The following is a 72089-nucleotide window of genomic DNA, read 5'->3' on the forward strand; positions in this document are numbered from 1 at the left end:
ATATATATATATATATATATATATATAGGGGACGACTCAAGTGAGAACACTTGGTTATTATGAGAAATGAGAACAATGAATCACGACCATTAAATTTGATTTTAATGGACTAGATTGATTTCTCTTTCTAAGATCCTTAATATTTAATGGACTGATCTTAGAAAGAGAAATCAATCTAGTCCATTAAAATCAAATTTAATGGTCGTGATTCATTGTTCTCATTTCTCATAATAACCAAGTGTTCTCACTTGAGTCGTCCCCTATATATATATATATATATATATATATATATATATATATATATATATATATATATATATATATATATATATATAATAGAGAATATCTCAATACACCGGACGAAATTTTATTTTTGTCCCTTAATTTTGGAGATATACATGAGGAAGCACTTTTCTTTTGTCAAAATTTGTTTTTTTCGAAGCCTTACCTACGAAAGAATTATAAACTAGTGAATGTTGGGAAAATTCAAATTAATTTAGTTTAGGAAATCTTCCGTAGATATATTTACGGAACGTAAAAACATAATGATCCGTAGATGTACCTACAGAACCTTCTGTTATATTTTAAACGAACTACATTTCACTAAAAAATTGCAATTTTTTGTGCAACAACAAAATAATACATGAAAATATAGTACATCGAGGTTAGATCAATGGTATATAGTACACCAAAAGAATGCATCATATAAATAATTCAAATAATGTCATATACATAATCAAAACAAAGTACATCAATGTAATAAAAATACAGACATCAAAATAATCAACACGATCAATACTGTGTGTGTCGGACAACATCCCCATCCTCTTATCTGCCTCTCACGCCACCTCTGCGTTCACCACGTCGTCTGTCGGCTACTCTGCATCTACAGTCAAGTGCCCCACATGTCCTAACACGATATCTATGATACCAAAATGTCTCATCTGCCACCCTCAAGATATCATTTAGCATACACATGTGATAAGACCCCTCAAGGAATAAACCATTGTCAATGTTTGTCTGCGCCATCTCAAGTATCTCACGACAGCGACGAAGAACATCCTGAGTGTGGTCCAGCTGAGACTGATGAGTTTGCAATATCTCCTGATGAGCTGGTTTGGGCAGTAATCTCGCTGCAGTGGGGATCATGTAGGGGTGTGACATTATGAAGTACCAAGTGATGTACATGTCGGCGAAGCTCCAATCTACCTCTGCTCTAGTCGCCTGAGGCTCGTCCAGAACCATGTGATACTCAAAGTTTGCAAAGGCCTCGTCTATCTGTCGACGGGTTATCCCTCTATGAGCGAATACAGAAGGGTGGCGAGGTAACGCCTGATAGTAGTCGAACGGCCGCATGACACGCTCCAGAAAATAACGAACAGTAATGGTTAAAGTGCATGCCAACCATCCAAAAATATAGTGCAACGTCATCCCATAGTATTGTCTCATGTTGAGCATTGTAGCAGTCGTAGTGGGTGTCCTCGGCAGCCATGCGGTCCATATAGTATCTGTAAGGATCCGACACCTGGTTCCCTCTGAGGGGGGTTAAGGTACGAGCACGTGGCATGGCCTCAGTGTAGCCATCCACCTCTCCCAAACCAATGATCATCGGGAAGTGATGTAATATCTAACCCAGAAATGAAAATAAAAAACACGGGGATCAAACATTATCACGAATATATAATGAACAACTTTGAGAAAAAATAGAAGGATATAAGATTGTTACCAGTAAGAGTGAACAACAGTCTGCCACAATCCTTGCCTTCCACAAACATCCCTCTCATAGTCTTGAATAGTTGTACGCCAGTGTTGTCGCTCCACAATTGTACTCATTGATTTGTGTAGGATCCAAAAAGTACCTCAGGTAAGCGACATATGTATACGAGGAGCTTGTGTCCACAAACAGCTAAGTGCCTAGCAAAAATAGAAAGTAACACCTAAGAACACGCTGTCTGTATATCTCCACCTCAATTGGGTCACCAACAACCTCTTGTGCCACAAGTAGCTCGTCATCATATACTGCATCAATAAGGAAAACCTCATGTGCGTGTCACGGATCCTCTCCACCTCCTCAAGCGCATCCTCTGGATCAGCCCCGAACTCCTCAATCAGAGCCTCTCTTGCTTCCTCCTTCGTCATCCTACCGTGACAAAGGAGGATACCCCAAATAGGTGTATATAAAAGGCATGCGATGTCGTCCAAAGTAATAGTAACCTCAACAGAGGCTAGTGGGATTAGGAAGTCTATGAGTGTCATCTCTCCACATATGCCATCAGAATCCCGTTGTGTATAGTGGAGTACCCAGTCTGACATAGGTCCTTCAGCCCAGAAGTTGTGAGGACATCCTGGAACCACGGTTCCATAGGCTGCTGCAGAGATAAAATTTCCCGCTCGTAGTTGTGGAACTTCTGAAAAGCCCTATCCTGAAAATTTCCAAAGAAAACATTGTTAATAACAAGCAAATTTATAAATAATTAATTTCCACTTAAGAGAACAAAATTAATAAGAAAGCAATTAACTTATAAAAACATAAGGAAAAACAAAAAAAAACAATTTTAACTCTATGGGTGCAAATATGGAAGCATCCAGCATTTAAAGAACTGGGTTTGTTCTGGAGATGCATCTACGGAACTACATAATGTTTCATTTGTTTCGTAGATGCACCTATGAAACATTCTGAAGCTTCAAAAAACTCATTTTTGGTGTCTTGATCGTCCATTTTACACAATTAGTAATACATACATTGTCTCTAAACTATACTTCTAAAACTATATAATGATTTCTACACCTTAAATTGGATTCTAACTTTTTTACAGGAAATACTAGAAAATAATTCTAAAACTCGAAAAAACTTACCGATTGTATTGACCTTTTAATAAGTTGGAAATTATTGATCGTTGATGTTCCTTGCCGAACTCGAGAAAAAATAATGAAGTTTGGTGGAAGTTTGATTTTTGAAGTTGAGAGAGATTCAAAGAGTAGAGAAAATGGAAAAGTGTGAAAATGAGGGAGAAAAAGAGTCTGTCGTGGGTTTAACATCAAATGGTTTCGGAGATGCATAACTGAAAACATTTCATAGATGCACCTACAGAATAAATGAACTTATTGTTAGTAGTTTTTTTATGATCAATTATTCTTATTATAAAATATTTCCACAATATATGACATCATAACTCTTCATCTTCAACATGGCCATTTATAAATTAAAAAAGTGATATCTTATATATATATATATATATATATATATATATATATATATGTGTGTGTGTGTGTGTGTGTGTGTGTGTGTGTGTGTGTGTGTAATTTTTATGATAATCTAGCAAAGTATAATTGTCGTGAACATTCATGGATGGTTTTTTCACTAACACAATCAATTTGGTATAAATTCAAGTCGATTGGACATTACAAATTTTGTCCAAAAACATCCAGACAGTTCCTGATTCAAATGACACGACTTCAAAATATTTTTTGGAATAATTATTTAAGAAAAATAAGTTTGAAAATATGTTTTAGTGTGTGTGTGTGTGTGTGTGTGTGTGTGTGATTTATCCTTATAACTTTACAAAAAATGTTGGAACAAAATTGTTCATATCCCTTGTGTTTTGATGATAACAAAGTACTTAAAGAACAATTGGGTATACTAACATTTGTTTAAGTGCGCAGGATCATAAGATTAAGATTAAATTGGTTCTGACCTTGTTAAATAGCTTATAAAGAGAAGTTAAAGTCTTAGATTTGGAAGGATCAGAATCTGATGATTCAGATTAGGTATCTCTACTTCTGGTAACAACTCATATTTTGAAGACCTGGATTAAACATACTCAACCTCTGGTTCATACTCTGTCTCTAAAGCATAACTATCTTGCCAAGACTGGTTTTGGGAGAAAGTCAACTAGAATTTATGCGGTGCAAGGCTCAAGAAAAGTTGACACTTGATCCTTGCATTTATTATATTTTGGAACACAAGTGGATATGTTTTAATATCATATATGCAAAAAATGCATATATTGTCGTTCAGAACCAAGACTACTAATGTATTGCACATGCTTAAACACACGCATAAATTACACAAATATGTGCAAATACTATTGTACTGCCGTTCAGAAACAAGAAATATGTGGATATTGTCTTTCATATTTTGTTCAGGCTATTAATGAACTACACGCACAAAAATTACACATACATAAACTATACACACGTAAACTACAAACAAATCAATTTTTGTATTTACTTAAATTAATAATAATTATGCAATAATTATGAATAAATTAAATGTGTTAGAGAACTAAAGATGTGCATAGAATAAAATAGATAAACATGCCTAAATCTTAGAATTAATAAATTGAATTTGTTAGAGAACTTAAGATACTCAAGATACACATATTTGAGATATTCTTTTAACATAAAGACAAGAACATTACTTTTTGCAAACAACAAGAAGAATGATAGAGGATGAAGAACCGTATAGATGTCCACTTTGTTAACTTGGAACAACAAACAAAATCAAGTAAAAAATCAGAAAAATAAGACACAATAATTGTGTTTGAAACCCTAATTAGGAAAACCTAAAAAAATTTGATAACTCTAAAACTAAAATTAAAATACAAAACTTAACTAAATGATAGATTTGCAAAAAGATGAAAGTTATGTTTTTCTGATTAGTGAGAAAGATATGTTGGATCTGTCTTGTAATGGTGAGCGACGAAAAAGACCGTGAAGATGATGAGTGGTGGTGTTAGGACAATGGTTATGGTTGCGGAGTTGGTCATAGTGACGGTGTAGGTGTTTGTCGTGGAAAAGGTGGTGAAAAGTGGCGGCTCGAGTTTAAATGTAAGGAGGTAAAGGTGAGTGATGAAAGAGAAACATGTTTTATTTTGGGTGATAAAAAATGAATTAAGGTATGGAAAAGGACTGGAAGTAACTTAATGCTAAAAGCCAAATTTGCATATCAACTTACACGAGCGGGTATGTTACCCGCGGTTCTATTTTATGTATCCAAACACACCCATTACATCCTGCCCAAACCGCTCATTTCACCTGGTTTACCTGTAAGCCCAGGTAAAACTGCCCAATTCACTATTTTCCCGGTTTTTGACGGGTTGGGTTGGGTTGTCGGTTTTTGTCCAGCCTTATACATAAATGAATGAATTGAGTATAATTCATTAATTTATTTTTTTGTGGGGATGAATAAGATGAATTTTTTAGTGGATGAATTTGATGGATTTTGTGTTAATGGATCTAATTGTCACCCCTACTCTTAAGGTCCATTATACAATCAATTATATAAAGTACAACATAAGTTATTATTTATCATATAACATTTATCCTTAACGGGTCATATTTATGGAAACATTTAAATGTCGCAAGGGGATAAAAAGATCATTGTTTGTCCAACGCTAGGAAGATACAAGAAATAATATTGAACGAGCACATGGAGTTCTGCAATCTTTTACGATCATACATAATCCCACTTTATCTTGAGACTTAGATGCTCTCAAATGTGTAGTGGATACATACATCATATTGTACAACATGATTGTTGAAGATCAATGTGCCAGATATGGTGACAATTTTGATTACTTTTATGATAATCTTAACAATAAGATTATGACACTACCAAATGACTCTAAAATTGAGTTTCAAGAGTTTCCGCATAGAAAAATTAATGTATGTCATAAGAAAATTCATCTACACGAACTCTGGATTTCTAGAGTCTCATTCCCCTAGGAACCAGAGTGCATAAAGCAAAAAAAAAAAAAAAACTTCAACAAGACTTGATATAACATATATGAGAGTGTTTTGATAGGATAATAATCACTAATACAAAAAACACTTGTTAAGTAGGTTAAAAATGAGTTGTTAGATCGGTTTCGCACCCGACTTATAAGTAGACGATGTAACAAGTTTTGACTTGTTAGGTCAGACTTTTGATCTGGCTTAACAAAGTATTGTTAGGTCGGTTATTGCTTAGTTGACTTGACAAATAATGCATACATGGAACTCATGACTCTTATATCACCGATTTAACAAGTCGTTTGTTAACTCTGGTCCTTAGCAACCAACTTAACATGTTTTTCCTTTTTTTTAGTTGAATTAATTTTCCCTTTTTTACCATTTTTTTTTTCATGCATACAAACATCATTTATCCACTATATAACTCATCTTCATTCTACAACCATAATTCAAAAGATAATAATATATCAAAAATTTATATTGACTTATAGTAGCCACATTCATAATTTGAAGGTTGCTTTTGAGACTATACCATTAGATACAATGTTCACCATATGTATCATATCACATAGTAGCCACATTCATAATTTGAAGGTTGCTTTTGAGACTAACATAGAATTCGAAAAAACATGAACACTGAGTTAGTATATAATGTTGAAAACGTGATCATTTATGAAATTATTCACTTTCATTTTAATAACTTACACTGGGATAAATCCATTCTGCTTTCATTTTCTTTCTCACACCTTGCAACTTATTATAACCATCCAAAGCTCTACGATAAAGGATATGTTCATTAGTTTTGTGGCATAAAACATATCATACCATTCATGTACAATAAATAAATAAAATTCTTACAATTCAATAATGCGAAAAATACTTTTTTTCGGCTTTGCCTTTCCCAACGAACATAGAAAGACTATTTCATGCTTCTTAGGATCGATGATAAACAATTGTCAATGATGACTACATAGACAATAAAAATTGAATATGAATTATATTAATTCATTATAATCTTGTTACATCAAATAATTGAATACGAAGAAAAACATTCTTACTTGTTGAGATAAGAAGCTAGGTAACAATCCTTCTGATCTTTGTGCATTTTGCTTTGTATAAAAGTTTGAACATTAACATGATCATTTTCATTATGAATGAGATATTGATCAAAAAATCAATACACATTACTCATTTCCAACTCAGTACAATGGCGGTGTAGATATCTAAAATTTTAAAAATTAGTCACATTATAAATAAAATTAACTAATTTCAGTTGGTTTAAATATATAAATAAGATATACTTACCTCAGCCACACTTGTAAAATAGTGAAACATAGATCTTTTGTACCTGTAACACCCTTCTAATACCCCGCATAAATAATAAATAAAAATCAGAGTAAACATGAAAAAGGGCATTACAACTTCCAAATAATTAAACAATAATACTCATGTCATGCCATAAAAGAGAACGTCAACCAAATTTATTCAGATCATCATGTTTATCACAGCGGAATTATCTTTAACATCTGAATAATAAACAGCCAAGTCACAGACTTAAAGCATCAACATAAAAATCCATCCGAAATAAAAAGAGTTTAACAAGTAACTCTAAACGACGCCCCCAGTGTTACAATATCAGAGCATGACACCGACGCTATACCAAATAAACTGACTCATGAGCTAATCCTCACCGAGCCAAAAGCCGCTACTTGCCAATCTGAAATCATCAAAGTAAGGGTGAGTCTCATTCACAATTAACAAATGTTATCGAATCATAAACAATAACACATCATAGTCACATTATTCATCCAATTTCGTTATATTCAGATTGTCAGGAAGTACTCATCAACACACAACACAAATAGAATACATTACCAAGAGGCAACACCATAATTCATCCAAACAAATCATAACCATTACACAATCATCACATATTATAACATTGGACAATCTTCCATTCATGTTATAATAACACAAGTAACCTAATGCAAATGCAACTATATGCATGTGGTACCAAAATCTGGGATAACCCAACTCACCGATCCACCATCGTCAAGGATACGGCAACACCCACTCACTAATTCCACACAATGGGAATTAGCTACCACTGATCCACCATCGTCAAGGATCAGCCACATAATGATTATGAATGCATGTATCAACCATAACATGCTTATCACCCACATAAATCAACCAAATGTCATAATCATCAACCACCACAATAATCAATAGCCATACACAGTTATGCTATTTCTCAACCACAATAAAATACATATTTTACATCAATAACAAACATCAATTACTCCCACAACATCATAACAGGTAAATCATTCATTATACAGTGCAACAACGATAACACCCCTCACAATTGTGTACCAAGTACAACAAAGCAACTCATCAACGACAGAGTATTTACCTCATCATTCCTCAAAACACATGATAACCATATTTACCATGAACAACACCCATTTGCACAATTAACAGAAGCAACCACATTATCACAACATACATCATTGCACATATTCAATTATGCATACAACAACCATTGCACCTCATCAGCTATGCAGAACCAGAATAAACTACATTTGAAGAAAATGATACTTTTTAAAATAAAATCAAGTTGTTATTGTTTTATTCATTTCATATGGTAGAACATTCAATTTAAGGAACAACGTCCAAAACGGCGTCTAAAACGGACTTACGGTTTGAAAGTTACACCTCTTTAACTTTTTACAAGAAAACAGTTATCGCTACAGCACGCGGCGCAACCAGAGTTCGCGGCGCGACCTGAAGCATACAAACACGTTCGCGGCGCCAACCTATGCACGCGGCGCGATGCGAGAAAACAAGTACGCCTTCGCGGCGCGCACCTACCTTCGCGGCGCGAACTGGCAAAAGTCAGAGCTTTCATCGCATTTGACAGCATTACGGGATTTACCCCAAAATCCCCAAAACCAAACCAAGTTATGTTATGAACCTCAAATACCACCATATCAGCCACATACATGTTATAACACAAATATAACACCCAAGGAGGATCATTTAATCATCATAACAATCCTATAATCATACAATTCATCAAATCATACAATTCCCCTCAAAATCATCCCAAAACCCCAATCCATCATACAACCAATTGACACAAACAATGCATCTAAATCAGTCCTATTATCTACAATACGATAAAAGATATTAACCGGAAGAGTCCCCCCTTACCTTAGCCAAAGATCTTGATTAGCCCTCTTCCTCTTCTGTTCCTCTTTCACGTATCAGCTTTCCAATCTCTCATCTCCTCTGCTCTGCTTTTCACGTTCCTTTTTCCTTTTTCCCAATTTCCTTATTTCCTTTATTTTATGAAAACATAAAATAATTAGTAGCGGGCTTACTCACTTAGCACCCCCATACTACTAATCTCACCATTCTAGCCCAATGGCCCTTAATCCATAATTTTCCAATAATTCAACAAAATACCAAATAATTCTAAATAATAATTTAATTTCCGATTAAATTAAAATTAGAAAATATGGGGTGTTACAACTCTCCCCCACTAAAAGAGTTTTCGTCCTCGAAAACATACCTCAAGTAACCAGCTCGTATAAGAGTCCTTTACCTGAGTCTCCAGCTCTCAATTAACATTACCATCAGTCAATCCCCAAAAATCCATCTGACATAACCAACAGGAAACATGTTCCATACATTCAAATCCCAGTTCTTGCGTCGCATTTGACTATCCAAAAGTATACCACTCGCTATACCCCCAAAAGGTTAACAACAACAGAACATTGAGGTACAACCTATACAATACGCTCAACAACCGAGTAATACAATTACACAATTTATAGTATGATCACACTTGATCAACAATACAGTAATGGATCCCATCTACCGAACATACCAACCTTAGACACGCTTTTCCATCTGAGCGATAAGGTAATACTTACACTTTTCACCAACCGCTTCCTTCAAGAAACTCATACTCATATTCCTATACCATTGAATTCCAATTATCTGACTCTTCTTAAATCACACCAGTAATTATCCAACACGTTACATTCCGCTTTTTCCGCACTACTTTGACTACTCATCACAATCATCTATACCAAATAGATTTCTGAGTTTTACCCGATTCCGACTCTCTTTACTCATTCGTTTCAAGAATCATTCTTCATCATTCATGGTACTAATCTACCATTTAGCAATCCTTACTCGCATCCAACGAAACCAATTCCTGATTTACTTCCTCTATTTAAACATCCTAACCATCAGAACCAGTACACACTCATCAGCCTCAGTATACCATCGCTTACAAAAAAGCTCAACTAAGTCACGCTCTCTACTAAGAATCAAATCAACTCCGTCCTTCATAGAGTGTAATTCCTCATTATATATGGAATTTACAATATCACCTCAATAACAGCACAAAATTATTACAACATCATATAGCATCAACTCTTCGCTTTAATTTCGCCGAATACATACTCGTTAACTACGTACAACCGTAATAACATACTCATCATCTCGGCAATTATTCAAAAGAGTTATAATTCTTCGACACGACATCCTTACATCCACCGGATTCTAAATCCAACATATAGATCAATACATATTCTCTATGTAGGCTTCCGACATATTAATTCCTTACTTCCCGCGAGTAGTACTCATAACACTACTCCACATCACACTTTCGCTGCGCGACTCTGATTACCCATCTTAAGTCATCATCCACCATGTTGCACTCTTTCATATTCACTTCTTCATAAGTTCACACAACATAGTGAGTGATTATTCTCACAGCTTAGTATTCATCACATCTTAAACCATTAAGGTAACAAAACAAGCTTATCTCTTCTATATGATTCCATCTACTACCAACAAGAGATTTAGGGTGATCAAGTCCTAAATTTGTCAATATTAGTTGAAAATCATATTTAAGCATAAACCGTCGTTACTACATAATAGTGTCCATTTCCGAGTTTGCACCCAAACTCATTAACATCGTCATAGTTCAATAATCCACTACGGTGTCCTTTCTTCTAGAATATTCTTCCGAAGCTCAAAACATCAGTTACACAAATCTAATCACTCAACCTCATTATATTATTCCCGTCGATTCTGAATTCACCGCCTTTACCTTGGTAATTCAAAGTCAACCTATCGATCAACTCAACATCATCTTTCTGACCTTCTCTAATCTCGTCAAGAATACCACTAGTCATCTTCTAGCATACTCAATCTAACACTATTAGGATCACCTTCACATACCAACTCAAGTCTCTAAATTGTCCACTTAAATCCAACTCATTCATCCTTAGCACCGACATATTTAAAGACTTCCTACGCAACACAATAACACAACATTCATAACTCGTGGTTTTAATCCAAATTCTATTACATCCTTCACGTCCAATTATCATCCCACTCGGAATCTCAACAAAGTCTCCCTCACGTCAACAATGTTAGAAATTCCCTACAATCCTTCTTTTATACTTATCGTTACCTTGCCATCACAAATACGATTCCAAGGGTTCTAAAGTTTGTCCCATCTTTACTACTAATTTACTCATTCACTAAAATCCATCGGTATTCAAATCATCTTTGTGACCGAACATCTCATCGACTTATTCATCAACAACATGTTCTACTCCACGTCGTTTCAAACAATCGCGGTAGTAGGCATTCTTATTCAACAAGTTTCACGCTTCTATAACCGACTTCAGAACCTCTCCTCATAGGGTCACTCTACCGTATTTATAACTCTTCCATAAATTAGAACACAATCCCTCCTCCTCGTAGGTTCAAACGGCACATTAATCCGACACTCGGAACCCAAGATATGAATTTTCCAATCATTGTCCGAAAATGCAACACTGACATCATGCAGCGACACTCTATACGATATATCCAAAACTCCTCAATTGGTAAATTCAATTCTTAAAATTATTTCTCAAAAAACCTTCCAAGTATTCCTTCGATCCATTCAACACTGACACTGACATCCCGTGCAGTACCAATAAACAAGTCTAGTTATAAGAACAAGAGTAACCGTAACTTCGCCTCCTTCCAACGTCATCCTGTCACAATTAATTATGTTACAGCTGCTGCAACCATCTTTATAACAAAGTTCATCTCGTTAGCTTTCCGACGCTTCAAACGGAACTCAATTCGGATGTCCCGAACTCCAGTTATGAATTTTCGAAGTTCCGCAGCTATTCAGCAATTTTCCTGCGTTTTGCTTACGAAAATCTCTCTCCAAAACTCATTCTCTTCAACTCTATCACATTCCAAACAGCCCCTTATTATATCTCTTTACTTCCAAACATCATTATAACTTGAGCAACACTTCTCATCGCCGAAGCGCAATTTCTGGAACATTACTACATCAATCCTCTTCGCAAACTTGCAGCTGAACCTCTTCTGAGTCGTAAGGCTACTCAACTGACAGCTTCGCAGCACACCAGCAGAGCCGACACATTGCAACTTTCCAATTTCCTTCTCTTACAATAACTGTCAATTACCTCTAGTCATCTTCCTTCAAGATGTTCCAACTCAATTCCTAGTGAAGTCTTAATTCCAAGTCACCTTCAATTCGGAAAACAACAAACTCCGACAACGCTCGCACTGTTTCCAACAACAGCCTACTGAATCAATCTTCTTGCAACTGAAACATAACCGAGAAGCGAAGCTTCTCCCCCACTTGTTTCAATCCAACACCTGCAACAAACAACCAAGTACTGACAGTGATTCACTCACATGTCGCGTACCAAGGAATAAAATGCCGACAATATACAACTGTCGCGCAACTCAACTGACTCAACAATTGGCCGGACGGACCGACCTGCTCTGATACCACTATTGTAACACCCTTCTAATACCCCGCATAAATAATAAATAAAAATCAGAGTAAACATGAAAAAGGGCATTACAACTTCCAAATAATTAAACAATAATACTCATGTCATGCCATAAAAGAGAACGTCAACCAAATTTATTCAGATCATCATGTTTATCACAGCGGAATTATCTTTAACATCTGAATAATAAACAGCCAAGTCACAGACTTAAAGCATCAACATAAAAATCCATCCGAAATAAAAAGAGTTTAACAAGTAACTCTAAACGACGCCCCCAGTGTTACAATATCAGAGCATGACACCGACGCTATACCAAATAAACTGACTCATGAGCTAATCCTCACCGAGCCAAAAGCCGCTACTTGCCAATCTGAAATCATCAAAGTAAGGGTGAGTCTCATTCACAATTAACAAATGTTATCGAATCATAAACAATAACACATCATAGTCACATTATTCATCCAATTTCGTTATATTCAGATTGTCAGGAAGTACTCATCAACACACAACACAAATAGAATACATTACCAAGAGGCAACACCATAATTCATCCAAACAAATCATAACCATTACACAATCATCACATATTATAACATTGGACAATCTTCCATTCATGTTATAATAACACAAGTAACCTAATGCAAATGCAACTATATGCATGTGGTACCAAAATCTGGGATAACCCAACTCACCGATCCACCATCGTCAAGGATACGGCAACACCCACTCACTAATTCCACACAATGGGAATTAGCTACCACTGATCCACCATCGTCAAGGATCAGCCACATAATGATTATGAATGCATGTATCAACCATAACATGCTTATCACCCACATAAATCAACCAAATGTCATAATCATCAACCACCACAATAATCAATAGCCATACACAATTATGCTATTTCTCAACCACAATAAAATACATATTTTACATCAATAACAAACATCAATTACTCCCACAACATCATAACAGGTAAATCATTCATTATACAGTGCAACAACGATAACACCCCTCACAATCGTGTACCAAGTACAACAAAGCAACTCATCAACGACAGAGTATTTACCTCATCATTCCTCAAAACACATGATAACCATATTTACCATGAACAACACCCATTTGCACAATTAACAGAAGCAACCACATTATCACAACATACATCATTGCACATATTCAATTATGCATACAACAACCATTGCACCTCATCAGCTATGCAGAACCAGAATAAACTACATTTGAAGAAAATGATACTTTTTAAAATAAAATCAAGTTGTTATTGTTTTATTCATTTCATATGGTAGAACATTCAATTTAAGGAACAACGTCCAAAACGGCGTCTAAAACGGACTTACGGTTTGAAAGTTACACCTCTTTAACTTTTTACAAGAAAACAGTTATCGCTACAGCACGCGGCGCAACCAGAGTTCGCGGCGCGACCTGAAGCATACAAACACGTTCGCGGCGCCAACCTATGCACGCGGCGCGATGCGAGAAAACAAGTACGCCTTCGCGGCGCGCACCTACCTTCGCGGCGCGAACTGGCAAAAGTCAGAGCTTTCATCGCATTTGACAGCATTACGGGATTTACCCCAAAATCCCCAAAACCAAACCAAGTTATGTTATGAACCTCAAATACCACCATATCAGCCACATACATGTTATAACACAAATATAACACCCAAGGAGGATCATTTAATCATCATAACAATCCTATAATCATACAATTCATCAAATCATACAATTCCCCTCAAAATCATCCCAAAACCCCAATCCATCATACAACCAATTGACACAAACAATGCATCTAAATCAGTCCTATTATCTACAATACGATAAAAGATATTAACCGGAAGAGTCCCCCCTTACCTTAGCCAAAGATCTTGATTAGCCCTCTTCCTCTTCTGTTCCTCTTTCACGTATCAGCTTTCCAATCTCTCATCTCCTCTGCTCTGCTTTTCACGTTCCTTTTTCCTTTTTCCCAATTTCCTTATTTCCTTTATTTTATGAAAACATAAAATAATTAGTAGCGGGCTTACTCACTTAGCACCCCCATACTACTAATCTCACCATTCTAGCCCAATGGCCCTTAATCCATAATTTTCCAATAATTCAACAAAATACCAAATAATTCTAAATAATAATTTAATTTCCGATTAAATTAAAATTAGAAAATATGGGGTGTTACAGTACCCATACACAAGTCCATAACATCTTCCCTTGGAATGGTAATATTGTCAATTCCACTGTATTCAGCTTTAAACTTCGGGGTTGTTTTCATATTGTTGCACCCCAAAATTTGCCCTTCTAATTTATTCCTAACCGGCTCAGACTTCTCATTTCATATGCATCATCTTTCCATTAGGACATTAACATAACTCATGCATTCATTAATCAATAATCTGACAAGGGATCAAGGGTCATGAAGCAAGTTGGAGTTTCACATAGGTCCGAGCAAAAGGTTATGTATCTCATCAAAAAAGGGATGTTTGGCACTTAATCAAGACTGTGATTGGTACAGGTCTTCTAAAAGGCATTTGATCAGATGACTTATTGCTTGACCTAAGGTTTATTTCCTGGGTCATTCGAATCAAGATTTCATGATTAAGGTTATGGCCTCATATGTACTTCATCAGTTGATTTTGCTACGACGCTATGATTTGACTTGAGGCATTGATTCGTCTCCGTGTGGGCAACCATTGTTCGGGTTTTGTTTCTTCTAGGACAAGATATTGGGTTAATGGTCGATTTGAAGATTAAAGTGCAAGTTCTTTTATTGTCAAGCATTGGGAGAAGTAAAGGATATAATCGATCATTTGAATTTGGAAAAAGAAGGAAAACTAAAGATGATCTCATTGGGCATAAGTTGACTTTTCATCAACAAGTGAACCTTAGAATGTTGACTTTTGTTGACCAAGTCGTGCTGACTTCCTCATTCAAGATGGGATACAACCACTTTCTTTTGAGATGTATTATGATCATATTGGATATTAAAGCATGAAAGATCTTATGGGAAGAAATTCATTTTAACTTGAAATACAAGTTTCGTTCTAGTACGAGTGCAATCCAAAAAAAGAAGATTATAAGAGAAAGTCATTACAAAAATAATGAAATACAAGAAAATCAAGCTTTTGACCTACAATTGACCAAAGTCAACACCTATCCTTGCCCTATCCTGTTTCCAAGTCAGATTAAGTTGTTTCCATCAAGCCATTGCTACTGGAATTTCATGACTTTACTTCCATATACACCAATCTTTAGGTCTTGTCCATATCGAAAGTATGCCTCCAAATAACCGTGAGTCAATATGCATGAGAGCCAAAACTGACACCAAAGCCTACAGTTACCTACAAAACAAAACAGACTTACATGAATCATAACAGTCCACATAGTCCAAATCATAAAGTTCTTTTACCATTCAAAACCATCCGTTCAAGGCCAACCATGTACAACTATCGTGTTCATTCAAGCCAAATGCCTATTCACCTAAAAATCAAACATTATGCACCCAACAATAGTTTGAAACAAAATCCAACAGGTACATCCAATGTATGTATGGTATTATTATGATGTTATTCGAAGTGGATGCAAGATAAATTCATGAGCGATACATCGCGGACCCGGGTGACCAAAAAATATAAAGCATGGCTACACAATCATACCATACATTTTTAACCTATGGGCAGTACAACCATGATCCATTCCATGCCTTTGAATTGACGAAATAGCATCGGATCTGAATAACCTCATCAGGACAAACCTGCATGGACACACATCAAACTCAGGCACATCAGAATTTGAGTTCATGCTTACACAATCCTGCTTGCATCTGTTTAGAACCAATTCAAAGTCTCACCATGACAATGCCAGTACATAAAACATCAGTCTTGATAGAAAACTGCGACACATTAATTAACAATCAGAATTAAATACCTGCATCATACAGGATCTACATTTAAGCATTCATTCAAAAATCACGTTACAAGTTCAAGCCACATGTTTCAAATTGGCAATAGAAAAAACAATCAAGGCCTAACATTCACTAACATATCCTACCTTTACTAACAGTCCAATTCCCTAACATTTAACAGAAAACCGAACCATAAACTCGTAACAGAAAAAACTTTGATAACTAACCTCACTTGAGATTTGATCTCAACCATTCAACTCTGTGAGTAACTCTTCCAATCAGTGGCTCAGATCTCGTTCTCCCTGACCAAATTTCCCAGCTTCCATCAATTGTGGATAGCCGTCAATTGGTGCAGGGATTGATTCATTCTTCAATTTCCAGAAGAATCACATGATTCATTCATCAGCTTCAAATCTCATAATTCTACAACAATCATCAAGCCTCTTATATCATTCAATAAGACCTGCATAATCAAGTGCAAGAAACATCAGTTCCACGCAAAATGGTTCAGATCGTGCCGTTCAAACTCAAGCCAAAGAAAACCACACAGAACAGTTCAACTCGCTCGAAGAACAAGTTCGATAATTGACGTTTGAGGGCAGCTCAGTATAATTTAACCGTGGAAAAATATCATACAGTCAAGCAAGTTTTGTTTTGGTGGGGCGGGCATGATTTTCATGTCCATTTTACTTGGCGGGCTTGCCCGCCCCGCTCGCTTTTTGGCGGGCTTTAGGCGGGCACGTGGTGGGGCGGGGTGGGCGACCCGTTTTGCCACCCCTAAATTTACCCCACTTTCTAATAACACTTGTTACCTAGCTTTCTCTCCTTATAAATACATTCTTTCTCTAACCTTTCATTTGCACAACTCTTTCTTCTTTTGCTATAAGTTTTTTGTTCAACACTCTCTCCGTAGAGAAAAATCAAATCAAAAGAGTGTGAGAAAAGATAAAATTAAAGTGAGAGAAAATGGTTTTTTCTAGCGGTGTTCCAAGCATATTAATGCTTATTTTTCAATCACCTCATTGTGCTGGCATGAATGGTACTTCAATAAACTTTTTCATTGTGCTTTCACCTCATTATTTACGTCTGTTTTGAAGTGTTGGAAAGCTTATTCAATTTCTTATATATCAATGAATAGATATCAACTAAATTAAAGATTTCTTATTCTTTGATTTTGAGCCTTATTCGTTGATGAGTTGCTCAAAATCGCGCGTTTAAAGTCATGTCTTCGACACTTTATTGCTCATGCTCCAAATACGCATCAATACCTACAAAATTAATAGAAAACTATCAAACGGTACATAAATACACTAAGACTCGATTAAATTCTATTTATACATAATTATACAAAAAGCGGAAGATTTATACAAAGAATATAATACAAAAGAATCGATAAAGTGCCACAAAAAATTAGGCGTGTCACACTTTTAATTGATCATTTAATCTAATTATTTTAGGAAATGTTTTTTATATAAAAAATTAATTTAAGCTGTTAGATTAATGATAATCAATGGTTAGGATTTGAAGTAAGTCTTCAACACTTGCTCTTGGAGTAAACATGTGTTTGAGCACGTGCGCGCTTGCATGTATTTTGTCTGTGTGTCATGTATAAAAAAATTACATTATTTTAACATGAGTGTGCATGTGTTCGCGTACGCGTGTTTGTGTGTGTCGTGTATATAAATTAAATATTATTTTAACATGAGATAAACTCTATGATTTTACGCTACAATTTTAAGTTTCGATTTTACCTAAATAAAACAAGTCAAGATAAAAACTCGATTCTGATAACTTTGGTTTTAAGTGAGCGAGTCATGTTGAAATGTGTAATTGATAATAATTGGTTTTGTTTAGAGAGAGAGAGAGAGAGAGAGAGAGAGAGAGAGAGAGAGAGAGAGAGAGAGAGAGAGAAGAAAACGGTTTGGTTTTGATTTGTGTTGAGATTTGGGAAGTTGAATAAAATTATAAAAGAATGCATAAATTATCACCATTAACAAAATTCAAATGAATAACTCTAATTTTTCTAATATTTAATTTCATGAATCAAATCCAAAGAACCAAACCTTTCAATTTAAATTTCTTAAATTTTTTAAAATTTAAATTAAATCTCATTATTAGTTCATTCGATAAGTCGTGAATTAAATCTAAAGAACAAAATCTTTCAATTTAAATATTAAATTTAATTTTCCCAAATATGATTAATAACTTTTAATTTATCGATACGTTCCGATACGATTCCAATTTAACTAATAAATTTAATTTCCTATTTTATACATCCTAATTCTTATTCATTGAATCCTATTAATAACCTTTTGCGTGTAGAATCTAAATGATGTGAAAGCAAAAAGTTAATTTGTATTCATTTTACAGGCTCTATTTTATCACGCACTTTGTAATAATTTACTGTTTCCCGTGTGTTTTGCGGTTTGAAAGGAAAAGAAAAAACTGAAAAGTAAAAAATTAAAACAAATTTCACATGTTTTTGTTTTTCTGTTTTAAAAAATGTGAAACCATAGGATTTGATCAAAGTGAATACTGATGGTGCCTCCGGTGATCCTCCTCTATTGGCATCCTGTAGAGAATTTTTAGGAATCATTTGTGTAAGCATTTAGATAGTTTTGCTTGTAATCTTGGTCAAGAAAATGTATTTTTTGCTGAACTGATGGGGGCAATTATGGTCCTGGAACATACACTTTTTAAGCATTGGAGCAGATTTTGGTTGGAGACAGACTCTAAGTTGGTGGTTCATGCGTTCAGTAAATCATCTGTTATACTTTGGAGGTTAACGAATAGATGAGACTATTGTATTTAGGAGCTGCAATAGGTTCATTTTTTGGCAACTCATATTTTTAAAGAAGAAAATCATTGTGCATATAAGTTAGCTAATATAAAAAAGGAAATCTATTATTCCATCCATCGGGCTTTTCACGCACCATGCGCGTTTTCAAAAATATCTCTGTTTTCGAAGGTACGAAAGCATTTTTTTTACACATTGATTTGTTCCGTAAATGTATCTACGAAATTTTCTCTTAACTAAATTATTACGAATTTTTTCTCAATTGTTCCGTAAGTGTATCTACCGAATTTTCTCTTAACTAAATTATTATGAAAATTTCTCAATTTATTCTGTAGGCGTATCTACGAAACCTTCTTTTAACTGAATTATTTTAACTGAATCATTATGAAATTTTTTCAATATTTATGATTTTAAACTACTTTCGTAGTACACATCCGAAAAAATGAAATTTTAAATAAAAGTCTTAATATAACTAAAATAAAAGATATAATTGTAATTTCACCTGACTAAAAAAATCAAAGGATGAATTGAGATATCCTTAAAAAAATATAAAACTTAACAAAGTAAAGATAGAAAAATATTACCAATATAAATGTATAATTTTTAATTACAAATATGCCCTCATATTTTGATTGAAAGGCCAAAAGAATACAAGTTGAGTTTTCTACGACGACCTTTATGATGTGTCCGAAAAAGACTTGTACGGCAATTCAATTCAATTATAATTTCTGATATAAATCCCTAAATTTCCTCCACCTGCCACGGTTACTCCGACCATGAACCCCTCAAAACCTCCGCGCCGGAAAGTCATCCAAGCAAACGGCGACGACTCCGGCGACAAACAGGACCAGCTCCTTCTCTCCTCCGCCATATGCAACAACGAAGACTTAGGTCCCTTCATCCGCAAAGCCTTCGCTTCCGGCAAGCCGGAAACTCTCCAGCACCACCTCAAGCACTTCTCTCGCTCCAAAGAGTCCGAGATCGAAGAAGTATGCAAGGCGCACTACCAGGACTTCATCCTCGCCGTCGACGACCTCCGATCGCTTCTATCCGAAGTCGAATCGCTCAAGTCTTCCCTCTCCGATTCCAACTCCAAGCTCCAATCCGTCGCGCGTCCGCTCCTCACCTCGCTTGACTCGTTCGTCGAAACGCGAAACGTTTCGAGGAACGTTAGTCTCGCTGTTGAATCAGTCGGAGCGTGTGTTCAGTTGATGGAAGTTTGCTCACGCGCTAACAGCCATCTCGCCGGGGATAACTTCTACATGGCGTTAAAGTGTGTTGATGCAATCGAGAGAGATTATTTGGATAAAACGTCGTCGTCGACTCTGAAGAAGATGCTGGAGAAGAAGATTCCGGAGATTCGGTCTTACATAGAGAGAAAAGTGAACAAGGAGTTCGGTGACTGGTTGGTTGAGATCCGAGTGGTGAGTCGCAATTTAGGTCAATTGGCAATTGGTCAAGCTTCATCAGCGAGACAGAGAGAAGAGGATCTTAGAATCAAACAGCGTCAAGCGGAGGAGCAGAGTAGACTCAGCGTTAGGGATTGCATTTATGCGTTGGAGGAAGAAGATGAAGATGGAGTCGCGGCCGGGATCGGAGATGAAGGTCATAGTAACGGTAATGGTAACAGTGGTGGAGTTTTGGGATTTGATTTGACTCCGTTGTATAGAGCTTACCATATTCATCAAACGTTAGGGTTAGAGGATGGGTTTAAGCAATATTATTTTGAGAATCGGAAGCTTCAGTTGACTTCTGATTTTCAGGTTTCGTCGATGACGCCTTTTCTTGAATCGCATCAGACGTTCTTTGCGCAGATTGCAGGTTTCTTTGTGGTGGAGGATCGCGTGTATAGGACTGGTGGTGGTTTGATATCGAAAATGGAAGTTGAGAATCTGTGGGAGATTGCTGTTAGTAAAATGTGTTCTGTGTTGGAGGATCAATTCTCGAGAATGCAAACTGCGAATCATCTTTTGTTAATTAAGGATTATGTGAGTCTGTTAGGAGTGACACTGAGGAGATTTGGTTATCCGATTGATGCATTGCTTGATGTTTTAAGTAAACATAGGGATAAGTATCATGAATTACTCTTGTCGGATTGTAGGCAGCAGATAGCGGAGGCTGTAGCTGGTGATAAGTTTGGGCAGATGGTGATGAAGAAAGAGTATGAGTATTCGATGAATGTGCTTTCTTTTCAGATTCAAACATCGCATATCATGCCTGCTTTTCCTTATGTGGCACCGTTTTCTTCTACGGTGCCTGATTGTTGTCGTATTGTACGGTCATTCATTGAGGATTCTGTTAGTTTCATGTCGTATGGCGGGCAGCTTGAGTTCTATGATGTTGTTAAGAAGTATTTAGATAAGCTTTTGGGTGAGGTTTTAGATGAATCTTTATTAAAGCTTATTAATACTACAGTTAATGGTGTCTTCCAGGCAATGCAAATGGCGGCAAATATGGCTGTTATGGAGCGTGCATGTGATTTTTTCTTTCGCCATGCAGCACAGCTTTCAGGGGTTCCGTTAAGAATGGTGGAGAGAAGCAGGAGGCAGTTCCCTCTGAGAAAAGCCCGTGATGCTGCGGAAGAGACGCTTGCTCGGCTACTAAAATCCAAAGTTGATGGATATATGACCTTGATTGAGAATGTAAATTGGATGACTGATGATCCACCTCAAGGTGGAAATGAATATGTAAACGAGGTCATTATTTATTTGGAAACTTCGTTTTCTAATGCATCACAGATTTTGCCAACTCAAGTCCTTAAAAGAGTTATACCGGATGTTCTTTCTCACATATCGGATTCGATTGTTGGGACTCTAGTTAGTGATTCCGTTAAGAGATTTAGTGTCAGTGCCGTTACTGGAATTGATACAGACGTCAAGCTCTTAGAATCATTTGCTGAAAATCAGGCCGTCCTTTTCTTTGATGGAGATGCTGATAAGTTGAAATCAGCCCTTGCGGAGTCGAGACAAATGGTCAATTTGCTGGTAAGCAATCATCCGGAGAATTTCCTGAACCCAGTGATCAGGGAGAGGAGTTATAGTGCTTTAGACCACAAGAAAGTGGTGATTGTTTCAGAGAAGCTAAAGGATCCTTCGGACCGACTCTTTGGAACCTTTGGTAGCCGAGGGTCCAGGCAGAATCCAAAAAAGAAATCACTGGATACATTGATAAAAAGACTAAGGGATGTTAGTTGATTATGCATATAGCTGTGTATGTAAGGTATTCACTCATGTTAATTTTCTTGTTTTGTCTTTAGTTTCATTTTGATTCTGAATTATTTCATTGCTAGTTAATATTGAAATTATTTGGTTATGGCAGCCTATCACTGTCTTCCAATTGCATTTTTTTAAAGATTTATCATATTTGTTTGAAATGTATAATTCTAATGTTCACTATTTTGGATTGGATCTATAGATTTTTGTGTATGTTATCGATGCTTAGCAATGCTTTAATAACCGAACTGATAGTTTGATTTTGATTGTACCTCAGTTAGGTTAAAACGTGTTTGGGTCAACAATTGTTATTTTTTTGCATCTATTTATTTCACCTCTCTAGTACTTTTTTTTATTTGTGTGTTTATTTTTCATCTGGTTTAACCGTCATTATGTCTTACCAATTCGAGTTCGAGTTTAGTTTTAACACATTGATTGCTTCGTCGGTATGTTTTTGAAACCATAATCTTACTCAATTACAGCAGATTTCTTTCTGCTTGCAAAAAGGATGTTTTTCAATGTGCAACATGATGCTGCTTTATGAGTGGCAGCTTCTGTTTATTGAACTCACACATCTAGGTCTCGCACTCCTGCTAATTCATCTTAGATTTTTGGATACGTCTAAAGCATTTCTTGACATTTCTGTTGCTGTTAATTAATCATCCTTATTCTCGTCTTATACTGCATTGTTTGGATGTAAATTTCTTTTTTTGTTTTATTCTTCATATTTAGCCGATGATTACGAGGGTTAAGATTACTAAGATATGTTGATTCTCACATTGAGCTTGCTAAGACCTTGATTGATTGTGATGTTAATTTCCATTTGTATAGTCATGACAGTTGGTCCCTTGTCTCTATTAGGAGAAGAAGTCTTAAAAGACAACTAAAAGCAGAAACCACCAAACAACATGCTTATTATTATAAAAATTATAAAAAATAGAACAATGTTATTTTGTTTGATTAGTACATTGTGAGATAACAGTCAAGTGAAAAGCTGGGGATAATGACTCGGTTTGGTTTTATAATAAAAATTTATAATCAACAAAATAATTTTAAGGAAAATAATTCTCTGATGTTAATAAATTATAACAATCCATATAATTTTTTAAAACATTTGTTCTTGATTTTTTATCCTATACATAGTACAATCAAAATAAGTTTATGATGTTGAATTGAATGTGTTGTAAGATTAAATAAAATGTGATTAAACATGACAATATTTGAGAGGTGAAGTATCACCTATCAAAATTGTACCTCTCCTAAGTTTTCCCATCTACCTGGCATACTTGTTCTTATAGGGGCACCTCTGCGTACAATTTTATCAAAATATAGTTAATAAAATTAATTTTTTGGATTTAAAAGAAAAACTTTATTATATTTTTAGAAATATATCGAATTTTTACAAAATCATTATTTCTTAGTTTTTTTATTTGAGTTTTTATTGAATTTTATGTGTAATGTAATAGTTTTTTTTTTTAAATTCATTAATATTTACCGGATTTACTAAAATCCATATACCAAAATTATGTAATTTTATCGGATTTTAAAAAAAAATCAGTTTAAACAAATTGTTTTGGATAATTTTTACTGAGATTTTAAGTAGCTCGGTAGAGAGCTGTATTAAATATTCAAGAAATTCGATAACACATTGAGTAGTGGATATATTAAAATTTCCGTATGCGCAGATATTTTATCGATTTTTATTTGGGAGGTAATAAGGTTTTTAATTTTTTTTTAGCTTTTTAAACTATGTTTTTGACATATATTAGCATAAATTAGCATATCTTAACATAACTAATCAAGATTTTTTTGACTAATCTTATTATGTAGTTAAGTTTCATAACATGACTTAACATTGAAATTGTACAATCACAATCCAACAAAATATATGCATATAATCACAAGCATACAACAATATCATTACAAAATAAATTGTTGACTTCTTAACTTCTTTTTTCCGGTGCCTTGTACGCCCCACATATGTTGTTTCTCATACTCTCTTGCACATTCATTACAATCCAGTCTTTAGCAGTCAGTAACGAGAGGTAATCGATAATTAGCTTTCAACTTCACCTGAATCCAACGATTGTTGTTAATAAAACCATCTGCAATCATTTTATGTCTACTCGCAGACATACACGGAGAAATCACAAGTGGAAAGAAAATGATGTTAAGTTTACTAAACAACGAGACCAATATCACACTGTATTTGGAAGCAATGGGGCAATCCATATCAGGAAACATCAATTATTTCTCATGATCTTGAACTCCCAAGATAGATGTTCGCAACAAACTCCTAACTTTAGAGACTCTATCGTAGAACACCTTGGAATACATTTGACTGTTTAAATAAATTTCATTATTTAATTGCGTCTGAACCTATGACCATGACTCTTTACCCCATCCAAATAAAGCTCCATTAGAACGATTACCACAATTTCCACCAAACTCGACGTATATATAATATCTTTAATATTGTCATGTAAAAAAGATAGGAAACCGAGATAGGTAAAGATGTCTGCAAGACTTGCTAGACGGTTTACTTGTTAGAGCTTTACTAGATGATTTCTTCGTCGTTTAACATCACTCTTTTGTCCCTTTTTACTCTTTTTAGCTTCGCATTTTGGCTTGTACTTCACTAGTGCCAAACACACGAAAGTTGTGTATGGATATTGATAATAAATGATCAGAGTGGATCATCAATGGCCTGCAATCTGTTGGACTTTATATGAGGGGGGTGTACCTGCAATGTACTTTGATGCCAAAGTAAAAAGGAGAGCAAATGGAGTGTAAGTACAAGAGGTTAGAGTGAGAATGATCAATACCCGACCCTTTAGTGAAAGAGGGTATTTATAGCCCCCAGCGCTGGGCCAAGATCTCAGCACTGGACTAGATGCCTAGACCCAAGATGGAGACTGTTAGGATCTACGTGTGTAGTGGAGACCAGCATGTGGTCTCCGTCCTGGGTCAACCGCTCCAAAGTTTCAGGGAAGACGCAGTCTTTGTGGAAGCGCGTAGACTTCGTACTATTTGGAGGATTGAAGGTGAATGAACCCTACGAGGAGGTGGGTCCTCGAGGGTGACAGGAAGTTGGACGCACTCGTGTGTCACGCTTACCCGAAACCCTGTAGGAGTTATTGCTCAGTGGCTACATCTGCCCTAGGCGTTTATAGACCTACCTGATTTAGCCAAGTGTAATCTGTGCTCAGCGGTCGGCCATGTATGTACGAGCAGGAGCTCAATTGGGTCTTTCTCTTGGTTAGGTTGGGTTTGGGCCTTGCACTATGTTTGAGCCAAGTCTCGGCCCAGTCCAGAACAGATATATTAGTTCCCAAACTTTTTTCTTCATTGCCCTCTAGCCAACCATATCTAAGATACTGAAATACCTCTTCAACTCTTCACATTCTTCTTCTAATTCCAACCGTGTCTCACTCTCTTCTTCAGTGACTTCATGCTCTTTAATGTGTAATTTCTTCCAAAACACATGGATGAATTCTAATGGAACAGGGAAACCTTGTATTTGAAGACCTAGTTCACACGCACAAGGTAACCCAAGTCTTGTCCTAATGAAGCAACCACCTGCAACTTTGTTTAAACCAACTATTTTTACTCTTTCAAACTCCTTAGCAATATGTTGTATACATTATCTTCCTATGAAGCTGTGAAATATTGATTAAAATGGAGTGTTATACTGATACTCAATGTCGATAACACTTTTTTGAAATGATTTTCTGATTGCACCTACTTGCAATTTCAGTATGGTGTTCATAGCATTCCAACTTGTACACAAGTTTCCTCGACTAGTACTCAACACGTTTTTGAGTCTCCATTGAGAAAACTCAATCTTATAAAATATATAATATAGAAAGATGTAATAAATAAATTAATAACTAATTTCATAATATATTCAAACTCACAAGGATTTACCTATTTGTTGTCGTGTTCCTTAAATGAGTGACTCAATTGGTCCATGCAATAGCACACTTTTCTTTATAGATGTCAACCATGTTTGGTGCACATACTAAATAAATGAAGGGATATCAACACACACTACCTGAAAGTGCCACAAGTGTTGCTCAAACTCAGACTTACTATTTGAATATACGACTTTGTTCCACAGATCCATAATATACTCTTGCCTATTAGATTCAACATACTCTTTGCACTTCATACTAACATTTTTTGAAATATGGAACATACACAACAAATAAAATGAGGATGAGATCAGAGCTTCCATGGAATTCATCAGGGAATGTTCTCTATCCATCACCATGATCTTGGAAAACAACTTTTCATATGTGAACAACTCCTTCAAGTTTTCCAGTGCCCATGTGAAGTTTTCCTCTTTTTCATGTTCCAAACAGGAAAACCTTGTAAAGTAAAGCCTCATTGTGTATGATATTTTGATGAAGACAAATAAGTGAAAAGAAGGAAAAGATTAAAGGATTCTCAAGTGATCAAAGTATAAAAAAAGCCCCATTGTTATAAGATTGATCCTAATGTAGATGATGTTTATGCTAAGGTACATTGTTTCAATTCATTATATAAGCATTAGGTGCTCACAACTTTCATCTCATACCTTCTAAAGTTTGGTAAAATGTGTTACATGATTCACTTTTAAATATGGATTTGAAATTAGAAAAATTTATATTTTTTACTAGGAAAATAGATTTCCCTATTAGAGAAAATATGTTTCCTTCCTTTCTATTAAACTATTTTTTTGAAGGAACACAAAAGGGAAACTTGTTTCCCTCTCTGGCAAAATTGATTAGCTAATGTAATTTTCAAAAGATAAATTTGTTTACCTAGTTCATTTTTTAAATTTTCTGTACGTTAAAATCAGGGAAATTTGATTCCCTCAAAAGGTAAACTTGTTTCCCTTGCAAATTTGTGAAAAATTTTCAACCAATTTTACACCTTTTCATTGCACACTTTCATCATACACTTTTCAAACCAACGTAAATTGATCATGAATATTTTCTAAAGGTTGTCACGGTTTCTAGAGGCATCATGACACTATAAAATCAAAAAAAAAATCATCATTCAAATTCACCAATTTCAATTCAATTTTCATAACAATTCTACTACATAACTTTGAATTTTGTTAGACACTTTTATGCATACAAATTTTATATTAGATAAAAGTTTCTTAAGCACTTAGTGATTATTTTTGAATTGTTATATTGAAAGGGAAGAAATTCACATTGGAATTTTGTTGTCCTCAAACTTGTTCAAATCCTTTGTAAAATTGTATTGTTACTTGTTTACCAATTTTGTGGTAACAATTGTGATTCAAGAGGAAGTGTGTTTCGTTGTATTGTGTTGTAAAATCAAAAGGTGGAGTTGCATTGTTGATTGTTGTTAGAAGATTGTATAGAGAAGTCAAGTGTAGTCTTGTACAAAGATTTAACAATAGTGGAAATCTCTCACAAAGGTGTGAGGGGACTAGATGCACTCTTGATTGAAAAGGAGAACTAGTATAATTCTCCTTGTCACTTAAATTTGGATGCACTTTACTTTTTTTGTTTATCGTTTGTTCATCGTTCATAATTCTGGAAATTTTAAGAAACTAGAAAAGTATCATACATTTCTAAAAACGTCCTTAAACCTAATTCACCCCCTCTTAAGTTACAATCTATACTTATAAACCTAACCGAAAACGTCAACTTTGTTGACGTAACAACAAAGAATCTTAAATAGTGGGAGACAATACCTATTTGTTTTGCATGTACAATAAAAAATAAACACCAAATGAAGCATGCTCAACAACTTCACAGACTCAGGATGTATCCAAAATATATCTACAATAATATTTGATTTCTCCCTATTTCTAGTCCAGCAGATGTATTTCTTATCATGAATTAGTTTCAACAAATATTGTATTTCCGTGAATGGATATATATCTTTCAAAATGACAACTATGAACCTCGACGCCATGTTGTATTTAGTCGTTTCATTCATAAACTATTTTTCATGAGGTTTTAGACGACCTAATATGTCATGATCCACAAAATGCTTAGCTAGTTCATGATTGAGAATACCACATCTAACAGTTAACTTTCAACCAATACCACTTGACACATATCTCAACATAAATAAAAATTCCACTCTTCTACTAAAAGTGTGTTGAGAGGAATTTTGGTTCTTGTAGTTTCATTCTCTCTCACAATCCATAATCAATTTATTTTTCCTTCTTTTGAACCCATTTGTTATATTAGAACAAATAGTAACAAGAATAATACCATGATGTTTCCCAATAGATTGTGTCAATGATAACACATCGGTTCAGGAGGGAAATATTTATCAATTAAACATATAACGAAAGATTTATGCCAGAAATGCCATAAGTCGATTAAAAAAATTCAAAAGTTAAAAAAAATATGCAAGTAAAACATATAGCTTCAGTGTGAAGAACCGGGTAAAATTTGTAGAAAAACCATCAATCTTAGGCACGAATAAGGAAAACATGCTTAATTGAACTACCATATTTTTTAGGGGGCTAAAAATTCGGTATATACTAGATTTTCAAAAAATTTGGGAAATCACTGAAAGTTTACAAATATATAGGCTATTTGCACTTTACTAGATGTTTTAAAAAATTGGTAAAAAATCAAATAAGATTTTTAAAAATATGATAGAAAATCATACCGATTTTTTAAAAATCCGATAAAAAGCGAGTTTTTCACATGTATTTGTTAAAATTATAACTGATTTTTTAAATGTACTACCAATTTTTGGTTTCTGATTGGTTCTTTGAGAGTAATTTTTTTAGCCAACCGTTAAATTGAGATGGGTAAATAATGAAAATGACATTTTTTTGTCAATTGAAAAATTGGGGGTGTCAAGTACAATATCCAAGGTTTCCTATTAAATTCTCCAAATTGACCGCGGTCATTTCAGACATAGTCCACAACAGTTAAAGTGAGCAGAGAAAGACCCATCATAGTGATTTTTTTAAGGTGAACACTTTAGTACCCGTCATATCACTTTTTTATTTTATTTTTAAATTAATTAAAATCTTAATTAATTTTTACTTAAAGTACAAATATCAAACTAAAATTCATAGGTATCAAAGATTTTTTTTAATGAGTTAATATATATTTACTCAAATCTGTCACTAGGTTAAATGTGATACCATAACTTAACCTTCTACTAAAGGAGATCTTGACATTAGGAGAGCTAGACCTGTTATTAATATTGCCATGAAGCATCATAAACATGACGTTTTATTGCTAAAGCAGTCGAGACTTTTAATTCGGGATTTATCATTAGAGTAGGGAGAAGGAACATTTTCATTCGGTATGATAAATGACTATTAAATGGTAGAATTTGTGACAAAATTTCTTCGTGGATGAGCATGATACTCACCTACATATCATGGATATATGCAATTATGGTACTTGAAATATTGACATTATCTCCATCCATCTTCCTCAGAACATAAAAATAGAGATGACTAGTGTCTTTACTTGAAATTCTAGTTTTTAGATCACAGATGTCCTAAGAGATGTCGAGACAATGATATCTAAACAACACACAATGACAAGGTATACAAAAATATAGTGCATAAACTTAAATGAACACAAGAAATTGTTCACCCAATTCGGTATATAACAATACTTGCTCTGGGGGCTACCAAGCCTGAGATAAGTCCATTATGATAGTATTAGTTTGAAGTACTATGCAAATAACCCCCGGTTCTCACGTAAACAACCTCCGATTTACAACCTTCTCGCCTAATCATTACATGTGCTATACTTCTACCTAAGACTCACCTTGGTATGAGACCCTTCTCAATCCCCCTCAATCAGAACCATGATAATCAGTTTCAACAACTTAGAAGACACACTTCAAAGACACAATCACTCAATGCTTAAAAGCTTATGAATGATCACAAAACTTACAACTCAATGAAAATATCAAAATCTTCTATCAATAATGATATTAAAGAGGCTCACAAAACACAAGAATGCACAAACCCTAACACAAACTACAATGTAAGTTCCACGCCACAATTAGGTCTGTTGGTTTCTATTTAAAGCAATCTTCTGGACTGGATTGAGCCTTCAAATCACAGTAGGGTACTTTAGAAAATACTTCAAAATCTTCTCCATGAAGATAGGACTTCAATCATTAGTTTCTTAAATATTCTCTATATTTAGAAACTAATCATACATCTTGAAAACAGAGAAAATCTCTTATCTCTTAATCAAGCGCCACATAGGATTGCACAATATTCTAAAATATTTTGCAACTGTAACTTAAAATAGACTTCAACAGATCCAGCTGTACCTAACAGACACGATGTCAAATGATCTTGCATAGGACATCTTACTCGACATATCTCTTCATTTGAATGAATAGAACATCTTGTTCAACATGTTCCCATAAGTTAAATTTACCAAACATAATACCAACCATATAAAATTGAGAATTAACATTACTAATGACGAGTCATGATATTCTTATTGGGGAACATTTAATATCAAATACTTATTCTACCAAATCAACTTATTCTTGGTTAACTTTGGAGTCCGATCTTTCTCAAATTTAGACAATGACTTGATCTTGGATTTGGAACCTTAAGTTACCTGAAAATATTTGTCATTTTGTTTGGATCATCAAGCATGGAAATTTATCCACCAACTATACACGGATTACTCATCTCATGTCAATATACGTCTCTTGTTATAGGTGTGTGTAGCTAATGAAACCATCTTACGCACTCTTAGAGATTACCTTAAGGCCATACAAGTTTGAAACAATTTCAATTTTCCATCTCACATATATTTTTATGATGATGATGATGGTATATATATAATTGGATGAAAATTAATGAGGTCGCCAATCATGACCCTTTGTTTCTCATTTGTTGTTGGATGATTTGGAAATCTCGTAATAAAGAATCCTTCAAAGATAACAATCACTCTCTAGAATATTTTTAGCCAAATACTACTCTTTTACACTCTACCAAGTAGGCTTTTGGTAGTTCTAATTAGATACCAACCCTTAGACTTATGTCTTGGCACCTTATCCTAAAGAATGTGATAAATGTCAATGCATATGATAGTTCCATTAGTAATCCAGTATCCTCCGACTTTGGTGGTCTTTTGAGAAACTCTCTTGAAAGTTGGATCACAGGTTTTGCAGGAAATTGTGGTTTCACTTCTAATATTAATGTCGAGCTTCAAGTCATTTCTCATGACCTTGATATTACTTGGAATCAGAAATGTGATTTGCGATTTTGACTCTCAAACGACTCTAAAGCTTATTCAATAGAGTGTGTCTTCTACTCATCCTTATGCGTCTCTGGTTGATTGTATCTAATCTTTGATCCATAAAAAAAGACAACTTATCCTTGTTCATATCTTACGCGAAGGAAATGTTAGTGCTAATTGACTTACTAAATTAAGAGTTTCGCTTGTTTAGAAACCAAGAGTGTATACTGATTATTAAGAGTGTATACTGATTGTTCCTCTTCTTTAGTTATTATCCTTTTTAACAAACTATATGGGAATTCAATTCCCAAAAACTTTATTTTATGTTGTTTTTTTTCCTTCATAAAAAAACTGCCTTGGATATAACTCCCTACATACATTGTGATTATGCTCAACCCGAATAATTAGTTTCATTCTTTTACATATAAAAAATTGATGACACTTAAAATGACAATTACATGTATCCTTTGTTTTTTAAATATTTTTTCCTTTTGGTTTGTGTGTCACTCTTGCCTCTTAAATTGTCTAAAAAAAATTATGGTATATAGATACTGGGCAGGTAATTTAACGTCATAGTAAAACTATTTTTGTTACAAAACCTCAGAATTTAAGTGTTGTTCCATCTGTTCTCACCTAATATTTCGGTATTAACTTAAGGTCTTTGACAACGTGTCCACTTTTTGTGGGTGTGGAAAATCTTGTCCATTTGTTCTTTTGTGTTGCTGCATGCTACACGAGTTGCACGAATTATTGTTACAATATTCTCATCAAACCAAGACAAAAACTTTTGAGTCCAAATAGTCAAAGGCAAAACTGAATAGTCACAACACAAACATCAAACAAACTCAAACAAATACAAAGGTGACGATGAAATCTTCAATCATATTTCTTTCCATTCTAATCCTCTTAACAACCTCAAACGCATCAAACCAAACCAATAATCTCTCTGTCTACGAAACCCTTCAGCAATACGATTTCCCGGTTGGTATTCTTCCACAAGGTGCCACAAGCTACGAGCTAAACAAAAACACAGGCAGGTTCACGGTTTATTTCGAAGGAACATGCATCTTCGGTATAAGATCTTATGATCTCAGGTATAGATCCACTATCAAGGGTGTTATCTCCAAAGGTAAACGATCAGTAAACTGAAGGGTATTAGTGTTAAGATTGAACTCATATGGCTCAAGATTGTGGAGGTGACTCGTCGTGGTGATGATCTTCAGTTTTCTGTTGGTGTTGCTTCTGCTGAATTCAGTGTTGATAACTTTTTAGAGATTCCTCAGTGTGGATGTGGGTTTGATTGCAATGGTTTGAAAAATGATGGTAATTTTTCTTCTATTTAGATTTGTTTTTGATATAGTTTTACAAATATAAATTGGTGGAGGATGATTATAGTATTGTCTGCTGTTATATCTTTGAACTCTATTCAGTGTGATCATTTATTTTAAAGATGATATGTTTTGGCAAGTTTGTGTGAGAGGTGTAAAAAACGAGAGAACAAAGGGGTTTTGAGTTAGGGGGCAACTATGAGCTGCTACCCAATAAAGTGGGAATTGTTTCCCATTTTCATTTGAGCTTCTTTCACCTTTTGTTTTCATTTTACTTTATCTATTTGATCCAGCAGAAGAATGCAATAGGGGGAAGATGCAATGCTCTATGATGTTATCGTGTTAAACTCTTTAGGTTTGACACTTGGGTGTTGTGTCTAGAGAGCTCAATTTTCCAAGAGTTTGGTTGCCTCAAAAACTGAGTCATATAGGATGATTGAGACCATTCTCATAACCATTAGAGTGTACATGGAGACAAAAATTTGCACATTCAAGAGTGACTTGACTAGTTTGCTGGATTAGGCCATAGGCTCCAACACTTAAAGGTCTCCTTTCACACATAACATGACAAACGTATATATTATGCTCTTGGCTTGATCATTATTGTTCCGGTCTAGACCGAAGTCCAATCCATACAAAATCAAGTCACTAAAATCTGGTCAAGTGAATTAGATGAAATAGACGTACATTTTAAAGGTGTATTCAATCAGAATTGACATATAGATCAACAGATGAAAGGGCTTACAAGATCCTCTAACATATGTCTTATGAGACAATTGTCCACAAGAAGGTTCTTGGACCTATAAACCCTAGATCCATCATATGAAGTATAAATAACGATTATGTATGAAAGTCTAATTAATGGTTTTGACTCATGTACGCATTATTCTAAACTGTAAACATCTAACTCGCGGCATATCTGACTTGATTGCCAAAGTATTTCCATAACTACTACAAAAAGTATCTATCATTATGGTTGGGCGAAGAATTTCACCACGGTTGGTGGTCCGTGGTAACGAAGGGTGTGATAGAAAGCACGCTATTTTTTACTACGGACTATTGACCGAGGTAAAAAATTGGATAGCGCACCTGCCGCACCACTTTTCACCACGACTGAAATTCTCAATCATGATGAAAATGGCTTGGTCATGGGTTCCAATCTCAATAAAATCATTTTGACATTTTGCGGCGTGGACGTTTCCTCATAATTGTTAAAGCTATCCGAAGGGATAGGTGTATTGGTAATTACATTTCACAACGGTTGGGAGACCTAACAATGGTAATTTTACATATAGTTTTATTATAACCTGTATTGTATACCACATTTTACCAAAACTGAATATGAACCAAAATATGCATCAAAATGTGGAATAAAACTATACATTATATATAAGGTTAAATATGTTGGTTCTTGTAAATATTGCAGATTTCGTTTTTAGTCCCTCTAGATATTTTCTTCAAAGAATGGTCCATCTAAAATTTTCAATCAACACTTTTGGTCCCTCCTGCTAACGTGCGTTAACAAAGTTGACGTGACAATGCCAGCATGACAAAGATGTTGACATGGATGGCACGTGACATTTTGTCCCAATTTTATATTTTTTATATAAATTTTATTTATAGTGAGAGATATTCCTTCACAAAATTCGTCGCTAACATGAACATTATATAAAAATCCAGAATTTGTTGTTAATCTGCAGCTAATTCCTAACTAATACAAGCACATCATTCTTATAACCTAGACTTCGTTTTTTTTAATGATTTTTTGCAATAAAGTTTATCACATTATAAATATATCTCTCACAAAAATTTAATTTTTTAACTTGAGATGAATTAAGTATGAATTGTTTTTGCAAGTCGATTTTCTTTAAAATAGAAAAAGGAAAACGTTAGCATATGATCGATTTGTAGGCTATTACTTTTTAGGGAGTTATATGATAACACATAAAAATATCTACAAATTTCATGGCATTTCGAATAAGTCTCGATTTATCTTTGATCTTGTTTAATCTAATATTTTTTCTAAGATGTGCAATCTTATTTAATATATTTTTTAGAAAGGTTATATGGTCATATGATACACCGCCTCTCTCAAGCACTACAAAAACACCATTCAAGATGGTTTATGGCTCAAACGCCAAATTTTCAATTGTGATTGACACATCCACGTGGCATCGTGGACATCTCAATGAAAAAGAAAATGAAGTTGGACTAAAAGTTGCTTTTGACATAAATGATGAGGCTAGAGATATTGCCTATATTTACGAGTTTGCACTGTCGGACGATACAACTCAAAAGTGATCCCAAGAGAGATGAATGGGGTGACTTGTGCTTAAATAGGATTTGGCGACTACTTGAATGGGAAGTTGCTTCCTAATTGGGAAGGATTGTATCGAATATTCAAGAAGTTGCCACATGGTGCTTGCAAGCTTGAAGAATGGATGTGCAACTCATCCCCATAACTTGGAACTCAGTAAACCTCAAACATAATTACAATTAATTATTATTACTTTTTTTAAAAATTGTATAAGGCAAGGATGTTTATCCCTCCATTGTATGAATTATTTTTAAATGAATAACAAGAATAGTGTGGGGTTTTTGACGAGTCTCCATGTTTATTTTAAAACTAATTTACTAGGGTCATGCTTCTATGAGATATTCCAAGTAATCATTGGACCTTCATCTAGGGATCCTTTCCGCTTATCAGACAACGAAATATTGGACTTTCATGGAAGGATCCTTGTCGTCTTATTCGAAAACAAAATGTTAAATCTTTACTTAATGATCTTTGTCACCTTATCCGACAACGAAAAGATGGATCCTCATTGAAAGATCTTTGCACATTATTAGCCAATAATAAAATGTTAGATCTTCATCAAAAGATCTCTGTCACCTTTTTAGAAAACAAAATATTGAACCTTCGTTGAAATATTCTTACCGCTTGATCAAACAACAAAATATATTAGACCTTTAATGAAGAACCATTGTTATCTATCAGGCAACATAAAGGAAGGATGATTTAGTCTGAATGTTAAAAGATATTATTTTCTGTTATATGGTTGTGCTATTAAATTTTGCTTGATGGGTTGACTTGAAGGATCCTTAAATTAGATGAGGAAGAAGTAAACATATTTTGAGAATTTTATAGATATTTTATAGAAATGACAAAACACATAAGTTCAAGTTTATTGGCCTTCTGGTCACTTTTCCTCTTTTCTTTCCTCTCTCAAAGAGGGGGTGATTTAGGATCAATTTTGATCCAAAATCACCCCTCCAAATCGTTTTTGTTTATCTATTTCTTAAATAAGTGATTTTCACACCTTTTCTTTTTGTATTTTTTGTGATTTCGTGGGTCACCGTTTGTTTTGATTTCCCATATTTTTGTGGTGTATTTTGATTTCTCGTCTTTGTGCGGGTATTTTGTTTTTCCGTTTTTGTGCGGTGTTCATTTATTTCAGGTTGAAAGATTAGTTTCGATCTAGTGCAGATTCAATCAATGACTTTGGTGCCGTCAACGCTACAGATCCGGAAGCATGAATATTTCGGACATCTCAATACAGTCAATACATTACTATTTGTAGGCATATGCAATTTGCCGTTTTATGCTATTAACATGGATGCTGTGGATTTGTTCGCAGATTCATCCTTTTTGCTTTTGGCGATTTTGAATTTGTATTGCAACGATGTACTCTATCGATTTGAATGAATGGATATCATTTATTTTCTGTCAAAAAAAAAAAGTTTATTGGCCTTCTCTATCCAATTTTATCAACTAAATTGTCACATAATTACAAATTAATATTTTTGAGCAACATTTAACGGATCAAATTAACCAAATATAAATAAATAGTTTTTGAAAAATTAAAATAATAAATTAACCAAAAATAAATACATAGTTTTTGAAAAATTAAAGTAATACTTAAACCTAATTAAGGCTATTTCATTAATATTAGACTCTTTAACTTTATATAAGGCTATCTCATTAATATTAGACTGTTTAACTTTAAAATCAATTTTAAATTTATAAATAATAAAATTTAATTTTAAAATTGAACCATTTAATTTCTTTTTTTAGTTTAATAATTTAAAAGTTAGAATCAATAAAGTTACCCTACAATTGAATTGGTTTAAGTCAAGTTATCCGACTAGTTTTTGGACTCTCTTTGATATTCTTAATGTCACGTAAAAAAAAATATGGAAACTTATTTCTCCTGAATTTGTGTATGTCGTAACAATTTTAAAAGATAAATAATCGGCATTCAATAAGATTAAATAAAAGAAAGGATCATTCTTCTTGTTTCTGTATAATCTGATTATCATTATAAATGAAAAATATATTAACTGCAAATATATTACTATAAATTGACACAAAAAAATTAACAGAGCAAGATCTTCGCAATTAACAGAATCACTTAATTAAGGCTATAATAAGCCATCTAAAATCTATCCGTAAAGCTCATTAGATCCAACTCTGAATGAATAAAAAACTTGAAAAATTATTTGTTGAGTTCTTTGCGAAGCAGCTTAGCTCTTAAATCAGCAACATCGACATCCTTAATGTTCTCAGGTTTGTAGTAACCAGTGACAGGATCTGGAACCCATGAAACCTTATAAGTAGAAGCTCCTTTCTCTTCTCCTAACTTTGTGCCTCCCATCTTGTTGCCAATTGCCCCAACCACTCCCCTCGTTGCACTTTCTGTTGCGGCAGAGTAACCTCGTCTGTTCAATTAATCAAAAAACCATATATTAATATTTTATCATAACATAAGAAAGGTTATAGAAAAAAACATAACATAAAGAAACGTTAGGTACCTTGTAAGAGTGTTGGAAAAACCGTCGAGGAGGATAGTAGAGACAACCTTAACGTTAGCGAAAGAGCGAGCCATTGTTACAAGTATGGAAAGTTTATTTTCTTCTGTGTGTAATTGATTTGAGAAAATAAGCGCTTTCCAGAGTTTAAGCTAGTGCTTTAGAAGAAGAGATTTTAAAACTGAGTTTTTATGTTATGAGAAGAAGAGTGGAGTAGGCCTTATTATATAAGGCTGAGAAAAAATTGGAAAGTAAAGCTTTACGCGTGATTAGTGAGATAATTTAGGTAACTGATTGATTAAGCTAGATATCAATCGCGTTAATATACGGAATCATTAACGTGTGATCTCTGTTTTGTTGCCACTTGGCCATGAATATATCGTAGGACCATGTGTGTTCGGTTTATGGAATATATTTACTCTGTCTCTAATTCAATTGAAGCAAATCTAACTTTAAATAAATGATTTGAAATATACTAATTTGTACCCAATAATAAAAATATAAATTTATTTTCTTCATTGTTATTTATAGGATCTACTATAATTAATGTGTATATTTTGTTTTTACAATCCTGGTTATATTAATTGCATTGATTAGTTATTTTAAAAAAAAATCAGAGAGATTCTATTTATTGAATTCAGATTTTGCGGGTGAGTGGGAGGGGGAGACGAGGTCAAGTGTTTGAGGCCATCGATCGGTGGGGTCCAATGGCGGGTGTGCTGAACTTGGACTTCGTTTATTTGACTTGTCTGTCTCTAGATTGTTCCACGCAACTACTTGTTCATAATTGTTAGTTACAACTAGTCTTGTACTGTATATTTGTGGACAGCAATAATTGGTTCATTGAAAGATAGATATTTCCACTATTAGATTTAGAGGAGAACCTTCGCGACTCGTTCTCTTCAAGTGGATGACCACTACTCTGCTAAGTTTCGAAAATATTTTTTCATGTCATAGAGTCCTTCTGAATGTTTAAAGTTTTTTTTTTCCTTTCTATTATTAGTTAAAAAAAAAGAGTAATTATATGAGTCAAACTTATCATATGTACACATTTAATTTATCTTTTAATGAATTAATTGAATTGTTGAGTTATTTAATATTTAAGCATATGAAATTTCAAATAATTTAAATATTTGCTGTTAAATATTCTAGTAGTTGATATTTAAATGATTTTAAATAATTTATTATATGTTGAACATAAATGATCTATAAAATATTAAATTGTTTTAAATAATTTATTAAACTAGGCCTAAATACAAGAAATATCCAATATTGTCAACTACATAAATACCATTATTTGAACAAAAAAAAAAAGTACGATTTTCAATTATAATTAACTTTATTCTCATTTTTAAAGATTAACTTGAGCGATGGAATGGTAATCTTACATGTTCATCTTGCGCAATCGCACCGAAGTAACATGTGACACCATATTAAGGGTCTGCACTAACAATTATTGTTTCGTGACGGAACAATGAAACCGTCTATGAGAATCGAATACTAATTTCTACGAATTTTTACAATAAAATCTCTTATTCAATTAGGTCTCCTATATGGTTTAATTATATTTCCTCCAATTCAAATCTCAACAACATCTTCAACTTATACGTTAAGATGAAAGCAATCTTAAATTCCTTTTCAAAAGATCTTTCGAAAATATTCAAATCAAGTTCTTCGTCAATTTTCGCAATATACACGATCAACGAATATCCGTTCAAAAATACAGAGCCTAATTTATTAGGATATGGTAAATCAACCTCCTTAGGCAAGGAGTAGAGAGATGATAAACCAATCCTAGGGTTTCAAGATCATGATAAGGTAGACAAAATTTTGAATGCTACTCTTCCTCTTATCATCACTACTACCATTGTTAAACATCTGGTCTCAAGAATCCTTGTAGATGGTGGAAGTTTCTACAATTTATTCTACTTCAGAGTTTTCAGTGAATTTAGCTCGAAAGAACAAGATTTGATGTCGTGCAAAGGCCGGAGCCTCCTAGTGTTCAATGATTCTTCCACTCCTCCATGTAAATAAGTGTACTTGCCAAACTTCGTGGGAGAAGGGAATACTAAAAGGATCATGGATGTTTGTTTCTTCGTGGTTCCATGTAAAAGTCTCTATAATGGCATCCTTGGTTAGCCATACCTAGTATCCAAAACGTTGTGACCTCTCCCGTACACCTAAAGTTAGAGTACCACTATGATTTTGGCCGACCTATTATAATCGAAGTCGACCTTTGTGGAGCTTTCCGGATTCATGAAGCGATTTTGAAGAATCCTTTAACGGATGTTGTCAACCTTGACGGAATAACCGAGGAAGTTAGTAGAGCAACGAGCATACCTAACCTCAATGCTTGCAAATAAGAAACCCTGTTGGGAGAAGAATTATGACTCTCAACAAGGATCACAGTGAAGGTCCTAAAATTGGTTTTTGATGGAGACTTCTCGACTGTCCAATTAGATGATAATTCGATGAGGTCTATAAGGACATGAGCTAGGAATAAATCCCCACGAGATGTCAGGAATAAATCCTAGTGTGGCTTGTCACCTTTTGAACATTGATCCTAGTTCCTGGTACATGTCGCAAAGGAAATGGTGATAGTCTCCTAAGAAGGCAGAGGTGGAAGCAAAGATATTCTAAAGTCTGTTGGATGCTAGTTTCATCTCTAAGTTAAAATACACTGAATGGTTATCGAATGTAGTGTTGGTTAAGATAGCCTTAGGAAAATGAAGAATGTGTGCCGATTATAATGATATGAACAAAGCATTCCCTAAGGACTCATATATGCTCTCAAGTATATGTAAGTTAGTTGACAACTTAGCCAAATATAAGCTCATGTCTTTTATGGATACAATCAGATACAAATGTATGAGATGGATGGAGGGAAGAGCAGTTTCATGATCGGGCAAGCTAACTAGTGGTACAACGTAATGCCCTTTGATTTGAAAATGTAGGACCACCATATGAAAGGATGATGAATAAGGTTTTCAAGAAATAAGTAGGCAAAACGTTGAAGTTGTATATGGATGACATGATCATAAAGTTCAACAAAGAAGGGTTACACAGCCAACACCTTGCCCGAGTTTTCTGAATAGTTTGGCAGTATAATAAGAGGCTCTATCTAGAAAATGCTCCTTCAAAATGAATATATTCAAAGTTGAATGGGATGCTAACAGCTTTGAATAGATACATTTTGAAGTCAACACAACATGCCATCCCATTTTAAAAGTTGTTGAAGAAATAAGCACACATCGAATGGACCCGAGAGTGCAACAAGCGCTCACGTCCCATAAGATGGCCTTGTCCACTCCACATGTGTTATATCGGTCTACGAAGGGAGAACCTTTTGTACCATTATTTGGATTTATTCAAGTTGATAATCAATGTTATTCTAGTAAGAGATGCAAGGCCCGATTTATTTCATCTCAAAAGCTATGGACAAACTAGAGACACAATATCATAAGATGGAAATTGAGACGCTAGCGTTAGTGAAGACATCCAGAAATCTACGACGTTATTTCTTAGCACAAGCCATTATCTTCAAGATCAACCTGTCATTAAAGGAAGTTCTCCATCAACCTATATTTAGTCGAGAGACTGAAGAAATTGACCTGAAGACGAAGGGCATTTTACATGAAGACTAGGCCCTACAACCACGTAGAACAACAATAGCAGAAGTCAATTTAAAGATTTGAGTTTCTTCTTCGTACCTCCTCCTGAATTGTCCCCTTCCTTCTGAATCGTCCCATTGCCCTGATTCTTTTTTTAATTCCCGCCCAAGGTAGTCGGTTGGTCATTATTTTCTTTTCCTCAATTTTTAGGAAGAGTGAGTGACTACCGGCTGCGAGTGTCCAACTTTGGAAGATTGTGGGACCATTTTAACCAAGAGGAGAAGGTTTCGCTTCCATAATACCTTGGTCCTTTTTTTAGGAGGCCCGTCAAGATGGCCTATATGTAATCTAAAAACAAAAATAAAACACGTTAGTATGATGTTTGAAAGAACATCATATCTCGAGAGGAAGCTTCATCCATTACCGCCCCAGTGTACTAATAAACAATTCCCCTTGAGTTTGAGGAGACACATCATATTCCTCTTCCAAATTGTATTGATCTAGGCAAGCTAATAAATCAACCTTCATTGAGTGTTCATAGGCCATGATGGGTTTTGTATAGGATGTAGTAAGTGTTGGAATCATAGTCAAAATGATCTCAGGACCTATGGAACTATGTGCATGCATACATAATCAGGAAGTGATAAAAACTCACAGATAATCAAAGATATGTTTGTCCCTGATAATGTCATAGTTTTGATGATGAAAACACTTGAAGTAATAAAAACTCTTGAAATGACAACAACAATGTATTAAGGCAAGCAAGTACTATAGTTGATCAAGTTATTCCTCCTAATCAAACTAAAGAATTAGAATTTATGTTTTCCAGTGATATCTTTGATCTATTTTAATGATGACTAACTTAAAGATATCTCAATCCTCAAGAAGATTCAATTCAAGTACTAATTTGATTAGTATATCCGACAAAATAACATGAAGGTTTTGAGTATGAAAAAGAAGAAGTGTGAAAGCATGTTTGATCGTGTTCGTTCGAGTGATTAGTATATTGTAAATACACAAGAGTCTTTCTAGAAGTATTATGACTAAACACACACACACACACACAAATATTTGTGAAACCTCTATTTTCTTAATAAAATCACCAAAAATGATTAGGATACGTTTTGGAGTGATTAATCGATTAGAAGAAATACCTAATAGATTAGATTAGAGAAAATCAAGTCTATAATTGATTATACAAATGTCATAATGAATGGTAACGACTATCTATCAAGATCTTCCAATTTTGGCAGCAATAATTGATTATTCCAAGTACCTAATCGATTAGGTAATTTATTTTGCCCGTGGATTGTTTTCTAAAATGAACCATCTCTTGGACTATAAATAGAGGACCTCCCTTTCATTCCAGTCCATCACATAAAAATGTGAATATCACACTTTTATTCTTTCTCTTAATCACTCTAAAATAATTTCTTTCCTCTCATTTTCTTATCCATTGTGATTTGAAAGCATTAAAAAGTTTAATGAGGAAATTGTTCTTAGCTAGGGCATTATTGTAAATTTGCCTAGAGTTCTTTTTTATCTTTAGAAAAATATCCTTCTTATGAAGTGTTTTGTTTTGTTTGGAGCTAAATCAGTATAAAAGCTTTTTGAGGTATCAATATAAGTCTTTGTTTTGTTCGCGAGCTCTTTCACATGAAGAAAAGTTATTCTTTCAGGTTCGTGAAGAATAACTAGTGAAAAATCTTCATATCGGTTATTGAGCTCATCCATATACAAAATCTCAATTGGTTCGAGATAAGCCTAGTATAAAACCTCATGTTGTTTGAGTTAAGCCTATATAAAAACTCAGTAGGTTCCTGGTCAATCTGTATAAAATTGCGGTTCAAAACTCCACCTTGGTTCGAGAATAGCCTGTGCAAAATCTCAGTTTGGCTCAAAGACCAACCGCTTAAATATTTGTTTCTTGTTTGACGTGAAGACTATTCGTTTCATTCCTCAGTTTGATGTTTGGTTGGAAGTAAACCTGAAATTTCATTTTCTTTGTATAAGGGGGTTAAAGGGCTTAACCTTTTAAAATCTCTCAAGCATTATAAGTTACTCCTAAGATCAATTATTTTGGAGAGAAGTATGACCCTTCTTTTATACCGAACTTCTATAAATCTCTAGTTATATCTCTACCCTTAAATATTTTATTTTCTATTTTATTTCCGCTACATATTCAAAAGTTTTCACTAATAAGTTTTTAAGCTTTATTTTAGAAGATAATTTTGCTTCAAACTAATGTTTTTCAAACCAACACAATTCATCCCCGCCCCTTTTCTACATAGAGTCACTTGTTCAACAGGACCAACACTTTCAAACTCTTTTCGTGTATAAGCTTGTATCGGGCCAGCAATGGTTGAGGAGACAAAACTCTGAACCGAAACTGAGTATAAATCGGATGGGAAATCGGGGTAATAGGAGTCTCCAGGTAGTAACAATCCTTGAAGTATTTCCAGCAGTCAATGTACATTAAAATTTTTATTGGACTGACATAAAGAAGTCAGCCCCCGTATGCGTCCCCCTTTTGTCGATGTACAGGAAACCGTAAAATTATGGAAAATGAGGTTTACTGAAGTGGATCCCTCTTGATCCTTATATTCATACCAATACTAGACTATTTTGACGAAAGCTCGAGCAATATGGTGCAACTAAGAAGGAGAAATATGTAAATACTCGAGCACCCCTTTATCGAACTTTGTGACAGGGGGTCTCATTTTCAATCTCTGAAACAAACACTCGTAAATATGCATGAAACACCTTCCTCCATGAAAAAATTATAGATCCTTTTGGCGTCAACAACACGAGAGACAAATCACTCTCATGATAGACCCACGTCCACAAAGGCAATTTTGAGGCTAGCAGTATCGTGGAAGCTAGAAGTTATTCCCTGGAGTTTCGAATCTACCCTTTGATGTTGAGAAGCATCTGACTCCTCCACCCGCTTCTCTCGGTGCATTACAATTGTTTGATGGTCATGGTAAAAAAGTTATTTTCAGGATTGGCAGAAAGGTTTCAAAGTTTATTACGAACCTGTTTACCCAGAAATTTGGCAAACAAATGCTATTTTCTTTTTAAAGGTTACTTTACGGAATCAACTAGTAAATCCCAGGACTTATTGCTATGTTCTTGTTTTGTATGACTTTGACTTGCATTAAATGCATATAACTCGAAAGTAAATAAAATGAGTAACACAGAATTTAAAGCTTGACTAAAATAAAGGCGCTAAAAGAAAGCAGTAAATGTATGTAAAAGACAGACTGGAATATTAAAATGATTGCATAATAATTAATCTGGTACGCATACATACATTCCCAGAAAATTACACTCGTTTTTCATCGTGTGTGCAGAGATTGGGTATTGTCTTTTGTGATGTAGAAATGCGGACCCCTAAACTACAGACATTTATTTGCTTAAATAGAAATCCTAAAATAAACTGCCCTAACGGTCGACTATTAATATGTCGCCACGTGTCCCAACCATGCAATTCCTTTTCTTGAGGAAACTCCACGTATTCTAGACGACAAAACTGCCAACAACCGTCTTCCTTCTTAAGCCTTGGGCCTTTGACTTTGACTCCTTCACAAACTCACAACCCCTTTTTATTTTGCTAAGCGTTTCCAAAAGGCTTCTTCAGTCGAGAGCATATTATAATGTCGAATTTCTTCGACCAAAACTTACTTTTTCCTTATTTTTGTAAAGTCAAAAACCATAAATGGAAGGTCGAAATCTTTTGGTAACAGAACCCTGGCCTCTGTATCGATAGAAACCTCTCTAACCGTCACCCTAAGTGATCAAATAAAGCATCCAAGTCATCACTATTCCTGAGCAACCCAAGCAACACCTAAATTTGCATAAGCTAAAGCAAGAAAGAAAATGCAAGCAGGGACCTCCCTTGCGTCGGGATCACTATCGTCCTCTGCAGAATCCAAACCAGATCTGGGGCTATCATTGAGTACATTTGAGTCACGAACAGGACGGTCAACTTCTAAAGGGTTTCCATAAAAAGTTTTAAAAGGTATAGGTGATCAATCTCAGACGACAACGAATAATCTTCACCATCAGAGTTGTTCAACGCATTTGCAAGAACATTTCCCGAGTTGGCCATTGTAGGGAGAGGAAAAGTATTCACATATGCAAGACTAAAGGTACACACTTTTCATACTTTACTTTACTTCTTTTTGAACTCATTAACTTTCTTGGATGTTGGAGTGCTAACCTTGTAGGTTCACCTCTGGGTTGCAGCGCACCGGAGATTTGTAACACCATATTAGGAGGCCAACACCACAATTAAAGCATAATTCTAATTTGAATCAAGAACAATTATCATCATTGGGTTCAACGATCAAAACCCAAATGGTCTCTATAAATACCTCGGCTCTGGAGTTGGCAAAAGAAGATCAATTATTCACCAAAATCCACAAATACAAAGCTTTTCACCACAACGTGAGGTAGTTCTAAACATCGACAACCCTAAACGTCATATACAACTTTCTAATTATAGGACTACTTTATTGCAAGTTTAAGTAAAAAAAATACTTTATAATATTTTTTATAATAAATTAATAATTAATAGTTTTAATTAATTGTTTTGGACATAAACTTGTGCGAAATTTTGATCAAAAGGGAATTCAGACCCTAGTCTTTGGGATTGTTTGGACATAAACACCTACCATATGCACAAATTATCACACACGTGCGTTAGTATTATGTTATAATATTATTTTATGATAGATACGTTGATAAAATATGTACATGTGGAATTATTTCACCAATGAACACATTTGAGTAAGATTGTCAACAAAAAAAAAATTTTGGTTAAATTTTGATATAGTGTTTAAACCAATAAAAAAAATGGGATAACTTCTCTACCCATCACAAAAAAATGGGTAGTGTACCTCCAACCAGTCACATGATTCTATCTCATTTAACACATTTAATTATTTATTATTTATTAAAATACTACAAATATTTGTTATTTTCAAAGCATTTTACACCTTACACAACTTTTTGAATTGGGTAAATAAAAATTCACCTAAAAAAATGAATGGACTTGTATTAGATTTACACCAATAATGTTCAAACCTAATCACATCAAAAAGCAATTTAAAAAATTTCATCCAAATACACTAATAATATAAAGAAGTTTTATATTAAATCATAACAGTGTTAATTTATATATATATATATATATATATATATATATATATATATATATATATATATATATATATATATATATATATATATATATATATATATATATGAATGATTGTTATTGACTGATAATGTAAAATATTTTATACCAATTAAAATATATCAAACAAAAAATATTTAACACTAAATCATATATAGTAATGAACATATTTCTCAGCTATATACTCGATTAGAACATTAAACTAACCATTGTGCTGAATACATTTTGTACTCTTTTTAAATGCTATTTACCATTGTTTATCAGAAAAAAAAACATTAAACTAACCATTTTTTAATAATGAATTAAAATCGCCTATTCCATAGCGGCCTATACCAAAAATAACAACGAAATTGGGCATCACAACTTGTACAACAACAGAAAATATCATTTGTTGAGGACTGAATTAATTACATTTAAATTGCATTAAAAAAAATTTAAAATAAAAATAATAGTGCAGATGATAAGTGTTTCTGTCCAAGATAATTCCAAGGACATGGTTTGAATCCTTACGACTAAAAATATTTAATTTAAAATTTTTATTAATCTCAAAGTTTTTTGCAATGTTAAAAAAATTTGTTATGAAATAGAAACACAAAATACTAAATTTTAAAATATGAGAACTAAAAGTAAAAAAAAAAAATCTAAATAAAGAAGGAATAAACAAGCATTAAGCAAAAGTAATAAAAGATTATATAAAAGAAAGTATTCTTCATGTTTACAAAAGAAAGTATCAAACCCTAATATATTATGTATTATCAATATATTATCAATAGACACCTAATATATTATCAATAGACAAAATTTTAAATGAAGCGAAGAAGATCTTCGCAATTGACACCTACAAGCTCATTATATCCACCGTTGAATGTGTTAAAAATTTGAAATTAATTCTTGAAATTTTTACGAAGCAACTTTGCCCTCAAATCAGCGACATCAATATCCTTAACGTTCTCAGGTTTATAGTAACCAGTGACAGGATCTGGAACCCATGTAGCCTTATAAGCAGAAGCATCTTTCTCTTCTCCTAACTTTGTGCCTCCCATCTTGGTTCCAATTGACCCAACTGATCCCTTCGTTGCACTTTCTGTTGCCGCAGAGTAACCTCGTCTGTTCAATTAATAAAAAAAATCATATTTAACCATCTCATAACAATAAATAACTTATATATAGAGAAGAAAACATAATAACAAAAGAAACATTAGAGTACCTGGTAAGAGTGTTGGAAAAACCGTCGAGGATGATAGTAGAGAGAACCTTAATGTTAGCGAAAGAGCGAGCCATTGTTTAGAATTATGGAAAGTTTTCTTTTCTCTGTGTAACTGATTTGAGAAAATAAGCTTTCAAGAGTTTAAGTATCGCTTTAGAAGTAGAGATTTTAAAATTGAGGTGTTGTTATGAGAAGAGGTGAGTGAGGGTTATTATATAAGGTTGAGAAAAGATTGAAAAGTAAATTGTAACGCGTGATTGGAGAAAATATAATTGTTTGTAGGTATGGCAACGGGGCGGATCGGGGACGGTTTTTACCTCCCCCAAACCCAAACCCGAATCCCTAATCAATCCCCGTTACCCGCCCCAAACCCAAACGGGGATGGGAAATTAAAACCCAAACCCGTCCTTAACGGGTTCGGGTTGGGTTCGGGTATCCCCGTCCCGCCACCATGTATTTCGTAAAATCAATTATTTTAATAAAAATATTTACTTTTTCAAAAATCAAATAACATTATAAATAACAAAATAAAACAATCTCAAAAAATTTCATACATATATTTCAAATATTTAAAATAATAAATACAAATCAAATTATTAAAACATTAGCCACATATTTAATAATATAAATTATGAAATATAAATAATAATGTACATATTAAAATAAACGGGGCGGGTTCGGGGTGGGTACTAATGTCCCCATTACCCGACCCATCCCCATGTTTTCTAATCGGGGAAAACCCAAACCCGAACCCAAACCCAATCAAAACGGGTTTTCCCCGTCAACTTCGGGGCGGGTTCGGGTGGGTACCCGTGGGTCTGGGTTTTATTGCCATGTCTAATTGTTTGTACAATAAAAATAATATCTACTATAATTAATGCGTATATTTTGTTGTTATTAGTAATTTGTTATAAGAAATATCTAAAAGTTTAAAAATTATAAATATCCAATTTAAAACGGAATCACGAGATTCCCGTATGATGAGAGAGATGCATAATTATTAATTATCGTAACTAATTTTATTTTTACTCAATTTCGAGAGGCCCATATTTTGCTTTTAGTGTTTCTGTTTTACGATATTTTCATGAAAGGAAGCTTCCAAATACAACGGTGGAATATACTAAGGTAGGACCTGAGAGTATGCGGCTGCGTGATGAGTGGAAGGGGGGAGACGAGGTCATATGTTTGAGGTCATGTGTTTTTTTGACTTGTCCGTCTTTAGATTGTTCCACGCAACTTGTTCATCATTGTTACATCCGACATTTATACTACTAAACATGAATTTTACTTCATCCGTTCCGTTGTACAATGAGTGACTCATTTAGAATAATTTTATTTAGAATAATTTAATTAAAATAAAATAATGTCCCAAAATAAAATGACTCATTTTAATTTTCAATACACTTTTTCCAATTTTACCTTTTAATTACTGTAAATTTCTTTATATTATCAGTGTATTTTAATTAAATATTGTTATATATTTTTGTAGTTGACATTTAAATAAGTTTTAAATAATTTATTACGGTTTTTTAGAGTTTAAGCATTTTAGAGTTTAAGCAAAATAATATATTATAGGTAGAAGTAAAATGATATGTTAAAATATGAATTGTTTTCTAATATTTAACAGTAACTTTCAATAGTCGGATTAGTTTGATTCATCTTATATAAAGAATTAGTGAAATGTGTAAATGTGCTAACCGCAAACAAGACTCAAAATCGATATAGGTCCATTGAAGTCAAAACAAAGAAAAAAACGAAAAATAATGTGAAGAGTATGTTGATCACTACAATAAATAATATACTTTATGAAAAAAAAATTCACGACAAAATTTTTACATTAGCTAATGAACAATCGATGTGTAAATTATAGGTATGCCACATTTTAATTTAATTTTTTAAAAATACTATCTATTCTCTCGGTTGTTTTGGCAATCGAGGAGAAAAGTTTTGATCAACCCTCCTTCAAATTCCAACAATTACATTTTAGCGCATCTTATTTGTTAGGCTAAAATAGTTTTTTTTGTCCTTATACAAATTTTTTGTGTGCCACGTGTCAATGGCAAATTTAATAAAATATATTTTTGCAACTTATGGGATTCTATTCCACCCCTTTAGTTAAAATGCTTCTTCCTTTACCACTCATCAATATCTTTTGTTCAATAGTTACACCAAAATTCTAATACACTAGATAAGAATTTCTCAGCTCTTGCAATCCATTCTAGATAATGGTTTTGTAGTTGTTGTTGTTGATTTTACCTCGGTGGAAAAATCAACCAAAGTGGAAAGCTGAGGATTTCACCTTGGTGGAAAAACTAATTGGGGGAAAAGTGGTGAACTTTCTATTACAACCTTTGTTAACTCCCCTACCAAATAGAGGTAAAATCTCTGTTTCAACTGGGGTAGAAACCCTTTTTCATTTTAGTGAATCCACCGTGAACTTAAATAAAAAACAAATACAACCTATTACTCTTTTGCCGCGACTATGAAAGTAATTTGACCTTATTCATCAAATGGAAAAGACTTGGAACTTTGTTGCCGAATATTCGTGTCGCCTATGGGGAAGGTAACATGGCCCAATTTCTCATCCTTTAAAGGAAAATCGAATTATTATGTGTCAGGACACGTGTCTTTGAAAGAGTCGTTGTTTGTCACTCTCCCAGGGAAAAAAATGTCTCTCCATACTAACGAGGAGAAATGTTCTTCCCATTCTTATTAATGGGGAGAATCAACCTTCCTATTTCCATGCTCCAGTCAAGTAGTTGGGAGGGAACATTTTCCTCACCCAACAATTTCGCCCACGAGGTAGGCCTATAAATACCCCAACTTTTAGGGTCTGTTTGAGAGTTGACTTTTGAGATGTTATGGAGGGGAAGGCTTTTGAGAGCTGTCCATGTATTTTGAAATGTGTTTGATTTTTTTTAAAAAGTTCAAAAACAATATAATACATTATCATATAAAATTAGTGTTTTTTAAATTTTTTCAAAATATCAAACACCTATCAAAATATAGATGTGTAGTTGTCAAAAAGTACATAATGCACGGCACCACTATGCTGGTAGGAGTGTCCAGAGGCCTTAGTATTTTTCTGATGGGTAAAGGCTTGCTCACAGCGACGAGAGGCCCTATTTGTTGGTGTTTTACGGTGATGAGATAGAAAGCTCACTTGAAGTGAGAAGCTCTGTAGTAGACACCATGCTTTTGATTGAAATCGACATGCCCACTTAGCAAAGTTCCCAGTTCAATGAAAAAAAATGAGGTAGGGCTAAGATACATCACCATTCTGATAGATGAGACGAGTGATGTTGCCCATATCTGAGAATTCGCCGCCAAGAAAAGGGCAGTCGGAAGATACAAATCGAAGGTGGTTCAAAGGGAAATAAGGAGACCTAGTGCTAATACAGGTTGTCGTACCCGCCTATTGTGAGCACAAAAGTAAGTTTTATAATTATCATATCCACATAAACTAGTAGTTTCAAAGATCGTTTAACAATTTTATGATGTTACGTAGAGAAGGTTGTTTTGTTGTTGTTTTCACGTATGAAAGTAAATGATATAAAATAAATGACATAATGTAAAATGGAGATTCCAGTGTTAATAGTAAGAAAGCTTATTGTGGGTTAATTTCGTCATTATGTATTTACCATGCATAATCATAGGCCAGTAATGTGCTCATTTACTAACTATTAATAATACCTCATGTTTCTCTCATTCATATCTCATGTCAGTCTCAATACCGTGAGATCAATGCATTATCTAATGATATCTAAGTATATTAACCAACGCATAGAATTAAGTTCCAACATTTATAAAGCAGTAAGACTCTACACCAATCCTACTACAATACATGCGGATATTGAACCTAAGAGAAATGCTAGCAACACTCTCTTTTCAACACTCTCTCTAACACTCACTTTCTTATTGGTTGAAACATGTGGGGGTCCTACCACTTTATGTGGATTCATTTCCAAAGTGAGGGACCCACACATGTTTCAACCAATAAAAAAGTGAGTGTTTGAGAGAGTGTTGAAAAGAGAGTGTTGTTAGCACTCCTCTTGAACCTAATGCTATGTCTAGGCATTAGTATCAAATAGATGACAATTTTGGACCTAATAATGATAAGCACCTTTCAAATGTCAAGTCAATTAATGCTTACTTATTTTACGTAAATCTGACACTTATCATCATCCAGCATGGAAAACTACAACCCAACTATAAAGGACCATCTCAAATATATCAAAAACCACCTCAAGGAGCTTACAAGCTTGAGGAGCTAAATGGACGACTCATCCGTAAAACTTGGAACTCAATTAACCTAAGATATTACTATAAATTAATTATTTTTGTTTGTGTAGTTGAAGGTGAAAGGAGGTTTTCCTGATAATGTATGAATATCTTTGAAACACGTTATTGTTATTTATAGTAGGATATTCCGTTCTTCGGTTGACATAAATGTTAAACTTCTACTGAAAGATCCTTTCCGCTCTAAAAGCGCAATATAACTATTGAAATCTTCATAGGAAGGTTCTTTGCGCCTCAAATGAAAATCTAAATGTTGGACTTCTAGTGGAAGATCCTTGTCACCCTTAAAGGGAAATAAGAATGTTGGACTTCCCAGCATGATCCTCGCCGCCCCAGGGGCAATATAAACGCTAAACTTCCATGGGATATCCCCAACATAAACCACTCGTTCAACTTAAAGTCTCGTCTGAGAAACTCAACTTAAAGTCTCGTCTAGTAGACTTAACTTGAAGTCTCGCCTAAGGGAATCAACTTAAGTCTCACGTATGCGTGTGAAAAAGATATATTGTGTGTTTCATTTAGGAAGTGCATATATGCGTGGATTCTTGAATCTGGTTGTTCTTACCACATGACGCTGCATTACAAACGACTCACTACATTCAGGTAACTGGAATGAAACAAATTAAAATTGTCAATGACGATGGTGGCATGCGAACATTGGAGGATGTTAGATATATTCCATTATTGAAGAAGAATTTAATTTTCCTAGGTATTTTACAAGAAAAATATTTCTAGATATAGGGACATTATGAAGGTTAGCATGAGTGTCTTTATTGTGATGAGTGGAATGAGGATGCATGTAACATCTATAATTTATCGAGAAACATTGTTGTAGATGATGTTGCATTAGTTGAGTCTGATAATGATTCACCCAAAATCTAACAGATGCATTTAAGTCATTTTAGTGAGTGAGAGTAGAGCTGTCAAAATGGGTTAGCCCATATGGACCGACCCGCTAGGCCCGGAAAATCATAGGGCTTGGGCCTTAAAATTAGAGCTCATATTTTTCAGGGCCTTTTTAGTCCAGCCCTGAAAAGCCCGCTACCTATTAGGGCTAGCCCATATGGACCGTGGGTAGCCCATTAGGCCCGCATAATTTTAATTTTTTTTTAAAATATTTATATTTATATTATCTTACTCCAAAATAATATATTGATTTTTCTCACTTCACTAAATTTTATCTATTTTATTTGATCTTTCTCTTTTAAATATTATACATTAAGATAATCAATATTTTTTCATTGTATTATATTAATTTTTCTCTTATAATAAATATTCAAGTATTATTTTATACAATTTAAATATATATTGTATTTAGAAATACATTATTGTATTTATAAGAAATAATATAATACTTAAAAATATATTATGTTTAAAATAACATAATTTTAATTTTATTTATAATAAATATTATGAAGTTTTTATTTCATTTTTTTAAAATAAAAAAGTTCATTTAAGGTCGGGTAGTCTAAAGTCCATCTTGGACCGGGCTCGGATAATAAATCTCGAGCCCATATCATTTAGGGTATTTTTGCCTCAGTCCTGAAAAGCTCATAGCCCGCCTTTAAGGTCGGGTAGTCTGAAGTCCATCTTGGACCGGGCTCGGATAATAAATCTCGAGCCCATATCATTTAGGGTATTTTTGCCTCAGTCCTGAAAAGCTCATAGCCCGCCAAAGCAGACTTGTTTAAGGTGGGGTAACCCATATTGACAGCTCTAAGTAAGAGATAGTGAAAGTTTATAAGTCAACTTGAAATAAAATAAAACATTAAATTTATAAGAAAGGTGAATCACACTCTATTATATTTAAATTTTTAATGGAGTTGGGGAGCCGTGTTGTGATGGGGGTGGCCATGGCCCCCAATAGTTCATTTCATTCATAAATTAATATTGCACACAAGTGGATCAATGAATACAAATGGCTAAGCGGCTAGTGGCAAATATAAATTATAAAGTCACATGCGTCAACAGTTCAACTCATTCTACCCATTTTGTAATTTTCATTTTTTTCCAATAGTGTAAACTTTTCATTATTTTAAAAGTTCATCCAAAACTTTTCAGCTTAAATTCAAAAATATACTACTACAACTTTCTAATATTATTAGACTAAAAAATATATTATATATATAATTTAAATATTAATACAGAAAATTATATATATTATTAAAAAATTATGCATATTTTTATATATGTGACCCCTCAGAATATGTGGTATCAATGTTTTTTGCATTCAAATATTTAAGTCATTGACACTTCGGAAATATTAAAGAATATTACGACAAAGTTCATTGGAGATTATAATTTGAGGAAATGAGATTAAATAAAAGTAGTAAGATTACGAAAGAAACTCATTGTTCTTGTTTCCGAAAATAAATAAAATATCAACTACAAATATATTATAAATAGACAAAAGAATTAAATCAAGGATCTTCACAATTAAGAGAATCACTCGAGGCCATGATACGCCACCTAAAATCGATCCCTAAAGCTCATTAGATCCGCCGTTGATTGGGTTAAAATCTTGATATTTAGTTCTTGAGATTTTTCTGAAGCAGCTTAGCGCGTAAATCAGCGACATCGACATCCTTAATGTTCTCAGGTTTGTAGTAACCAGTGACAGGATCAGGAACCCATGAAACCTTATAAGTAGAAGCCACTTTCTCTTCTCCTAACTTTGTGCCTCCCATCTTGTTTCCAATTGACCCAACTACTCCCCTCGTTGCACTTTCTGTTGCGGCAGAGTAACCTCGTCTGTTCAATTAATCAAAAAATCATATATTAATATTTTATTATAACATAAGAAACGTTAGAAAAATACATAAGAATAAGAAACGTTAGGGTACCTTGTAAGAGTGTTGGAAAAACCGTCGAGGATGATAGTAGAGACAACCTTAACATTAGCGAGACAGCGAGCCATTGTTACAACTATGGAAAGTTTATTTTCTTCTATGTGTAATTGATTTGAGAAAATAAGCGCTTTCCAGAGTTTAAGCTAGTGCTTTAGAAGAAGAGATTTTAAAACTGAGTTTTTATGTTATGAGAAGAAGAGTGGAGTAGGCCTTATTATATAAGGCTGAGAAAAGATTGGAAAGTAAAGCTTCACACGTTATTAGAGAGATAATTTAGGTAAGATTTTTTATTAAAAAAAAAAAATTAGGTAAGTTATTATTAATTAAGCCAGAAAATTAGTCGACTTAATAAACGAAATCATTAACGTGTGATTTCTGTTTTGTTGCCACTTGGCCATGAAATATATAATTGGGCCATGTGTATTAGGTTTGTAGAATATTTACTCTATCTTTAAATTGGTTTAAGCAAATCAGATTTTAAATATAGTGATTTAAAATATAATTATTTGTACGATGATAATAATGATAATTTATTTCCTTCTTTGTTATTTATAAGATCTACTATAATTAATGTGTATATTTTGTTGTTATTAATAAGAAATATCTAAAAATTTATGAATATTTAAACGGATCACGAGATTCCCTTATGATGAGAGAGGAGTATAATTATAATTATTGTGAGTAATTTTAGTCTATATGTTGTTTATCTTTACTAAAGTGGAGAGTCTCTTTTTTATTGAATTCAAATTTTGCTTTTGATGTTTCTTTCTTATGAAGCTTCCATATATTACGGTGGAAAAGTATACATAAAGGTAGGGCCTGAGAGCGTGCGGCGGCGTGGTGAGTGGGAGGGGGAGACGAGGTCATGTGTTTCAGGCTAACGGTGGGGTCCAGTGGCGGGTGAGCTGAACTTGGACTTGTTTTTTTAACTTGTTTGTATGTCTCTAGATTGTTCAACGCAACAACTTGTTCATCATTGTTAGTTACGACTGGTATTGTATACCAAACATGAATGGTACTGTATATTTGTGGACAGCAATAATTGGTTTATTGATAGATATTTCCACATGTAGAGGAGAACCTTCGTGACTCATTCTCTTCAAGTGCAAGACCACCACTATACTAAAATTTGAAAATTATTTTTTATGTGAATCTTCCATAAAAGAAGCATCTCATATTAGTGTTTAAAATTCGGTCTCAACTGACCCGACTAACCTGAATTGGAGGTTAGAGAAGTCTGGTAAAATTATAAAATCGTAATTGTAATTGATTTGATAAAAATTAATGTGAGTCGCTCAATTATATCAGATCTATGAGTAGTTTTGAGTAAGAAATAAAAAAAAATCTAAAAGTTAGAAGAAACAAAAAATAAAGTTTCTCCTCCTCACACTTAATTAAAAAATGTTTTAAAATCTTTTGTAATGGTGTTATATTTTGATTTCCAAAAATATTTGGAACAAGTTATGTTTGGAAGTTAGAATTTTATGTAAGATTGTTTTTCAGCTTATTTTCATAAATAATTTTATAGAATTTTTTTTTATAAATTTTATAATTGTGATATTTATGTCAAGAATTTTATTTTAAAAATATTTATTTTATTTTCAATTTGTATAAACTGAATTATTAGTCATGCAATCTGATCAATGACCTACTAGTCCAACCAGTATCTCAGTTACGAATAGTTTGACTGGGTTGATAACCAGTTAGACTTTTAAATCTGTAGAAGCTCAGAAAAATATAAAGAACTTTTGTATATTTTATGTGTATATATAGTACAAGCAAGGGTGCTCCTATTTATATTATAGGATTGAAGACAAATAAAAGAAGAAAATAAATACACATAAAGGCTAATTAGTTATAATATAATTACAACATATATTACAATAATGAAGAATCACAACATATCGGAACATCCCCCCTCAAACTCAAGTGGGTGGAGCAGTAGCCAACTTGAGTTTGGATTCTAAAGTGCGGAAGCTACTAGGAGAATGAGGTTTTGTGAATAAATCAGTCGGTTGGTCAAGAGTGCTAATGGAGATAAGATGAAGTTCACCACGAAGAAGATGCTGACGAATAAAGTGACAATCAATTTCAATATGTTTTGTTCGCTCGTGGAAAACGTCATTGTGGATAGTTTGAATGGCACTGCGATCGTGGGTTTGATGAGACTTCTTTATTTTCTAGTCATATGCGGTGGGAGACCTTAGTGGCTAGACACTTACTTGAGAGGTATTTGCGACCATATGTGTATGTCTAGGGCATCCCATTACAAGTTATGGATGTTCCAGCTTTAGGCGTTGACAAGTGGTTTCAGAATAACATCACCAGCTATGCCCGTGCCATTAGAGATATCGCAGTGAGGGTTCAACATGATGCGTAGTGTGAGGATTGTTACCTGGAGTGGTAACTTACTATATTGCACCTTACATCCTCCCACCCGTTAAGCATAGAAATGATGTTGTGCCTTTAGATGCTGGGGAACCTGTCGATGACATTTCGTCGCCTCCACCTAATGTTGATGACCAATAGCACCTAGAGATTATCGTTGTTATGATGGACTACCTCATGGGTTTGTTAAATCCAGATGGTGAGGTTTTTACTGGATTATCATGGACAATATACATAACCAGTGGGGGACCTATTTAGCTATTTGATTTTACAGTTGTACTATTTGTATATTTTGTGACTTAGACTATCTAGCACGGTACCTTTTATTACATAATATTTTTTCGTTTACATGTTTCGAAGATGAACAGAAATTAAGACATTACAACTAACATATATTAACAATAACGAAATATGAAAAACTTATACACTACCAGATTATTCTAGATGTTTCAACATCTTGATTATGTCGTCAACAAATTTTGAAATTGCCGCATCAAACTCGATTTGTCCCTTAGTTAGCCTACGGTGAAAAGTTCTCGACATAACCTTCAAATTTCCATCGGTCTTCAACTCAATAAGATCGTATTTCACTTTCCCATCAGTATTAATCCAGTCTGCACGAAACTCGATCTTACCCACCTTCTTATTCTTGGTGTCAAGCGACAAAACATTCAACATGAATCTCAAGACGACGAGACATGTGGTGTCCTTCAGAAGCCGAAACTCTACCGGAGGTTTCACTCCGTTGAAATACACTTCTTCCTTAGTAAAAAATTGAGAAAGGAACATTTTGAGATTTTTTCTCAATAAAAGATGACTCCTATTTATACAACTTTGAATTCATTCTAGACTACACAAAACGGTCGGCACAATCACAGTCGTACAAAACTGTTGGCAAAATCGTAAATATTGAAAATTTGCACTACCGAAAATTTTGCATTGGTTGAAATTTGTGGTATCACATGGTACTTTTTGAAAATACTGATATTATTTCAAAGATAACATAAATTTAAAAAATTCATATTAGTTCATACCAGAAATTATGATTAAATTACAGAAATTTTAACTTATATCGAAAACTTTCAATGAAATACTAAAATTTTTTGTTCGCATATTTGAATCCAATTTTGTCCAGGAACAGTTTTAGAATTAATAAAAAAATGTGGGGTTGTCATATTTAATTTTGAGGGTAACAGGTTAAATCTTGACAATTTCTTTATCCACCCCCAACCTTCTTAGATACCCGCGTAAAATTCATAAAACGCCCCTATATTTCGGAAGTGCATCTCTGAAGTCATCAAAAAGGGTGATTTTAGAGATGCATCTTCGAAATCATTTTTTTAGCTAAAAATAAGGTGTTTTTGGAGATGCATTTCCGAAAAGGTGATTTCGAAGATGCATCTTCGAAAACACCTGCGTTTGCAGTTTAAACAAAACAGCCTAGCCCCATTTTTCATTTTTCCATAAAACACCAGAACTTTCAAAAATATCCCCATTTATTGCCACTACTACACATATTTGCTTCTCTAAAGTTGCTCTACAACCTTCAAAGATTACTTCAAAGGCTACATTGAAAGCTTCCAATTTGTAAGTTCTCACAACCTTAAAATGTAGGATTCAAATTCATATTAGGGTTGTTAGATTAGAAAAATGTTATAGGGTTAAGTTATTATACGTCATTGAGTGTGTTTAGATAGGAAAATTTTGATTTTGAAGCATTTAGGGACGAAATGGGTTATAGGTGAGGAAAGTAAAAGTAGAAAGGTAAAGTCCTACGCTATTACAAGGCTTTAGGGCAGTTACATAATAGTGGAAGAAACGAGCGTGAAAATTAAAACCTACAACTATTACAAAAAACCTTTTGCGACCTATACATTGATTTCTAGAAATTTAAATAAACAGCAAATAATTAAATAAACATGTTTTACCACAAAGATCGGGAATTTGAAAGATGGATGAAGATTAAAAACAATCAGGGTTATGGTTAAAGGCAGAAACCTAATTCTAAATTAATTAATTATTGGTTAAACCCTAATTAATTAAATCATTGGCTAAAAAACTTAATTAATTAAATTAATAATTTTTTGCTAAAAAACCTAATTAATCTAATTAACTTAAATTAATCAATTTGGTTATCTAGGCCAAAAAACCTTAACCCTAAATTAACTAAGTTGTTTTTTTAAAAGAAACCTAATCCTAATCCTAATTCATGAAAATGGACAACATTTACCTAAGAGAAAAAATTCAAGGTTTTGGTTTTTTATGATAAAAAATAATAATTAAACTGAAAACCAAAAAAAAAAACAAAAACAAGGGTTGATGGGGCGTTGGATCCTGTGTGGAGAACATGTGAGGGCCTATGGTGAGGAACACGTTTGACTCCTCTAGATTGGTCTTCAACGAAATCCAATGGTTGATAGGCTATGGTGCACCGTAGGCCTGTGTACATTGGGAGTGGAGAATCCGTGAACAAGACAAATCAACATTTATTCAAAAAATAAGTGCAAGGAGCCAGGGTTTGAACCCAACCCCAGCATGTTCCCGTGGCCAACTGAATTGTCATCGTCATCTGTTAAATACACCATCACTAAAAAACAAAAACAAAATTAAGGGTTAGCGGAATAAATTCAAAAATTAGTCAAAGTGGACCCTAGATTGTGCACAGGGAACCAATCAGAGCGAGAGAGAGGAATTAAATGCGCTGACTGGCCACTCAGAAGGTTCCACGAGCGATCAGAAAGAGAGAGAGAAACCAAACTCGCTGAATGGCTAATGACAACTTTCCACGCTTGCGATCTTTGATGAACACCACTGTTCGTCTTCTTCCTCCAAACGCCCATCCTTTTGCTACGAATTTAGCGTGGTTTAGCTGCAAAATTACTGCGAATTTCCCGTAGCTATTTTCTGGAAGAAAAAAAACAACACTCAAATAGAGATGTTAAACAACAACGAAAGGTGCCCAGATTACGTAATTAGATCCTTGCGAACTCAATGGTAGCATTTGTTTGGCTTGAAAGTGGTTGTAAGCGAGAATACGAACGTCACCCTCTTCATGCCCTAGCCATGGTGATCTGTGTTTTATGCGTCAAAGCTTTGAAACAATGGTTCTAAACGACTTTAAACATCAACATGAACATGAATATATGCTTAGAAATCATTTAAATTGCATGAATTAAGAGTTTGAGTTTTCAAGAAAACAAGTGTAAATCGTAAGTTTGAAGAGGGCGGTTCACGACGTCTCAGGCTTCAATGATGAATAGGACATGGTCCTGGGACCTTTAGGGATTGAATGGAGTGCCTTCTTTCTTGTGAATTGACCTTGAATGAAGAGTGCAACTTGTCCTCCTTTCTTGAATTTTTTGCAACTTTAAAACCCTAATGTTCTTGGCCAATTTTTCGCCCTTTTGAGGATGAATGTCTTGGATATATATATATATATATATATATATATATATATATATATATATATATATATATATATATATATATATATATATATATATATATAGGGAGCATATCAAGTGAGAGCATTTTATAATGAGAGATGAGAGGAATAAATATCAACCATTGGATTTATCAAGAGAGAGAATGTTAATACATTAATGTGACTATTAATTTCTCTCTCTTGATGAATCCAATGGTTGATATTTATTCCTCTCATCTCCATATATATATATATATATATATATATATATATATATATATATATATATATATATATATATATATATATATATATATATATATATATATATATATATATATATATATATATATATATATATATATATATATATATATATATATATAGGAGAGAATACTAGAGTTTTTAGTTTGAGAAAGAATCAATCATTTGATTGGAAGAAAATATGATATGATTTTGTACCAATTCTTTCTATTTTAGGTCCACTTATATTTCATGCACATTTTTCTTTTAATATGAACCATTGGATTACATTTGACTTGATTAAATCAAGAGAAATCTTTGAAGCATTGTTCCTATCATTATTTTATGATTTTATTTGACTTTTATTTGAATTTAAATTATAAAAATCAAATATAAATGAAATAAATATCATAATATTAATTTTAATAACCAATGGACCTCCCTTTGACTCAAAATTTCGTGAATGGTTCAAAATATTAAAGCCCATTACTCAAAAAGTTAAAATTCTTCACTTTGCCCTTTTGCATTTTCTCAAAAATAGTCTAACTTGTGCAGTCCATAACTTCCTCAATTTTGATCATATAAAGGTGTTCTTGGTTTTTTTAGAAAGCTCAAGATGTCCTCTACAAGCCACTTTGGAACCTTTTTTGCATTTGGGGATTTTATATTGATGATATTTGCTTTGACAAAAAACAACTTTTTGTTGACTTTCAAAAGGACTTGTAATGTTTTGGCTCATATCTCTTAAATGATGCATTTCCTGGCTTTGGGACCAATGTTAAAGTTGTAGAGATTTGAATTTACTTGAGATTAAGCTTTGGTTGGACAATTTCTGATGAACCATGTGAGATTTATGGCTGGTCAAAGTTCAGTTGACTTTTGCTTAGAATTCCTAATTTTGGAATCTTTGAGATTTGATGACTTCTGAGCTTTTCTTGATGAATCATGATCAACCCTTGATCAAATGATGAATATCACCTCAAAATGTTGATGTTGACAAAAAATAAGGAGTTTTAATTGTAAGTTAACCATAGTTGACTTTTAGGTCAAACTAGTCGACTGTTGACCTTTTGAGCTTTTGTCTGGGCAATCTTGCGAATCAAAGCTTGACACTTGGTATGAGGATTCTTTGAAACATATGAGAATCCATGAAGTCTACTTGGAGCCTTAAAACCTGATTTTACCTTGAGAGGAGCAAAACCCTAGTTGGAGGTTTGTTGCTTAGGAGACAGATAAGTGTGCCCTCGTCTTGCATAGTCTCGAGCAGTTGAAAGTCATGTGAGTCTGAGGAGACTGCTTGAGCCAAGATATCTTGAAATATGATGGGAAAATTTTGGGGTATGACAGATAGTTTTTTTAATTACACTTTATAATTTAACTATTTTTTATTTAGGTTTTTATTCCACTTTCTCCTAACGGTCTTTTTTGTTTTTGTTTTTGTTGTGACAAGAACGGTCGACCATAAAATCCGTGAACCATGCACGAAAGATATTTTCTCTATTTAAACCACATGCTCAGTGGTTTAATGACGTGGTAGCTGGAAGCGGGCTTGACGAGTTATGCATGACCGGCTATAATACCATCAGTCATCTTCCTGTTGGGAGTTGACGATCACCTTACACGACGTGGTCTGTCTTCTCCACTTTCTGATCAAAGGGAGGTTGCTAGATCATTCCCGGATACATAGGGTTGAGGCCATTGAGTGGATGGTGGACTATCTGGGCATGGACCCAAACAAGGCAGATTACGAGTGCAGGGCGACGAGTGGGGCGCATATCAGGTTCTCCAACTTGATACAGCTGTATGATAACCACTTAGTGGCGGCAGCGGAGTCGGAGCAGGATGGTGACGAGCTTTCTACTGAGTATCACCGTGCTTGCGCTCTGCGGTGCTGGTTCATGTTCTTGATAGGCACTGCACTTTTTGTGGACAAAAGTGCAACCTACATCGACATGACGTATCTCCGGTACTTTATCGATCTAACTACGATGGACCAATGGAACTGGGTGGCAGCTATTTTGGTATACCTATACAAGAAGCTGAATGAAGCCTCCAACTGAAGGACCAGACAGTTGACTGGATCATGCACACTCTTGACGGTACGTTCTTTTAATTATTTCAACATTTTATATTATCCTATCGTATTATATCAATATTATTTTACATACTATTCAATATTATCGTATTATTATTTCACCTTTAATATTTTTTTCAATATTATTTCACATATTATATTATCGTATAGTATTTGTGTTTCAGGGCTGGATCATCTTATACTTCCACCGCATCCACGGCTTCGCCATTGATCCTGAGTACGATGAGGCCATGCCCAGGGCCGCACGATACGTCCTCAGAGGGGGAATAACGTAGTGGGCCCATATCGTGTGTACCTCGACCGTACTGTGCACGATCACATCCGTTGGACGCCCTTCACTGATTATAGTATAGTTGTCCCATTCGACCACGTCGTATTATACTCTGGATGGTTGGCGTGTGGGACCAACACCATGGTCAAGTATCTGCCGGACCGGTGCATGAGGCAGTTTGGACGTGTGGAAATGATACTGATGTCTCCGTTTGAGGCTGCTCCCGATACCGTTACCCGAGTGGGCCTCACTACTATATTTGAGGATTGGGCGCATCATTTGGTGCCTGAGGAGTATCGGCGTATGACAGTGTGTGGAGGGATACGTCACATGGTTTTATCGTGTATCACATCCTTTGATGACACCCGACGCTCCCAGAGATCCTCCTACGCCAGCACATGAGGAGATCTTGGAAAACCAGCAGGTCGAGGATGACCATGCCACTGATCTCTTGCCCGTATGCCAGCGGATACATATGCTTGGACATAATGCATTAGATAGAGGTATTGATCGTACCTGACCAGAAGAATCGTCGCTGGCTGTTCGGAACTGGGTTTTCGAGGAGTAAGGAGGGGGGTGTACCTGCAAGGTACTCCGATGCCAAAGTAAGGAAACGAGGAAGGGAGTGCAAGTACAAGCTAAGAGTAAGAAAGAAGTGAATATCTGACCCTCTAGTGAAAGAGGGTATTTATAGCCCCCAGCGCTGGGCCATGATCTCGCTATTGGATTGGACTTCCAAGCCCAACTAGGAGACTGCCAGGTTTCCTGAGCGGAAATATCGGAGGAGCGTGAGTGCCCTCTGTCCTGGTTAACCGCTCCGAAGTTTAAGGGAGACGCGGTCTTTTAGGGACCACGTGGACTCCGCATTATTCGGGGGGTTGGATATGAAGGAGCCTTACGAGGAGTAAGGTCCTCGGCGAGGATGATGCTCGCGTGGAGCAGAGTCCTCGGCTCGGAGAGGATGTTACCGATGGACCTCCTTGCCGGGCGCTTGGTGGCCCAAGGAGCGTTACGCAGAGGATGGTGGAGATGAGCACTCCAAGTCCAGTTGGAGAGCGCAGAGTGGTTTGGGCCTTTGAGGCTAAGTGGGCCGAAGCTGCATTGGGCCTAATCTTGGCCCAGTCTAGAACAGGTATCATTGAGCAGGGCGGTCCAGAGGCAGTTGCCATTGTAGAGAGGATGGTCAGTGACGCAGCTTGTGCGGCGGCGTATAGGTGGCAGAGGAGGTCCCATGGAATTAGGGTTAGGCATACTCAGTAGCAGTTGCCTATTTATGTTTTACTATTGACTTTTTTGTATTCAGATTGTATTATTATTTTGATACTGAGCACGATCCCGTACAACAGTTTTTCGTATTTATAATATTATTATTGTATTCTAATTTAAGTGTTTTATTTTGTCGATTCTATTCTATTTTGTCGATTAATTTAAAATATGGGATTAATCATTGTTTTGAATAAAAACAAAAACTCAGAGTATATTTCGGAGATACATCTCCGAAATAATGGAAATGTGGAAATGAGTGTTTTCAAAGATGTACTTCCGAAAACACCCAAAAATGAATGCTTTCGAAAATGCATCTCCGAATTCTGTGAAAATATTAAAAAAAAATTACTTTGGAGATGCATCTCCAAAGTCAGGAGTATCGTGGGGTTTTAAGCAGGGATTCTCACTCAAAGGGGTGGATAAAGAAATTGTCTAATTATTTCATGTTAATCTAGTCGATTGGGCTTAAAATTATTTGGCCCATATGATAAGATGGCCATAAGCCCATTAACAAAAAAGAACACTTTGGCGGCACGGAGCAGCTTCTCCGGCAGTGGCTTATAGGGTTTAGCTTCCCCGGTCATCAACAACCGAACCTCACTCTCTCCCATTTTTCGAAATCTCATCTTCAAAATGGCTGAACTTACCAACACTCCCGCCGAAACCCCTCAAAACATGACCATCTACATCAACAACCTCAACGAAAAAATCAAAATCGAGGGTAAGTTACTTCAATCTATTTCGCATTTTCCATAACAACAATTTCAATACCTACATTTATATACTCTTTTTATGAATTTTGATTCAGAGTTGAAGAAGTCTCTGCACGCTGTTTTCAGCCAGTTTGGGAAGATACTTGAGGTGTTGGCTTTCAAGCTACTGAAACATAAGGGTCAAGCTTGGGTGGTTTTTGAAGATGTTACTTCTGCTTCCAATGCGCTTAGGCAAATGCAAGGTTTCCCCTTCTATGATAAGCCCATGGTATCAATCATATCCTCTTTTATGTTTCAGCTCTGAAATTGTTTTTTACTTTTGTATTTTCAATTGTAATTTAGGGTTTGTTTTGATTAGGATTTAGTTTTCTAGATAGAGTTTTTTGGGCGCGGTTCTGATTTATGATCAAGGTAGTTATTAAACATGGCATGGATCGCGTAACAATCTTTAACATGAAAGAAGTTTCTCTGCTAGAATTTTGTTTTTGAAGTTTAGCATAATTAACCTTCCGTTTAATTGGAGAAAACAAAGAAGAATGTTGTAGAGTAATGGTTATCTGGTAAGGAGTCGTGTCTACTCAATAGATGATACTACATTGATCTTGCTATGTTGAAATATGGTAGAGAGATGAAATTTTTTTAAAGATGTTGTCTTGAGATGAGTGGCAATAGTGGGTATTGATTTTGCTATGCTGTTTGTGGATTAAATCGTCTTTATCAGGTATGCTCCAAGTCCCTCGCCTACCCACAATGATCGGAATAGGAAGGTCTTTTTACTGGAAAGGTAATGGAATTTAGATAGAAATAGTGTAGGATATTAGGAAGTAGAAAATAGTAAAGCTGATACCAGGGACTGGCTGAGTACAACTTATCATATTTATTGTCCCCATTGTCAAGGATCTGTTGAGTGCGATTGTGATTAATGAATTATGAAAAACAGAGTACAGACTTGTTGGTTTACCATTTCGAGCTTCGTTAACTATGCATTTACTGGGTCTTCACTATAAGTGTAATGTAAGGGTAACCATTTTAAGTTTATTTTTTTGTGTCCCTTTGATTGAGTATTACAAGCACAGCCACAAGGTTAACCATTGATCAATAGGAGGATTTTCTCATGGAAAGAGAGATACCATGTTCACCCAATATATTCCTCTTCTTAATAGATATACATATTGTAGCATCAGCATTATAGTAATAGATAACATGTTTTCCACAAATATTCAGAACTTTTGTTGTGAGCAGTGACAGACTGATGTTTTGCATCCCAAAGATTCACGGATGGATTTTAGACTTGTGTTTATTTCCTTTGGCGAAAATTGAAATTGCAGCAGAAAAAATGTTAGTTAAAATTGTGCGCCGGCGCGTAGAATCATATGATTATGTGATAATGCTACCCATTGGCGTGTTCGCACATTGTCACAAACGGTAATTGGTGGGAGCCAATTGGATTGCCACCCGATGATGTAGGAATGGTGAAATCATGTGCGTCAGCCGATTCCATTCTTACTCCTCAAAGTTCTTGGTTGCAGGTCGGGTCTGCAACCCGGTTTCTTTAAAACAGCTATTAATGCTCAAAATTCCTAAAAAAACACGTTTTAGTTTTGGTGTCACCTGCGTCAATTAGATGCTCTGTTTTACTGTTCACTGTTGGGCTATCTTCCATTGTGTGCAACCTTTCCTTCTCATATGAGACAACAACCCTCTTGTGTGAGGCCCTTGAAATCTGTGAGGCTGCACATCCTTTATCCCTTTCCCTCTGTTCCCTGCATTGCTCTGCTACAACTTGCTACTGTTTTATAGCCATGACTTCAAGCTCTGCTGCTGTTAGAACTTATATTGTTTGTGCTATCTCTGTCTGCTCCCTCTGCAAGTGCACCGTGGAAGAAAATATTGCCCAAAAATGCTGCTGGTAGTAGAATTGATGTGGCCTGAAACTGCGGGGTTGCTGTTGATGGAAATCCTAGGAAACTACAGTGCAGGTATTGTAAAAAAAAGTAACTGGAGGAGTTAAGCAGCTGAAGAATCACTTGGCTGGAACTCAGAAAAAAGTGGAAGCATGTGGGGATGTCACATATGAAGTCAAGAAGGAAATGCTGATTTGTTGCTAGTTGGCATTTAGCAAGAAAACTTGATTAAGAAAACAAAGAATCGAGGGGGAGAGGAGATTACTAAGGTTGGTGGAAAAGAATGAGCAAGGCACATGATAGTACTTATGGAAACATATTTAAGAAGAGGTTTTTCGGCTCACAACCTACCATCAAGGTACTGTTAAAGTAGAGGTTGAATTATGATGCATGTCAAGCAATTGCAATTGACAAAAAAAAGGCTGAAGAACATCCGAGTTGGAGTTAGTGAATGTTGGAACTGATGATTATTGAGTTATGGATGATAATATACATGGAGACACTGAAACTTTGGATGAAAACTTGGTGAAATTGGTATGATCTTACAATCCGTGTATCGGTCCCCCGATTCACGATCTTGTGACCCCTCCTTGATCCTGTAGGTTCAAAACATCATAAATACCCACCACTTTGATATGAACCCATTAATGTAAAAGGTATATCTAGCTTACTTAACTTTCCCCCTAAAAATATCAACCAGGCTTAGGCACCGCGTTGATCCATGATGGTAGTTAGGGAAAGTCCTTCCCAAAGTCGTGGCTCCAATTTTTATATCTCTGACACTGTAGGTGAAATTTTCTTGAATTCACAGCCCGCTTTAGTTGTGAACAACCGCTATTAGGTTCAATTGAGCAAGCTTAATCACTAGTATTTTTATGAAATTATATTTGATTTATGTAGCACATGAAAATAAAACTATTTCCTGTGATGCACATCTGACTTAATGGTGTGGCACGGTGGAATTTGCAATTATTTCTGAGTGTTTTGAAGCTATAATAATGGACTTCTATCATTGTGTGCTGCAATAATAATTGTTTGCTTTGTGCTGTTGGAGCTTTATTTTAATTGGTCATATACATGGTTCTCTCGCTAGTCTGTGATTCGGCTCATTGGTCTTGCTGGACAGACAAGTTTGATAAGAATTTTCATAAATGGTCTCTTTGATATTTATCCATTTTTTCTGATGCTAAAATAGATTTATTTGATCTACAGCCAGCGTTGTCCATGGCGGGGAACCAAAATCCCGCCATACCGGGCACTTTGCGACACTGTTATAGCGGTTTATGGCGGAAAAACCTGCAATATCGGCCCACATTTATCATTGTGCCGAGCCCAAAATCCGCCATGTATATCCCCGCCATGGCGGATATTTTACAACACTTACAGCTCAGTCAGTAAAAAATAGAATTCATCTTGAGAAATGAATTTGATTATAATCCCACATCTTGTGATATAGACAACTTAACTTGCTTATTGTTTGGCCCCATCTCCTTCCTTTCAGCTGCTGATTCGGATATGTTATAGTTTATTTTGTTCCCATAAAATTAATTCTCTTGCAAGAAATTGAGTTCAATATTGTAATCTATGCAGAGAATACAGTATGCCAGGACTAAATCAGATATCATAGCTAAAGCAGACGGTACTTTTGTTCCTCGTGAAAAACGGAAGAGGCACGATGACAAAGGTATAGCTCTCTGAGTTCTCTATTCTTTTTTAAGGATATTCCACTGTTAATTTTAAACCCAAATGGAAACATAAACAAACTAAGCTATTTTTCTTTTTAAAATGAGAGTCTAAGTCACTAAATGCCCAATAATGGCAATAAAAGGCCAAAATATTTCATAGATTTCAACGTTTTTGATATTGGTGGTGGGAGGTCGTTTGGTGGCCAAGGTGCTTTTGGAGGTTATGCTTTCTGTACTTGATAATGTAGAAGAGCTGTGTATTATGCACTCTTTCAATGTAAAGCTGTGTATTATGAACTGTATAAATCTACATACATAATCAAATTACATATTCAAATACATTTTTTGCAGGCAAAAAACGAAAGGATCAAAACGATGCTAATTTAGCTGGAATGGGAATAAATCCTGCTTATGCTGGTGCTTACGGCACAACACCTGCTGTAAGTTTCTCTGCTGTTGTAGTTTAATTTAGTCAGTGGTCATGTTGTAGGCATCTTAATATGCTAATACTTTATTTCATTTGAATCTAACATCTTTATAATTCTTACTGCTTTATGATAATTTTTCTCAAAAATTTTCTCAAACTGGTAAGTTTTCTTTTCAGTTCATTAGTTTGCCTTTGAAAACTATTTTTGATAAAAGCCTGACTGAAAAAAAAACCTGCTGCAAAATGAGATAACGCGAGAGATTATATCTTGAACGTAAATGAAAATGAGATGACATTATATGTTTGAAAGCAAATTATTCTAACAAAGAAGCATGAAACTTTTTTTATTCTGCATTTGTTACATGTTTTTTTTTAACAATGCAGTTATCCCAGATACCATATCCAGGCGGTGCAAAATCCATGTTACCCGAGGCTCCTGCACCACCAAATAATATTCTCTTTATTCAGAATCTTCCCAACGAAACAACTCCTATGATGCTGCAAATGCTCTTTCTTCAATATCCTGGATTCAAAGAAGTTAGAATGGTCGAAACAAAGCCCGGAATCGCCTTTGTGGAATATGGAGACGAGATGCAATCCACAGTGGCTATGCAGGCGCTGCAAAGTTTCAAAATAACCCCACAAAACCCTATGCTGATAACTTATGCAAAGAAATAGACAGCTATTGATCCGACTTATGGTGTAAGACATGAAATCATATATCTTTGCATAGAGTTGTTAATCCATCTAATGCAATAGTTTCTCTTCTTAGTTGGTGTTTACCCTTAGCAGCCTTGGGTCTTGTATGATCATTGTAGTTAGGTTAATAACTTTGACATTTTTATAAAAATCTGTATTTGGCAAATTATTATCTTTTTTTGTTTTGTTTTTTGTTAAGGTAAATTACTATCTGATTCGAGTTTATCCATCACCGATTTATTTTACATTCTTTGGATTTCTCATTTATCATGCATTTTTCTTGTTTAATGAGGACTTCCCATAATTATTTGCTGGATGATACATGATATCAAAAAGTCCCAATTTTCTTCCATTGTGACAGTTTATTGCTATCAATTGGAAGATCTTTCACAATTCCCAAATTTAACAGACAAGCAAGAAACTGTCTTTTAGTTGAGTTACTGTTATTTTCCGAGTGGCAATGGCATAGTAAAAAGCATACATATAGTACCCTAGATCTTTACCTGTTTTGGGATGCTTAAATTTCAAAAGCCTAATAATGAATGCGTCACATATAAAAGTTTTTGCCCCATACAAGATACACACGCCAATATTTATTATACAAGCCCTTAGATTTTATAATGACCTCATCAAGAATCTACCTACATTTCTTGCACAACAAGGTAAAAAACTATGACAGAAAAAAAAGTGTGACTATCTTAAAGTGATAATAACTCCAAACAACACTAGAAAAATACTCTTCCTTACATAACATAACCTCATTTTTGCATCAAATCAAAATGATGTCAGTTGGAGTGTATTTGTCTACCTATGTAGAAACTAGGTGGAAACAAAGCCGTTACGAAATTGTTATTATTAACCAAATGAATTGAATTTGAGTAGAAAATTAAAAATGAGTTGAATTTAAATTATACATATTTTGACTCGTTTCACTCATGACTTGCGAGAATATGTATATATAATAGTTTGTATTTATATATTTATTGTAATGCAATCTTTTGCCATAAAAGTAATGATCTGAAAATTTGACTTTTGAGTTACATGATTAGGACAAACGAATGGAATCTAACCCACTTGTATGTGATCTTAAAACAAGTTGAATTCGAGTTAAAAAAAGTTTCATAATGAATTTGAATAAAAAATCAAATTGGATCAATTCTTATTAAGGCGAATTGAGTTGTGTCGTCATTTTCAACCCTAATTTTGACCGATGTTTTATAAACCAAATCGAATTGCTTATTCGTGTTAGTAATACCACACTCTCTTCAACCACTAAAAACTTCGGGAGGAAATAAATAGTCAATGGAATTTTGAAACCTTTTCTCACATAGTTGCACGCATATGCACAAACCATACTCAAAAACTTTCTTCCAACACGCAAACCCAACGTGCACTCATACATGATTCTTCTTCACCACTCACTCACACCTAAGCATGTGGGACCCAAATATTCTCAATCCAAACGGACATAGACATTAAGGTAGCTTGTGATTATTTCTATGTTACAGTGAGTGAACCTCAAATCAACAAAGTCTCTGTAATTGTTGCCTTAAAGCAGACATATATATGTTTCATTTTGGGTTTCCTTAGACATTGCAACTTTGAAAAAAAAATTATGTACTTGCATGATGAGGTATGCTAGTGTTTCTTATTATGAAACCGTAACATTAACTGCACACATTGTTTGTTACCTTAAATATCTTTGTGAAATTGCATCAATATATAGTGACCATTTTTCTTAGCTCAAGTTCAAGTTCCAGTTCCATTTTCATCAAACTCGAGGTGTGATGTGAATGTGGTTTTTATAGGTTGAGTAGTCCTTGTTGGAGAAGCAGGACACGTGCAACTATGGTGCTTGTCGAATGTTAATGTTATGGCACTGAATCATTTGCATGTGTTCTGTTTCTCCAAGATGGGTTTCTCTCCTTGCTTCTTAAGTGCTGTCATTTT

At 34.5% G+C, this 72089-nt stretch overlaps 5 protein-coding genes and 1 pseudogene across 5 annotated transcripts; 3 read left to right on the forward strand and 3 right to left on the reverse strand.

Annotated features, from left to right (window-relative positions):
* Nucleotides 1–19941: 19941 nt before the first annotated feature.
* LOC131610824 (exocyst complex component SEC15B-like) lies at nt 19942–22608 on the forward strand. The gene has a single exon (XM_058882874.1). The coding sequence runs from the start codon at nt 20068–20070 to the stop codon at nt 22483–22485; it is 2418 nt and encodes an 805-aa protein (XP_058738857.1). The 5' UTR covers nt 19942–20067; the 3' UTR covers nt 22486–22608.
* A 9841-nt stretch (nt 22609–32449) lies between these two features.
* LOC131612978 (uncharacterized protein At5g01610-like) lies at nt 32450–33175 on the forward strand (annotated as a pseudogene).
* Nucleotides 33176–37386: 4211 nt separating this feature from the next.
* Nucleotides 37387–38074, reverse strand: LOC131612979 (indole-3-acetic acid-induced protein ARG2-like). Its single transcript, XM_058884710.1, has 2 exons — nt 37862–38074; nt 37387–37768 (listed from the first exon to the last, which is right to left on the reverse strand). The coding sequence occupies exons 1-2, from the start codon at nt 37933–37935 to the stop codon at nt 37546–37548; spliced, it is 297 nt and encodes a 98-aa protein (XP_058740693.1). The 5' UTR covers nt 37936–38074; the 3' UTR covers nt 37387–37545.
* A 9303-nt stretch (nt 38075–47377) lies between these two features.
* LOC131612981 (indole-3-acetic acid-induced protein ARG2-like) lies at nt 47378–48047 on the reverse strand. Its single transcript, XM_058884712.1, has 2 exons — nt 47877–48047; nt 47378–47776 (listed from the first exon to the last, which is right to left on the reverse strand). The coding sequence occupies exons 1-2, from the start codon at nt 47948–47950 to the stop codon at nt 47554–47556; spliced, it is 297 nt and encodes a 98-aa protein (XP_058740695.1). The 5' UTR covers nt 47951–48047; the 3' UTR covers nt 47378–47553.
* Nucleotides 48048–54510: 6463 nt separating this feature from the next.
* Nucleotides 54511–55222, reverse strand: LOC131612980 (indole-3-acetic acid-induced protein ARG2-like). The gene is made up of 2 exons (XM_058884711.1): nt 55019–55222; nt 54511–54926 (listed from the first exon to the last, which is right to left on the reverse strand). Exons 1-2 carry the CDS (start codon nt 55090–55092, stop codon nt 54704–54706), a joined length of 297 nt encoding a protein of 98 aa, XP_058740694.1. The 5' UTR covers nt 55093–55222; the 3' UTR covers nt 54511–54703.
* A 10000-nt stretch (nt 55223–65222) lies between these two features.
* LOC131610825 (U1 small nuclear ribonucleoprotein A) lies at nt 65223–70305 on the forward strand. The gene is made up of 5 exons (XM_058882875.1): nt 65223–65432; nt 65520–65692; nt 68919–69012; nt 69365–69453; nt 69825–70305. The coding sequence occupies exons 1-5, from the start codon at nt 65345–65347 to the stop codon at nt 70116–70118; spliced, it is 738 nt and encodes a 245-aa protein (XP_058738858.1). The 5' UTR covers nt 65223–65344; the 3' UTR covers nt 70119–70305.
* Nucleotides 70306–72089: the final 1784 nt, after the last annotated feature.

The sequence above is a fragment of the Vicia villosa genome, linkage group LG6, assembly GCF_029867415.1.
Source record: "Vicia villosa cultivar HV-30 ecotype Madison, WI linkage group LG6, Vvil1.0, whole genome shotgun sequence".
Taxonomy (NCBI): Eukaryota; Viridiplantae; Streptophyta; class Magnoliopsida; order Fabales; family Fabaceae; genus Vicia; species Vicia villosa.

Excerpts from the sequence above, each read along its gene's own strand:
- LOC131610824 (XM_058882874.1), top strand. The coding sequence starts at position 20,068 with ATGAACCCCTCAAAACCTCCGCGCCGGAAAGTCATCCAAGCAAACGGC.
- LOC131612979 (XM_058884710.1), bottom strand. The coding sequence starts at position 37,935 with ATGGCTCGCTCTTTCGCTAACGTTAAGGTTGTCTCTACTATCCTCCTC. Across the intron at positions 37,769-37,861 it reads TTTTCCAACACTCTTACAAG|ACGAGGTTACTCTGCCGCAA; the intron begins GTACCTAACGTT and ends TTAATTGAACAG.
- LOC131612981 (XM_058884712.1), bottom strand. The coding sequence starts at position 47,950 with ATGGCTCGCTCTTTCGCTAACATTAAGGTTCTCTCTACTATCATCCTC. Across the intron at positions 47,777-47,876 it reads TTTTCCAACACTCTTACCAG|ACGAGGTTACTCTGCGGCAA; the intron begins GTACTCTAATGT and ends TTAATTGAACAG.
- LOC131612980 (XM_058884711.1), bottom strand. The coding sequence starts at position 55,092 with ATGGCTCGCTGTCTCGCTAATGTTAAGGTTGTCTCTACTATCATCCTC. Across the intron at positions 54,927-55,018 it reads TTTTCCAACACTCTTACAAG|ACGAGGTTACTCTGCCGCAA; the intron begins GTACCCTAACGT and ends TTAATTGAACAG.
- LOC131610825 (XM_058882875.1), top strand. The coding sequence starts at position 65,345 with ATGGCTGAACTTACCAACACTCCCGCCGAAACCCCTCAAAACATGACC. Across the intron at positions 65,433-65,519 it reads CGAAAAAATCAAAATCGAGG|AGTTGAAGAAGTCTCTGCAC; the intron begins GTAAGTTACTTC and ends ATTTTGATTCAG. Across the intron at positions 69,454-69,824 it reads CTTACGGCACAACACCTGCT|TTATCCCAGATACCATATCC; the intron begins GTAAGTTTCTCT and ends TTAACAATGCAG.